The sequence below is a fragment of the Corvus hawaiiensis genome, chromosome 3 (assembly GCF_020740725.1).
Source record: "Corvus hawaiiensis isolate bCorHaw1 chromosome 3, bCorHaw1.pri.cur, whole genome shotgun sequence".
Taxonomy (NCBI): Eukaryota; Metazoa; Chordata; class Aves; order Passeriformes; family Corvidae; genus Corvus; species Corvus hawaiiensis.
This window is the reverse complement of record NC_063215.1, coordinates 83629615-83687641: the sequence shown is the minus strand read 5'-3', so window position 1 is coordinate 83687641 and position 58027 is coordinate 83629615. Positions and strand designations below refer to the sequence as shown.

The following is a 58027-nucleotide window of genomic DNA, read 5'->3' as shown; positions in this document are numbered from 1 at the left end:
GGGTAGCTGTATGGAGGAGTGGCTGAGGGCACCTGGTCTGTTCAGTCTGGAGGAGAGGGGACTGAGGGCAGACCTCATTGCAGTCACAACTTCCTCCTGAGGGGAAGAGGAGGGGCAGGCACTGATCTCTGCTCTCTGGTTACCAGTGACAGGACCAGAGAGAATGGCCTGAAGCTGTGTCAGGGGAGGTTTAGGGTGGATATTAGGAACAGGCTCTTCACCCAGAGGGTGGCTGGGCACTGGAACAGGCTCCCCAGGGAAGTGGTCACAGCACCAGCCTGACAGAGCTCAAGAAATGGACAATGCACTTGGGCACACAGTGTGACTCTTGGGGATGGTGCTGTGCAGGGCCAGGAGCTGGACTTCGATGATCCTGTGAGTCTGTGTGAGAACATGTGCTACATTATAGTGTTCAGATCATACAAGGGTCCCAGTGCCAGCAACTGGTGGGACCACAGGTCACTGTGTGAGTGTCAGCAACCAAAGTCAGGTCCCAGGTGACCTCAGGTCCAGGTCTGCAGTGTCAGCAAGTGGGGCAGTGATGGATGGTCTCAGTGCCAGAAGCTGGGCTGGAGACCACAGTTACGGGTGGTTGCATTCTTCCCTAGCCAGATGTGCATATATAAATTGCTAGCAGACTTCAGGTGGGCTAGCCAGTGAACAGGAGGAAAACCTGTCTCTGGGACAATTCAGTGTCTCAGCCAGAGGTCAGGGAGGCAGCCCAGGGTGGGGGCACAGAAAAACTGCCAGGCTTGAAGCTGTGCTGATCTTCTGGAGCTCTGTAGACATGGTGGGGTGGGAACCTACAGGCGAGGGAGGGGAATTATGGTGAGTTGCCATAGTGCTCGAAGGCAGGTGTTAGAGGCACAGCTCTGTCTCCAGCAGCCTGCAGAGCCACACGTGCTCTTGTCATGCGTGTGCATGGTGCATGTTCAGCCTCACTACCCACTGAACCTGCCATGGGGAAAGCAGCACCCACATCCATGGGTCTGGGACAGAAACACCCCAAGGTATGGACTGCACCAGGACAGGCTCCTGGGGCAGGAAGGAAGATGCCCTGGGTTAGCAGATTTGTAACATCCTGCCACTACTTAGGCAGGCACTGACATCAAATGTTAAGCTTGGCTATAATAAATTCACTAACTTAAAATTATTTTAAGGTTTATCTGTAAATCTAGTTCTAATACATCAACATTTTGTTCAACACTAGTTTATAGGATTCACTATGTCTTGTACTCTTAGAAACTGAGTATATGGAGCAACTGTTTTTGCCAATTTGAAAGCAACCGTGTCCTTTACAGTACAACCTGGAAAGGTCTTGGAAATAAATGACACTTTGTGCAAATCCTATATTACTTGTTCTTTTTCCAGTGTTGTGCAATTTTGAAGAGCTCTTTGCACACAGGAGGTGCCAGGCCTCTGCTTGCACCATAACTGATCATTGTCAAGTAGCTCTTCCCTGGGCTGGTCTGACTCTATGCCAGCAGAGCTGCATTGCAGCCTGGCCAGGTGTCCTCCAGCACTCCTTGCCCAAGACCACACAAGACCCCTCTCTAAAAGAACAACCAAGTGCATCCTCTTCATAGGTGTGCAAACTGCTGTTCAGCAGGAGCGCCCCCACTTAACAGTTCAAATTAGGAAGCAAGATTTGTAAACATGCTCGAAAGCAGCAGAGTTCCAGGATGACAGAAGTGTAGGTGACACTACATAACACTTCAAACCACCACCAGACATGTGCCTTACACTGAAGTGAATGTTAGTAAGTAGAGATAAAAAAACCTGACCGTTCTACAACAGTGTATTAGCAAAAACTGATTTTAGTTGCTTCTTTGAACAAAATCTTACCTGGCCTGTGTAACTGTTGGGTCCTGCTGAGATGAGTACACTGTTCTTGTCCTTTAAGGAAGACACCATGGTCAGAAGCTGCAACAGGTCAGATCAAAAGCAAAGGTTTTCCTGTGCAATGGAAGCCTGTGGTCATAGATGGTGGTGCTGTTGGTTTTCACAGAAATCACACCCCCATCTCCTGCATCCTTCTCTTACTGTTACTACAATCCCAGCTGTAGTATCAAAATACAGGCAAGCAGTCATTCACTACTAATTGATGTTTCAGTTCAGATTTAAACCAAGTTCTGCACAGCACATCAATGACTGCCGTGGGATGAGCCTGCTCTTGAGTCACGACACAGTCAAGGAGAAACTGACCTGAACAAACAGACACATCAGTAACCATAATTTGCAGTTTTCCCTCTACCTCACTTATTGGTCATGCACACAGCCCAGTGCTGGAAAATGCATTTTATTTTGGCAACAGCTTTAATTCAACAGGAACCACAGAACGTTTATCTTCAAGCATATAAAAGAGACTCATCATGACTACTTTGGTGAAAAAAGCATTCCTGGAACAGAAACTCAGAAGCTTGCACAGAAGACAAAAGTATGAACAAAAGAAACAAACACTGTCCTATTGCCTAAAATTCTATTATTTCAGTATTTTCAGACTGGCCTAGACTAATTGGTGGCAAGCATTGTCCAACTATTCATGAGAACCTATAGATTGGTTTCTGCCTGTAGCTTTTTTCCCCACCAGAAATCAACAACTTTGCTATATTATTAGTTACATGGGAAGTAATGAAATTGCAGCAAATAAATCCATTGCACTGACAACCCTGAGAGTAGTCTTCCATGAGAGGAAGTTCTGGTGGGGGATTAAAATAGTTATCTGTGCCCTTACTTGCACACTGGACATGTACAAATATTAAGGCAAATAAAGTCAATGTGAATCAATTGGAGCTTCAAGCACTGAGTGGCTATTGAAAGTAAAATAGGTTTAAATCTCCTTTGTGTTGTAACCTGGAATGAATACTTTCATCAGCCTTAGCTAACAATTGAAGAAAAACAAGTCTTAGGAGTATTTATGTTAACCCTCTGAAGTAACTCAAGAGAACCATTTCCACTGTGACCTTTCTTTTCTTTACAAAATACAAAATACAACAGTCCTTAATGTTATTCATACTCCCATCACTAATATCCTCCTGTGTGTTTCCTGGAAATAAAACCTGCCATTACACCCCATGTTACTCTTTCTGAAAGGTAAGATTCTGGCTGTCCCAAGGCATTCAACCTTCCAGAGGTACAGATGCACAATCCAGCTTCAGCTTTTGGCCATCCAACAGTGGATTAAAGCAGATATGTGACTACACTCCTGAGAAATTCTAACCTTTCTTTAGGGGATAAAAACATACACCCTTCAAGCAATTACTTTCCTATAGAAAAGCTTCAGGATGTTCTATTTAGTGATGAGCTGTAGTTCCTGTGAAATTCCCATCTTGTTTTCAAGAAAATTGCAGCTCTATGCCCTTACAGCCTCCTGCATCCATCCATGATACATCCCACCTCCTCTCACAGGCCCCTCCTGTCCTTCCCTGCCACTACAATTCTCTCCCTCTCAGATACATGTGCAAACAGCTGCAAATCATCTTTTCCTCTCATCCTTCACACATGTGTAGCAAGCCTACACAGAAAGCACCCACATAAAATCTATTTTCTTCACTTCATTATAAACCCATCCTTGACTGAGGATGACAGAGTTCGTGCCTTAACACTGTTCTCCAGCTTCTTGCTTTTCTCAGGCTCTAAACAGAAAGTCACAGTGTCTGGTTTTGCTTCCATCTCCTTCTATGTCCTTTAAATTTCTCAGCTCCCACTCCTGGTTACACATTATGCTCACATTCCTTTTTAAACTGCTCCTCGGGGAAACTGGTCAGACTGGAGAACTATGCACTGAATCCAAGTTACAAAAAAGGGAAAGAAAAGAGTAAAACATTTTAACATGTAATCAAAACTCCTTTTAAGTAAAAAAATTACTAGAAAATTGCAAACCTTTAGGAAGTTATTGAATCTATATGACAATGCCAATTGTCTTTTATTGCTATTGCTTGCTTTCTTCGTAAGCACAGCCAAATGAGGATATTTTAGCTGAGGTGTAAATAAAATAGACACTAAAAATTAATAAAATCAGCTAATGCTGTATTTTCATTTGTTCCAATTAATTTTCATACCAAAAAATATACACATATAAGTATAAATGACAGAAATGTGTTAAAACCCTATTAAGCAATCCTTACTAGCATTTCATCAGTCAGTTCCATTTGACAATAATCAAAGTATTTTACAAATATTCTTGCACACTACAAAAAACAATCAGATGTGCCATCTGTATTCTATTTCAGTTTTGAAAATCTGACCTTTTACCCCATTTTCTGAGCTATGCACTGCACTTCTGTGCAATGTGAATATAAAATAATATTGCTAGAACTTCCCTCCCCTTTCCTCTTTGACCGTATTTATAGTCATTCAAGTACAAAATATACAGAGAAAATGATTACTAACTTGACTCAAAGGTCTCAGTCAAACTGCCACTTCCACATTTTAAACATCTGACTTTTTTTTAGGCTTTCTTTCAGTAATGAATACTTCCCCAAGGAGAAAAATATCCAAGTGCATGCAATTGCTTCTCTAGAATGATCTGTTCTGAGATAGAAAAATCACAGCCCCAGAACAATCTTCTTTCACAAGCTTAGTCTGTTATGAATACATTCATTCACTATGTACAAGCTGTTAGTTAATAAATAAATTATGTCTTAAAATAACTGTAGTAGTTTTTACTAATGGAAAAGTTTAATATCAGGTTCCACCGTTCTGTAGTCTTCAAAGTTGCATCCATATATAAATTAACATACAGAAAAATAATCCGTTGTCTAAAAGACTGCACATCAAAATAGTACTTCCATGTCTGCTTTTAAAAGAATAGGTTTGTGACTTTATTTATACAAATTGAAACTTTATAGGGACATATACTCCTTAACCGAAGACTGTTAATGAAATAATTATTCAAAAATACGGTTTGTAACTAAGATTTCTGTACATTTTTGTACCTTTTTCAGGCTATTACATTAGCTTCACCATCAGGTTTTCAGTGCTGTGATATGCAGGCTTCAAATACTGCAAAGCACGTTTACAGACAATAAGTATTGAAATTATAGTAGCAGTCATATTAAGAAAATAATTTTGGCTCAAATTCCAAAGTATCTGGGTAGTATCCTTTTAAATCTGATATGCTATTGTAAGCATCACACCATCTGTACAGTTAACTTTTTGCTGACAACAAATTTTAAGAAAAAATGACACATCTGAGGTGTGATCTGGTTTTATGAACTGAAGAGCAGCTTTCCCAAAGTTTAAGAAAATACAAAAAAAAATATTGCACAGCTTAAAACACAATTGTTTACATTCTGACTTCAATACAGTACAACTTAACTGTGAATGTAAGGAATTACCAGTTTGTATTTTAAGTCCAATTATTTGTCCCAGAAGGTAAAACATAATTTTAAAATTAAAACTAGTATATTTAAAATGTTTACTTGTTACAGGAATTCTAAACAAACTTTTAAAAAGCATTTGGAATCACTTTTGAGAGTCTGTAACTCCCGCAAAACAACAAAGTTCTGAGCAATACAGGTCATTCAACCCAATATTCCCTCAAAAAGCTATCAGACAGTAAGCACATTGGGAAGTATACATTTTTATTTAACATTCCTAAAATAACCTGTATTTACATATTATATAAATGTATGAAGTCTTAATATAAAATAGAAAACTGCATTGACTGAGGAAATCACACTCCATATGGAGTTACTTACTGAAGACCATTTTTTTATGAAATTTTACAATAATTTATATAAATTATCTCTTCCAAATTAGATGATTTTTCTTCTTTTTACTAATTCACACAATTTTGATGACTTTACAAACAGTGGTGTACATTATAAACTTAAAAAAACAGTTACAGCATCTTCCGGCGCACAACTGGCTTTGGAAAATTAGACAGTCTCTTTTTGTTCTTTCTTAGGGTCTTCCCTGCTGCATCTGTAGTTTCCTTCTGTTTTGTTTTTGTTCCATCCACTGGACTTCCAAAAGGAGAGATGAATTTTATTTCCACTGGTGGAGGTGACCAAGAACTTTCTTTTGTGGTTCTGAAAAGAAGGATAGGCATCAAATCAATTATTCATTACAAACAGTATTTAATCGAGGAAAAAACTGGCATTACAAAATCAGTTCCCAAGAAAAACACATGGGCTTCTTTGTAGATAGAATTAAGGCAGAAAAGGCACATAAATAAGATTTGTTTTGTTTTTATTCCCTTTATTCATCGTCTGGCCACTTCCCGGCCTTGTATGAGAAACTAAACTGGAAGAGTGGGGTTTCACAAGGTGTAGTAAGATAATGTTAAGAGCATTGCAATGTCACCACTGCAGTAAGTATCCACCTGCCCTTTTCTATCCCCTCCCTCTTCTGTTTCCATTAGAAAACCAAACCCTTAAATGGGGAAAAGGTGCCTATTAGACCAGCAAGCTGGACAGGCTGATAGAATGAGAGAAGACCTGCACAGCCAAGTGAGGAAGAAGTAGTTAGGTGCTCAACAGCTGAATCACCATCACATTAAGAAATGCAAATAACTGTTCAAAACTTATTTCATACTTGCTTGCTTTCTTCATTTTTGATTTTGGAGTTCTACCTCTCTTCAATTTTTGCTTTCCCCCAGACTCTATGGATTTGGTATCCTCTTCCTCTTTAGCTGGAACCTCCTACGTTAAGGCAACAAAAATGTTACCCATGAACAAGTTCTTACACTTCTACAGAATAATAATGTTTTTTCATTAAGAAATCATGCCAAAGTTACATCCCAAAGCATGTGCAAAAACAAACCTTCCACATCAAATTATTTTACCATTCCAAAAGTTCAAATTCTGAAATTAACAGATGACATACCAAGTAAGTTTAAAGAAAGCCACTGTGCCTTTTGTTAAAGGCAAAACAGTATTTATCAATTCTTGAATTACATAGATTCAAAACTGACTTTTGTAGCTAGTTTTCATGAAGAAAAACAAATTTTAGCTGATTCATTTGAAGCTCTTTTTAGATATGTTTCCAACGAAAAAGGCAAAGCATGATCTCAAAAAATGGTACAGAATTAAAATCAAGAACATGGGACAACTGGAGTTTTTACTTACTGCTTCTTTCACAATTCGGGAAATGCTAGCTACAGTTTTTCTCCTTGACCTCAAAAGAGGGGGTGAAAAGACAAATTGAGAAGACAAATCCGGGTCTAAATCGTTAAATTGCACAGGATGGTCTGTTTTTCCACCTGTAATGACAATGCAGTGTTAGCATGTACACAGGTTATACATGAGGGACAGTAATACTAAATTACAGCTGACAAATAAGAGCACAATAGCTTCCTGAAATAAAGGTCCAATCAGCTTTATAAACACCTCATGCAAAGGCATTTTCCCCCTAGTAACTGCCTCTTCTTTTCTTTTACCATAAATAGTGAAACAAAACTAAGCCAGTGTAGTGATTTTACCTGCACTTACCTAATCAAAGATACTATACTCCAGAGGCATCAACAGTCCTTAAACATCTCAAAAAAATTTATCATGTATTCTGATTAAAAGACTACTGTGTACACTGATTTCACTGACGAAATATACACCCATGAAAAATAATCACATAATGAAACAGATGTATAGTTTGTTGCAAGATGCAGCTCATCTGAACTTGAAAACTGAACAGAATTTGGAAGCACACATCCTTTATTTCTCCTTTGCGGAGGGAAGGGATGGCATATTCACAAATAATCTCTGGTTTTCAAAATCTGATAGAAATTAGGTTCCTCATAAAAATATAGCTAAGTTTAATTTCACTGCTTAGACTGGCTTCATAATCTGTTTCTACCAGAACTAAGCAGGCAGTCACGCAGAGTTCAGCCAAAAGATGAATTGCCTCTTGGCAAATTTTTTCTTTTGCATGCTTCCATTCTTTACAATACTTGTAGCCATCCTCGCAGTTTGTTTTCTGTGGTTTAAAAAAGAGGAAATATGCCCTATTTTGCATATAAACATAATGCACCTACCTTCAAATTTCTTAGTCAGCTTTGTGAGAGGAGGAGAGAAAAGGAAAGCCTCATTTTCCTCAGCAGACAGTTTCTGATGGATGGCAGTTCTGCGGGATCTGGTTCTTGTAACACGATCTGTCAGAGCTCTTGATGTCTGATCATGTCCTGAGGGGTTTATGTCTTCAAGCAGCAAAGGACTGCCACCAGGTCCCTGGGAGGTCTCCTCGGACACTGATCGCCTCTTCCTGCCCCGACGCCCTGTCCTTACCGTAGTCCTAGGTGTGGTTGGCTCCTCGCTTGGCTCTGCAGGTGCTTGCTCGTGAGTATCCACTTTTTCTGGATTCTCATGTGGCACTCTTCTAGTTCTTCTCTTAGGAGTATCAAGGACTTCTACTTTCTCACCTGAATGTGTGTCTTCCTGAGCAGAGGTAGACTCTGGGTCTGCCAAGAGGTTTTGTGCTGCCTTCCTAGCACTTCTTCTAGGTGTGACAGGAAGTTTAAATTCTGTTTGAGGAAGCGACGATTTAGACAGATCAAGATCAGAATTTTCTGAAACTTCTGATGAACTAATCTTTCTTCTTCTGCCTCTTTTACTTGGCACAGGTGAAAGGAGTTGGTCACTAGGCTGCACCTGTTGATCCTTAACAGTATCTTCAGTAAACTGTAAATTAAAGCTTTTCAATTTTCTTGCACTTCTACTGGGACTGACTGCTGTTTTTACCTTATGATCAGTATCACTCTTGCTAGTTTCTGGATTTCCAGCTGAACTTTTTCCTCCTTTAGTCCTTTTGGAAGCGAAAGAAGTAATAATGCTACCTTCAGCAAGAGGCGTTTCCTCAGTAGTAGCCTCTTCTTGGAGCTCAGGCGCAGCTTCCTTTGCTCTCCTTAGTCCTCTTCTGGGAGTAACAGGCCGCATACTGTCAGACACGTTTTGTCCATCAGAATGGCTGCTTTCTGTTTTTTCTGCATTTGACACTTTAGGTTTCCTACCTCTCCTAGGAGTGACAGGCGCCACAGGTGTTTGCTCCTCTTGAGCATTTTCCTCTGATTGGAGACTGGGAGTCTCAGGTGCTTCTTTTGTTCGCCTGGTACTCCTCCGAGGAGACAGTCCAAGCAGAGCTGGGCTGTCTGTCTTCAGCAGCTGCTGAGTGCCTGCTGACAGAACACCTGGACTTCTACTCAGCTGTCCCCTTGTGCGTGTTCTTGGAGCAATGCCATAATGATGTCTGCTGGTTTCCTCTCCCACTGCTTCCAGCACAGGCGTTAAGGGAGCTTTTGCCTTCTGGAATCTAGTTACCTTTTTACCTATGGTTTCATGAATAGATTGTTCTACAACTTCAGATGTAAATTCTTTACTTCTTGTGTCTTTAATTACATCCAGTAAGTTCTCAGCAATGGCAACCTTAATAGGTTCAGGCACATATGGGAGTGACTCTGCAATATTTTGAGATTCCTGATCACCAGTTACAGTGGACACTGAGTTTGTAACATGTTCCTGGCTTTCATTATTTCCTAAATTGGTCACAGGGTTGACCTGTTCTTCTGTTGTTGTCTCATCTGGTTTAGAAGCATCTACTGATGTAGGGTCTCCCATCTCTGCTTCCCCTTCTTCTCCTTCCAAAACTAAGGTAAAATTACTCTGAGATAGAAAAAGGTCTCCATCTCCCTCAGCTGCATCACATTCACTATCTTTATTATCAGGAAAATCACATGCAAACTGCTGCTCGATATTTTCATAGCTATAATGAAGATCGCTTGATGGATCTAGTTCACTATATGGAGATGTTTCAGGTGCTGGTTCTGAGGTATCTTCTATAACCTAAAGTTAAAAAAAAGTCTGTTAATACTTCACTCATTACCAAACAGACTAATTTCACACCGAGCTAGATGAAACTGAGGACATTTCCCTTAAGATCACCCCAAATGTGAAACAATGTGATTTTGTACGACAGATGAGAGTTTGTGTGTTTAAGGCACAGAGATCAGAGCAGTCCCTGTGTGCAGTTCACAGGCTCTGGTTCTGGTATTTCTGTTCAGAACTGACCATTTCCCACTGCCCATGACCAGGCAGCAGTTTTCCAACACAAGGTGTGTATGTAACCAGCAGTGACCATCACAATGCAGTGCCCTCTGCACTGCTCCACAGCCAGAGTGACCCACTCTGCCTCGGACAGGGTAAAATACAACTGGCTCCCCAATGCTTAAAGCCTCAGTCATGATAGTTGTGACTGCAGCACTTAAGACTGGCCAGGGATCGCATCCAACAGCTCAACACTGCACTTTAAGGAGTCACTTGGATTGCATGAGATAACACATTTTCTAAATACCTCCATCTCTTGAAGAAGTATCTTGACACCAAAATGAGCTCATTACTGGAAATTCTGTTTGTGTTAAGAAGGAACAAACAGTAAAGGACCTAAGCACCTAAATAATTCGGAGTTTGGTTCCCACATCTTTTTGTCATTTGGTAAATGATTTCCAGTACAAAGAAGCTGCACTCCTGTAACTTTCTTATTAACATTAAAACTATTTTTTTAAGTCAAATAAAAAAGTTTGAATTCAAGTAAATCAAATTAATGCCTAGCTATTTAAAAAAATAGTTTAGGCATTTATTTTGGTTTTGTTTGCTGTCAAATGCCTAAGTTTAGACAGATCCCATTCATTTTATAGGAACAGAAAATGCAGGAGAGAAAAACATATCTGCCCTTACAACATCAAGGTTTTAACTTGTGTTAAGCAGCTCAAGAAATGGACACATTTTTTATTGTCTCCTAATTGTCAGTAGAACAGGTCTGTCCTCAATTTGCAAACTGTTTTCTATTTTGTAGGAAATGGGAAAATAGTTTACTTACATTAATTTCCTCAGTTTTAGGAGGATTGTTAGAAACATGGTCTTCTTCAACTTCAGCTGCCTTAGGGTTACATTCTTCAGGTAAATCCACACACTTGCCCTCAAGGCGATTTTCAGACGGAGTACTGACCCTGTCCTCACTGTCAAGGATACTTATCACAGCTAGAAGAGATTTATGTAATTTTACATTAACTGTTACATAAATGGCACAAGTTTAAGCAAAAAGAAGTAAAAGAGGTAACAAGAGCCAACAATATGGTTCTCCATCCTGCCACATATATTGGGCTTTCTCCAAAAGCTAAAACTATTGAGCTGGTTTTGGCTGGGATAGTTAATTTTCTTCATAGGAACTGGTACTGCTGTATTCTGGATTTGTGCTGAAGGCAGTGTTGGTAACAGGGAAGTTTTAGTTACTGCTAAGCAGAGCCTACACAGAGCCAAGGCCTTTTCTGCTTCTCACACCATGCCAGCAGTGAGTGGGCTGGGGCTGCACAGGAAGATGGGAAGGGACACAGCCAAGACAGCTGACCCCAACTGACATCCCATAAAATATGGCATCATGTTCAGGACAAAAGGCAGGGCAAAGAAGGAAGAAGCAGGAGACATTCGGGTTATGGTGTTTGTCTTCCCATGACTCATCTTCCTGCTCTCCTGGAGATGGCTGAACACCTGCCTGACAATGGAAAGTGGTGAATGAATTCCTTGTTTTGCCTGACTTGCATGCAAGACTTTTGCTTTCCCTATTAAGCTGTCTTTATCTCAACCGTGAGTTTTCTCACCTTTAGCTCTCCCATTCCCTCCCCCATTCACCCATGGGAAATGAGTGAGCGGCCGTGTGGGGCTTAGTTGTCGACTGGGTTTAAACTGCAACAACTACAGATCTGCTAAAGAATGCAGCCCCACAGCAAGAAAGGAGGAGGAGAAAATCAGCTGTCAAGTCCATAGACGGAAAATAAAAGAGGAAAATGTGGCTGGAAAGACATGGTAGATAATTTCTTCAGTCTGAATACTGAGGATGTATCACCTTTTAAAATAGTAAATCAAACAGCAGATCCCATGGCACACAAATTGGTAGTGGTGTACAACATTGAAATAAATACTGGTCTTTCCTTGTAATACTTTGAGTTCTACCAGCATCTAAATATTTTGATCAAGAAGATTCACTATGCACTTTTTACAAGGACTTTCTTGAAGGAGTGTATTTTCTCTATAGTTTAATGAAAGTTAGCAGTAACATGCTACTACTATTTCAATCTGAGACACCTATAGTGAGTGGTATGGAAAACTACACACTTCACTTGAGGAGCTCTGCTACTTTAACACACAGAGTATTTCCAACATACGTTCACTGTCTGCCTCTGGGGATTCAGAGAGCTGTGGATTTGTTGCAACCAGTATGGCTTTTTCTTCTGATGAAGAGGTCATTTCAGACTCCTGGTAGGCTGTTTCACTTCATGAACAGAAAGAGAGAAATTCATCATAAAGCTTGAAAACAAACTTTTAAGAGCTTTACAAGTTACTTGCTCACTGTAAAGTCTTCAAGTTTCAAACCAGAAAAAATACAAGAAAAATTAGAAATTCTTCTTTCAACATAATCAATTTGTGACTCAATTTGTAATTCACTTTCTAACTCACTTTATGCAACGAACCATGTACTTGACATTCTTTCCAGCTATCTAACACTAGTTAATAACATAACAGATGTGTGTTACAGAATAATGTATTATTTGTCTTCTGTAGAAAGAGGGCAACTACAATAACAGAGGTTCAGAACCAACCGAACAAAAGTCTGTACAGGTGAAAGTTACCACTTGAAATTAAGGGTTCTCTCATTGCTGACATCCTGTCTTTATGAATAAGCAGTTGCAGCCTTTAAAGTACCTGGTGAGAAATGGCTTCCCTTTCCATAAACAAATAGATGCTAATTGAGCACATACAGAAAACAGAAATTAAGTGTAAAAAATACTGTCAGAAAGCATTCAAACTCCAAAAGAAACCCACGGAAGTTACAGGATCTCAGGATTAATTTTTAACTACACAATTTTCATAAAAAAACAGGGCTTATGTTCACAGTATCTGCTTAGTAACTCTCAAACTGTAACAAGGTCTGTATAGACTCTTGAATGGAGTCTTTATCATCATACTTTGGGATCTGCAATGATTTGAGAAAAAAGGCTCAAATTGACAGCTAGTCAGTGTGCATTACATTCATGCCAGATTACTTTTGCTCAGAGACAGAATGGAATAGACAGGCCCTTATATATAAGAACACAGGAAGGAACTAATCCCAGGTCAAAATCAGTTTTCAAACACAGAAAAGCCAGCAGCTGAATGTTGTGTGAACCCAAAGATGTATCTACTTCATAAGCTCACCCTTCTTTTCCAGCCCTTGAAGTAGCAGCCTCAGCAGCTTTAAACACCGATTTATCACCCTCAGGAAGGGTATGACATGTAGCATTTGATTCTTCCACAAATCCTACAAAAACAAAGAGATGGATGACTTCCCCATTCCACTCAACATCACTTCTTTTAAACTGCTCATATGAGTTCAAAGTGATCCTTTATGCATTTCATCTAGGACAGGCATTTAGCAAAATAATGCTACCGAGACTTCAAATGCACAGAAGGTCCGAGTTCTTCTTTGCAGTAGAACAAGAAGCCTGATGCACAATTTCAGCCAAACAACGTAAAAAAACCTGCAAACTACAGAAGTACCTCTAAAACATAACCAGAAGCCCAAGCTTTAAACATGTATCCCTCTTAACATTCCCACAAATCACTGCTGCCTTTCAACTGCCACTGCACACAAAAAAAATGCCAGCCAAGGAAGTATACATTCATAGGTCTAGGATACTTAAAAAAGGACTTAAAACATAAGAGGTAATTTTAAAAGCATAGGGCACTTGTGAAAACTCATCATTAAACTGCTGCACTCATCAATAATTTAATCTTTTGAAGACATTTGAAAAATTCAGAAACTTAGGTTATCACAGGATGAAACACACCTGCTTCTTTTCTTCGTTCTGAAGGATCTAGTTGTTTCATCTGGAAAGGTTTATCTTCGACCATTTCAGTTTCTTCCTCCTTCTCCCATTCTTGAACATCACCAGTTTGTTCAGTGGAAGAATTAGCTGGTTTAGCAGCTATAAAGATGACATCATCTTCAAAATCACCAGGTGATTTTGCATCATGATACTCCAAAGTAGTCTGGTCTGATCTGACAGAGAAGTTACTATTTTCTTTGCTGACATCCATCTTCTCCAAATCATCTCCAGGTAAGCTTTCCAAAGACTCCTGCAATTCAGCACCATCACCCCCAGGATTGCTCAGAGTAAACAGAGTTGGTTTCTCTCTACTTTCAGACCAAGAATCCTCCATCAAGCCATGATGATGCTCAGATGAAGCTCCAAATAGTGCTTTATCATCTTCTGTCACCTAAAACACAAGTTCAGATCAGCAACAGGAGTCTGCTTTTTGCCAAAGCAAAACAAAAAACCCCAATAAATACTGATATTTCTAAGTTACACATGTCTCCTTAGAGAGGCAATAAAAAATTAATTCTCATTCTAGCACTATCTTAGATTTAAGGCTAAGTGTAAAAATTAATCACACTTTAGATTGCTTATTGAGTTTCCACAACACTGAAGAATTAAGATGAAGTCAGTCTTGCTCATAATGTCATCTCAAGCCTCTTCATTGGGCTTACCAGTGTGTTTTCAGGAAGACAAAGCTTTGCCTAATAAAATCTTAACTCCAGATTTCTCTATTTTATGCTTGCCCTTTCAACACACATGCACTACTAAAATATGCTGGTGTTCAACTATGGCTGTGACATGGAACAAGTAAATTCATCTGGCCATAGTGCCACTATTAGTAAGAATTTCATACAGCAGAGAGCACCTCTTGTTACAATTGAGTAGCTCCTTGTAACATACATGAGCTACTCACACATGGGATAGCAGCACATGCCCCTGTTGTGCCCCTGATTTGGGTACATTATGCTGGCAACTGCCTGATGGGCTGAACCACAGAATCCAGCTACACAACTGCAGGAGCAGAAGGGACCACAGCTGGTCAGATGGACCCACTGCATTTGGAAACTACATGGATGCTACCCGAGGTGCAAGGCAAGAAGCAAACCCGAGAACTTTAGGGCTCAGAGAACAGAAAACACTACAGTTCTCTTCATCAGGAGTCTCTTTTTACAATCATTTAAGTAAACCCAACATTGCAAAAAGACAGGTTGAAAGTCAATGCAGCTTTATGACTTGTTGCTTTCCCAGATATTCAATTTGCAAAATGTAACAAACCCAAACAAGAGGCTCGATCTATATTCCTTACCTTCCTGCAACACTACCATTTGAAAAGGTAGAGCTGAAAGCTGAACCACCAGAGGTCCTAAGACATCTGAATAAAAGCCACCAAGGTCCCTGATGTTTGTTAAGAATATGTTCCTGCAGGAACATGATGCTACAGAAGGTCTAGCATAACACAATCTTTTTTTGACCAAATTCTGCCATTCTGATTCACAATCCAGATTCTCAGTGTAAGGAGTTTTGGCAAACTTTAAAGTCAAAATATCACAGCGTTATCTGCAAAACTCGCTAACTGCAGCCCAGCTTACCCCAACAGTCCACTTTGCATTCGAGCTCTCTTCCCTGAAAGATATTCTAGGTTCCTTTGCTCGTAGAGGAGGAGTAACTGATCGTCCTGGGGATGCAGAGGGAGTTGCTAGGGGTGTAGTGCGAAGGCTGGACCTGAGAATAGACTGAGGAGTAAACCCAGGAAAACCAGAAGATGTGGCCAAAACTTTAGCTCTCTAGGAAAAGAAATAAAAACATTTAATTTAAAACCAGTTAAATCTTCAAAACGGGAAGACTGTGCTTACATTACAAAACTTAAATTAGCTTAAATTATGAACTGGGTTTATAGCAGCAGAAAGTTTTGCCTCTGCACTGTTTTTTCCAAAAATACCAACATTTTAAAGACAAAAAAGCATCCTTTTTATATTTCTCTTGGTTTGTCTTTGTAATGGCCAACCAAATAGAAGTTATTTTTCAAAATTACTTCTTCAAGAAACAATGATATGACATCTTGTTTTCTGCAAGGTTATCTCTTATCCCAGTAATTTTTGCAATTTTTACGCTGCTCTTATAAAAGCCACACGACTTCAACTTTCCTCTGTACTGCAGCGTTTTCAGTTGCTGCATTTAACAGCAATTCTGCAAAGCAACAGTCACAGCTTTTTTTTTACTAACTTATCAGGTGCACACAAGAGGAAGTAACGCTGCTTTAAAAATACCTATGTATCTTCATGTAGAAGCATTCAGGTGTTCTTAACTCAGATTACTTTACAGTACTGAAAGGGTTTCAAAAGAGGATGAAGCTAGTTCATTGGTATGGACGGTATTTCATAAGAAAAAGGTGGAAAATGGAATTGCTCCATACAATAAATTTATTTCACAAAGCTATGGGACAAGCTGTCCACTGTGATCAACTGAGAACTAAAGTTTCCTGCTTAAAAACCGTTCCCAGCTTACTGCTTTGAAAAGGACTGTGTATACAATAACCACATGCATACTGAAAATTTCAATGCAGAAGTGCTTCTGCTAAATACTTTTTTAATTTCACCTAAAACAAACCTAAGAAGTTTTTTGGTTTGGTTGGTTGCTACTGACTTCTTAAAATACAAACCTTGACCACAAGAGGAGTTTCCAGTAAATTCAGCTCTGATGCTCTTGGAAGATTCTTTTGGGAGCTGGAGCGATGTGTATTTGATCTCAGGGGGCTGGATGCCACGGAAGAAGTAGAAGCTCTGCATGGGGACTGCTGGCTCTCATCCTGTGCCACAGAGCGGGAAGGAACAGGACGAACCACCAAATCCAGTAACCTGTTAAAACACGCAATTTAAACTAGGAGCACAAATAAATGAAAAATACCATGCTGGGATCATCTCAGATGATGCAGAACAAAAACACTGGATGAACAAGAAATACAACCTCACCGCTGGGGGTGATCTATCAGTCCCACAAACAAGCAACAGGCACATTGGAGCATTTTTTCATTATATCTTTACATTTCGTATCTAATTTCCTAAATCCCTGCCTCTGACATAAGAATACCCCAATTTTAAGTTGCACAAGTGACCTAATTCTCAGCAGTGGAGAAAACTAATCTACATTTCAATGCAGGGACCATTTCAAATTCTCCACTTAATTTTGACCCTAAGTTGACTTTTGAGATACAAAACTAAAAGCAACAGAATCCTTGGTAAACCAAAGAAATATACACTCATGCACATGTATTTACATGATAACACCTTTCTGAAATATAAAGACTGTAGCTCTACTATACCTTGAACATTTTTGAGAAAGTTTCGTAATAGGTGTCCCAAGAAATGCATCGGGCAACTCTGCAGCAGGGAGAGGATGGGTACTGACTGCTGGCTCTGTAGTTCTAGGACTAGAAGGAAAATGAAAACGTAACTGATTTTCATTCCTTCCAAGTCCAGCTATACCAGAATTCAACTTTATTTGTCCATATCCCATGTAAGACAATCACCTGACAATTACAAGCCTCTTTTCCACTCTTTGTAAAGATTCTGCTTATTTTTAAATAACCAGGCAGGAAGTGGTAAAAGACTACTATGTGATCACACAAAAGTCTGTAAAAGTCAGTACACCAACAGTTTCATGGTAGTGACAAACAGCTCAAGTTTCAGCTGTCTTAAATACTGTAAACATATGTGCCATAATGTAAATACATGGATTTGTATAGAGAAGATTATCATAGCAGAAAAACTCTCCAAACACTACATATGATTCTTAAATGTTATATACTATATGAGCAAAAAAGCAAAACAAAGCTTTATTCACATGCATCTTCCCACCAAAATATTAACACAATTCAAATAGAATTCTCTTTCTCGCCCCCTCCCACTCACTCTCTCTCTCCACCTCTTCCTCCCTCCCCCTCCAAACATGTAGCTCAAGACTAACTTTTTAAAAAAGCTGCTTACCTATCATATTGTGAGATATTTGTTTTCTGCTCATTTCCTAACCATACTTCCCCAATTTTGGACAACACTTTACTGATGAAAGTTGCTCTTGTATGCACATTTCCTGCATTGCCCTGCCTTGTTACTGTTGATAAAGGCTTTGGCCTTGGCACTGTAAAGCAAGAGGGAAAAATATCACCCTTGTGTAATCAAAGTGATGGCCGGCTGTACATCGTATTTCCCTTCTCTAAAATTACCTTCTCTTAAGACTGATGAAGGCAAACGGTACGGCTTGGCTCTCTCTACTGCCAGCTTCCTTTGAACTGTGGGAAGCACCTTGCCATATTGGTCTAATAGAGAATTTCTGGCAACTGCTCTCTCTCTCAGGTGAGGATCACGATCATTCTGACAACGGAAATGTGTAAAGCACGACGTTAACAATTTACAGGAAGTTCATTGCACAGAACTATCTCTGCTCGTTCTAACTGGGGCCTAAATTTGCTCTACAGGTACAGGAGAACACCTCTGCTGCACACAGCAAGTGCCACCCAGGAGCACACAGCAAGTTCACCAATTTCAGTTTTGGCGAAGTGCAAGACTAGTTAAAAAAACCAAAATGTAAGAATCCCGAACAACTCTGAAACTCGCAACTAAAACCCACAAGGCAAATTTTACCTGTGGAGCATCTAGACTGCTCAGGTAAAAGCAAGATACAGGACATGACATACAACATACTCTTCATTACACACAAACAAGTAAATCAACTCCCATAATCTAAACCATACATAACAGAGGGATCTGAGGAACTCAATGGAAAGACAAGATACATATTTATTCCTCAGATGCAAACAAACTCTTTTAACTGGAGTCAACCATGGTCTGTAACATATAATTCGTAATTTCACACAGCAGGATGTCTACCCTTACCGTCAGATTGGCCTTCATGGACTGATTCAGCTGGAGCGCTGGGATGTAGTTGGCACGCTGCAGATGGTGGACTAAAAGGAACTCACGATTCTGAACACCAGCATTGGTCTGTAAAAACTTCTCCAAACACTCCTGTGAGAAAGAACACGTTTCAAACATCTACTACAATTCTGCCTCTTCTCTTGCCAGAGACGATTAAGATTTTTTTGTTTCTTCTCCAAACTCACTTTTTCCGTGTCTGTGAAGGGCAGCTTCAGCAAATCCTCCATGAGCCCCATCTCCTGACAGATTTCATACATGTGCTTGAGCAGCTCTTCTATGGTTAACTTCGTGGTGTGCTGCTGCAACAGACCCCAAGCCTCCACCATGCACCTGGAGGTAAGTTTTTGGACATGGAAAGGAATAGGAACACTAGAGCCACCAAGATGCCCCACAGTGATGCTATTCATTCAAAGATCAAATGGATCAAATGGAAATGGAGGGGAGCCCCATTTGTAGCATCAGTTCTCCACATTTCCCAACATGTGGATGCCAAAACGGCAGGAGAGATTTCCTTACCTGTTGGACAACAACACGGTGAGGAACAGCCGCACTTCACTGCTGCTGGACATCGACGGCTTCATCATCTGGATGTACCTGAGGGCTCGCCTGTGCTCTCCCTGGCACATGAGGGATTGAATTATCCTCATGTGTTGCCATGACACAGTCTTGATTGTAGCTGGATGGAAGAGCAGGGCCAGGGAATTCTGGAGAAGTTGAGAGCAGCTTCATTACCACAGACTCACAAACCCGTGCAACAAACACGGGCAAAACTTTCTGCAGCAAGGCTGGAGGGGGGTTAAGCAAACTTAGATGTCTAACTAACAAAATGCTTGATCCAGGACACATCAATAAAAGTTCTTCAGTATTTGCAGGAAAGAAGGAATCAGCCAGAGAGAACAAAGTGAATGCTTTAAGAGGAACATTCAGATTTTTCTAAGTTAACAAAAGTCTGTGGACAAACATTGCTTTTTATAAATATATGAAATAATAAGTTACTCGACCAACAAATTGATTCTATTGACATGGTGACAAGTAAAGAACAACCTTCAGCATCAGAAGAACAGGTTGAAAAGTCACTTCTGCAGTCTTCTGTCTCAAATCTTGCTGCTACTTGCAGCACAGTTTCCACGGTTAAAAGTACCCAAAACACTCTTTTAGAAACAGTGCCCAACCAGTCTGCTGAAAACCTAACCATAGATGGCTTTGAAAATTCAAATATTAAAATTAATAAAGTTGATTATGCCTTTGTTTTAATCAATTTCCTGTCAAAGTAGTTAAAGCAAAATTTCAAATCATGACTTATTGCCCAAGATGTCAGAGCAGTGTTACAAAAAAGTTTCTAATGCTTCAACAGCTCCTAAGTACCAATCTTTAAAAATACTTTTATTGATTAAAGCTCTGCACTGCAATATCCAACTCAACTGTTTCATACTTACTTCATAATCATTGTGATCTAGAAGCCAAAACCCTTGAATAAGCTTAACGAGACCCCAAGGAATAGCAAAGGCAGTTGGAAAGGAGTCAATCGAAGTTTCTGTTTTATTTGGAAAGGAATGCATGATATCCAGCAGCAAGTAAATTGTCTGAGAGTATCTAATTAAGGTGAATAAATTGCTAAGGCCAAAAATTTATCACATTTAGCAAAACATAGTAATATGAAAATGGTAGGAAGCAGAACACCCTAATGTATTGATCTCGCCATTTTAAGGTATTGCAGCCTGTTGTATCGATAGTCACGTCCTAACCACAAATCAACATTCTGAATAAACAGCCAGAGAAACACTTGTGGATTTCTGTAAGGAAATCAAAAAGGCAGATATTGCATATTTAAATACTGCTGTTATAAACTCAGGCTCCTGTTGGACATTTAAAACACTCGATGTCCAATGCCTAATTATTAAAAAAACCCCAAATTCTACAGCTGTTTTGTTTTCCTCATTCTTAATAAAAGAGAAATTTTAGTGCCCTTACAATACAACTTAGCACCGAGTGATTGAAATTCTGTTTAAAACTATATGTAGATTTCTCACTCAAAGTCTCATTTTCCCTTTCTGACATCCTTTGTTAAGGACGTGTTCTAGTAAAGCAGCCCTGGAATACTACAACCATTTTTAACCCCCTTGCTCTCCAGGCTCCCCTCATGGTTTAGCCAGCAAACAACAAAGGCAAGCCTGCATGTTCCAGCAGCTCAAAAATTAGGTTTCTACCCAATGAATATTCTGTGTGCCTGCACTTCTAACACACACAAAAAAGCAAACATTGTTAGCTGGGCTGCGAGACAAATGATTTTGGCAAAAATCAGCTACTGGAAAACCACTGTTACAAATCCTTTTGCTCTGAAGCAGCACATTTCAGGGCACCATTCTAACTCACAGTCCTTTGCTACATATAGGAGTGCTTTAAAAAATTATAAACTGTGTTGAATTTTGAGAAAAACTAAGGGAGGATTTTATCTTGAATATTTTAGGGAACATATTTTCTTGTATCAGAAAAGACTTTGCGAAAAACACCTGGTGACAAACATGGAAGAACATTCATGTGCACACACTGAAGAGGTAACAACAAAATCTGCAAAGGATACAATTGCATGTTTGTCACTTTCTTCAATGCTTTCTAGCAAATAGAGATCCAGCAGTGCCTGAAATGAAAGATGAAAAGGTTTTCTAATGCTCCTGTCTTTCAGAGTCCCTGGCTTTAGGGGACTGCTGCTGCTGCTGCTGCTGGGGTTTTCAGCGAACAGAACACTCACGTGTAAACTGACAGGTGGGTATTTCCCAGTGCCGCCTTCATCTCTCTGCCACAACTTTTCAACTTGCTCTCCCAGCTGGGAAACCATTCCATCAATCATCAAGCAGTCAGAATCCCACCTTCCTCTGCAACAAAAGAGAGCAAGGGTTTGGACAGAGGAAAACACTCATTCCAGCCTCTCAGTGTCACAGATTTCTGACTCGGAGGAAAGATGCTCCTTAGGTCACAATGAATTAATGAGGCAGTCCAAAGCAGAAATCAAGAGAAGAGCTGCAGTGACTGTTTGGGTTCCAGGTTTGCTTTCCTGCTCTGTTATGTGGAATGCCAAGGAAGTGCAGACAAAGGGTTTTAACTGCCAAAGTAACCATGCTCACCCAGTCTAACTAACAGTGCAGGCTTTCTAGAGATTTCCTGTAAGTCTTACCTTGATAAGCGCTGGAGTTTCTGTCGGTGACCCGTATAGTAGCTCTGAATCAGAGGGTAATTGTAGAAAGGTCTGGACAAATGCATATGGTCATCTACAGGAGATAAAGTAAAAGCAAGTTAAAGAAGTAAGACCACGTTTTTCAACTACAACTTTGGACTAGACAGACAGAAACCACACAACCTCAAGAACCCTCCAACTCTCAAAGAATCCATGTTTCTGCCTTTGCTAAAAGAGAACTAAGATAAAAGGCTCAACTACTTCTTCTTGTCTCAAGATCAGTTTCAAGTTTGCAGCTGATGCAGCGTTCAGAGCACGCAAGGTAAGCTCACGGCCACTCCTAAATAAACAACTCTTTTGTCGGTTTGGAATGGTTTTTGAATGTGTCTGTGAGCATCTGTCAGACAATTGACAATGGAATTTATAAGGTGTCTAATTTCAGAGCATTTCCAAGGTGTATTTTCACCTCCAGCAATACACAAAAGGTTCCAAACATGCAGGTACTGCTTTTACTCTCAAAACAAGTGTTCTGGCAATACAGGTTCTGCTTACCTAAACCCTCAGGCAGGAGACTGGATCGACAGAACCAGATCACCACTTGTGCATACAAAGAAATGAGGCTGGTTACCACCTGCTTATTTGTCAAGTCTGTAAAACCTGAAAAAAAGGCAAAAGATTATTTGGATATTGCAATTCCTCTCCTTTTTACAAAACTCCCTTCAGCAGAACAAATAGAAAGCCTAAAAAAACATGGTGGAACTCTTTTTACTTGTATTTGTCCCCCCAGATCACTTCTGAATTTGAAAAAACAAAACACCATTCACCCACCCCCAAAAGAAACCAAGCACTACAAAGAAACAGACTCACTAAAAATTAAAATTTAAAAAAACCCAAACCTTATCAATTAGATTTACTCAGGAAAAAGCCATTTGTTTCCCGTGTAGCAGAGATTATTACTTTAGCAAAGGGAGCCTCTTCTTTTGCCCACACCATGCCAACAACAATTAATAAAATCAGAAGCCAAAATAACTCAAGGAACTTGCTTTACACATTACTCATTTCAGCTTCCTTTATATTTTCCAGCAATTTGCACACAGCTATCGATCACGAGCTAAGAACTAGGAACACTTCTCAGCACTGCCACACTCAGTTGCTGTAAGTGCCACCCAGGTGCTTACTCAGCTCACTGCTGAAGCAATGTAGCCTCCCCTACCCAGCCTCATGACCTCCACAACAAGCTGCTGCCCTGAACTCAAAGCATCTTAAATCACAGTCCCAGCTTCTCAGACTTAAGCCCCTCCTCCCAGCTCAATCTGACACTCTCCCAGCCATCCAAAACAACAGCAGCTCCTGTCTCCACAGTTACAACCCAAGCATCCTTCCAAACCTTAACAAACGGACCCAAGGCTTAGCAGTGCTTTCACCAACCTTTCTCAGTAAGCTCTCGGGCTTCTGTTAGAAAACAGTTCAGGACTGTGCTGAGGTTGCTCAGAAGCAGCTGGCAGTGCTGAAGGGACTGTAGTGTCTGGGGGTCAATGAAGTTGCAGGAGCCATCAAACAGCGGAACACCTTGTCAAGGATGAATATCAAATCATCAGTCAGCAGAGCAACTGCAGACTTCCAGAGGACACTTCAACAACCACACAACACTTAGAGAACACTTAAAGAAGCAGTACCATATACCGGCAGATTACTGAATAGGATCCACTACAAAGAATGACCTGAGCTTTCAAAAACGACCACACCAGTACTCACATATTTGGTCCAGTTCATCTTTTGTACAGATCACTTTGCTCCACGTCCACTCAAGAACAAACCGTAAATTTACAGCAGAACTTGGCTGCTCTGTAGAAAGAGAAAACAAAAAGGACGTGAAGCCACAATTTCTCACCAAAACAGACAGAACATAAAAACACTGGAAGCAGCATTACCTTCAGAAGTCCAGTGTTTAATGCATCCCGTCAGAAGTTCTAAAGAACCTGTCTGCACAGCAGCTGACAACACCGCTTCTAACTGCTCCTCCTAAGCACAACAGACAAAAGCAAATCACAACCTCACCTACTTTTCATTCCCGAGCCATCGACACAAGTGTTTGTTTCTAACTGGATACTCATTCAGACATCACAAAGTCCACTGGTGCAAACGCAACTAATTCCCGATTCTTGATTCTTTCTGAATTCCAGCCACGGGCTGGACTGATTGCTGGTTTGAGGAACACAGGAAAGTGTTCCTCTGACATTTCAACCTCACACAGGCTAATGTTAATCTCTATTTCTGTGCCTTGGGGTTTCAGTTTCCATTTACTGAGTCCCAGTTAACTATTTGCAGTAACATCCTCTGCTCATACCCATGATGCACTTTGGGCACCCCCCTTTGCCATCAGGAACACGTGAAGGGGACAGAGCAAACACAACTGTGTTTGCATGGAAACAGTGAAGCTGAGGCCAAGCAGCTCCCAAGACCAGCAAGACATGAAGCAGCTTTGACAGCCAAAACATTAAGCTACAATTTGTTAAAGTACCATAAAGAAGTGAAACATTTCAGTTCTAATAGGCAGAAATTTCTGTTCAAATTCTGTATTCTAATGCCATGGCAATCCTCGAGAGGGATAATGCACAGGCATGCACACACACGGCAAATAAGCTTATTTCAGCTGGTGTTCAGACATTTCTTTCAGGTGAAATGATCCTGCATACAATTTTTCATTTTTTCTTCCCTCTATTTTCTTTTAAACAAATCAAAAAGTTTGTGTTCTAGGTAAAAACATTACATTTAAGAGCAATTTCTACATATTAAAAGACATACAGATATTTCCATTGTTTTCTGAAAATGCATTTCAGGCAAGGAAACATGCCAACTACCTCTTAGGGTACCAAACAAAATTCCAAGCTTCTTGACCCTAATTCTGAAATTTTTCTTTCTAGTATTCAAAAGCAATCCCTGCTCAATGCAGTCTCTGAACAATATAATCACAGTTCAGCAAAGGTCATCATAAAATGTCTTGCTTTCCCAAGTAATTTCCAAACCAGAGTTGACATCAGAACATCTAATCAGAATGTAAGAGCCTACATCAGGCTTGCAAAATAAACATTCTATGGGCTGGGTCAGCTTGCCAAGAGGGCTGTTCCCAGTCAAACTTGGAGTTTGCATATTATTACTTCTGCTACCTAATGTCAAAACCTGCCTGTCAGAGCAGCTTCCAAGTCACATAAAACTCAGATGGCAATGTCTTGTAGCCTCTAGAGCCTTCAGATAAGATGGATGTATTCCCCCTGGATTCCCCAGTGTACACTCACCTGACTCAAACTGGATGGCTGGACATCAACCAGTCTTGGAGACAGCAAGCCAGCTACAAGACACCGAGTGTAGCTGTCACAAATGGCTTCACTTATTAAAGGACCAGATTTCTTCAAGAACTTCAAGGTCTGAAACATCAATCAAAACACACAGATTTAAGACAGCATTCAATCACTAGGGTTCTGTCTTAAAAACAACAGCCAAACTAACAGTTTCAGTTTATAGACAATATCCTGTGAAAGAAAATACTAACCTTTGCAATGCTAAAGGAAGTATTTTCCAGCCTGTCTGTTAACACCCGAGCCCTGGTATTTTCCCTGACACAAATTATATTCTGTAGAAGTTAAAACTAACACACAACTTTAAATCACACTTCTGTGCTTGTTTGTGCCAAAGATGATTTACATGGGTATATTTAGTGAGCTGGAACTTAATTTGAAAGGATTTGTCACAAGCTGTGCAGTGGCTCAGAAGTTATAATTTGGCCAAGGTTGGGAGAAAAAACATGCATTTCCTTAATAATTCTGAAACAGTTAAATAACTTCTCCCTTTCTCCATGCTGTCCTCCTTTCTCAAGTTCATCGGGGTCCATACCCTAACTCCACGCTGTGCAGACAGTACCAAGAAGAAAACGCTTTCCCCAACTTCCACCACACCCTTTCTTCCTACTACAGCAATGCTGCATTCCTTTCCAGCCATTCAATCCCTGCTCTGCCTCCCTAGAACAGCACTATTTGCATGAAACTGGCAGGATGTGACTGCAGTTATGCATGTGGATGGGCTGTGTGAGCATAAAGTGGTCTCTTGACACTCAAAGCACTGCAAGAGAGAAGCTTGAAAAGGTTCATCTCTGGACAGTCTCAACAGAGATACAGCAAAAAAGTCACCTCCTTCTGGAAGCCGGTGCAAGTCATGTGAACAACTCCCGAGCTGAGCAAGCACGTAACATCTGCAGAAACAAGAACGTTTGACAGACATTGTTACCTTATCACCAGTTTGTGCTTTTTCAATAGTGCCCTCTGGAAAGACAAACCTCGAGCAGCCCTTGCCTTCAGCAGATCACCTACAAACTTTCTTTAAAAAGTACTTACTGTCTGACCGTAGAAACTTAAGCTCCAGTGCCACCCAGATGCTGTGCTTTGGGCCTCAGCTCCAAGTCATTTCATTTTATGACCATCACCCCTTCCCAGGCTGTGTTACAGAAGCCCCAAAACCCAAAAGTCAGCAGCCTGTCAGATATGTTGCACAAGCTAAATACCTTGTCAGGACAGGTAACCAGGTTGGAGAAGGTTTGTGGGGGTTGTTTGGTTTGGTTTTTGTGTGACAAACAATGAACAAGAAGGAGAACCCCTAAGTGGCATTTGACCTCAACTGAAGCTTGTCACTATTCAAATGAAAAGCACTGAAATACCTACCAAAATTATAGGTGCTTGGATTGAAAAACTGTTCAGGCGGTGGATAAGAAGGAGGAACCCCCCGACTTAGACTACGCTCGTGTACCAGAATATCCAAAATGAGGTTTGGAGAAGTCATGCTTATTACAGGATCCAGTGACCACAGTGCAAAATAGGGGCAATCATGACGGAATTCTTCTGGCCTTAAAGAAAACAAGTGCATAAGCTCAACAGAGACTTTCAAATTAATCCTTTGTAGGGATATTGAAAGCAACTTAACTAAAACCTACCTCAGTGAGTCTGGCATTTGAGCATGATACCAGCGATTGATGTCAAACACACCCAAGTAAGTAGATGGTTTTCCCTGACCATAGGTATTCACTTGCCAACTGAAGATTGATACACTGGTGTCAGGAGAGATTACTGTCAAAGAGAAGACATTTTTTCTTGTTGTAGAAAATATGAGATCTGGTGTTTTTAAAATATTACTTTCTGTTTTGGCTTAATTCTGTTATTTCACCCATGAAACATAATTCTTTCTTAACAATGATAAAAACAATATACAGAATAGCAAACATCCATGTGATAGGTTTTAGTCATACTGCCTCTTTTTCTTGTTCAAATTGTATCCTTTCTAAACCAAACATACAATTATTAGCTAATCAAGGTTTTCCTCCAGATCATCTAAAAAAGATATCAAATAGACCTGGCTGCAGTACTGAGCCCTGGGGAACACCACTAGTGACCAGGTGCTAAATGGATGCAGCCAAGCCATATGTTTGATCAGGGAGAAGAAAAAAAAAAAATCAGGTAACATTCCTAAGCAACAGACAGATTGATCTTACTGTGCAATGAAGACAACTGCCAGAACAAACTGACTGACCAGTATTATACAGATGACCCCATACGCTGCTCTAGCATCCCAGCAAACATAAAATAAAACTTATTTTTTCCCTTAAAGAATGATGTCCAGAGGGATAAAAAAGTCCCACAGAACTTAAGCAAGCGATTCTTTTTAAATAAGCCCAACAAGGTCAGCTAGACGAATATTTAAGACTTTAAGACTGTGAATATAGAACAGCATTCATTGCTTAGATTCCCAAATCATGTAGTTTAGAATAACCAAACAGGGACATCAGAACAAACCTTCATTAATGCTATCCTCTCTGTCAGCATGGTTGCGAAACTTTTCTATGGTCTGACAGCTGAGTAATTTAGTATTGCTGGTCTGCCCTCTCAAGGGAAAGATTCCACCAGTGAGGTCTAAACTGTACCTTTCATCACAATATTCCAAACCCTGGGCAGGAAAAAAAATTAAAAAAGAAGGTAATTTTCATTAGATCTACTATGAAAGAAAGTATATATCTAATATAACATGTATATGGTACTGTTTATTTCCAATGAACTTATTTCTGATAGCAAATAAAAACTACATCTGACATTCAAGAGAATCAAGTTTCAAACTGGAGCAGGTAAGTTTGGCTGAAAAGGCTTTGCACATTTTCAAAAACTATGAATTCCTTAGCAAAACTTTGCTCTGAGGCATGCACAGTCCACACTATCTTATTCAGGAACTTTGGAAGTAACAGATATATGCAGGGTAGGCAAGAAAAATCCAAACCATCTCCTTGAAAAACTAACATGAAGCCTAAGCAAAGAACCTCACCTTCACTGTAGGATAACTAATCACTAAAACCAATTTTAAAAGAGATCATGTCCTGAACAAGAAATTCACCATTCCAAAGGACAGTTCCACAAGATAAAGCATGAAAATTCCATAAATATGTCCAGCATTAATTTTAATGACTAGAAATTTCAGCTGTCATTCATACATGAAGAGGCACACCCACACAAAGTTGGTGCAGAGAAGAAGGAGAAAAATAATACCAAATAGTTCCTGCTGAAGACAATTTCCTAGCCAAAGCCGCATACTTTAAATTTTCCACACTGCGGCAAGCAAATCTAAGTTAAGGAACTCTACTGCACAGAAGATACTAAGTTATGATGTTCCAGACCAGTTAAATGGGACAGTTTTCAAAGGAGTTGAACTGGTCAGACTCTGGTATCAACGTAGAGACTATACACAAGCCTTGTGCAGGACAAAGTTAAGGATATGCTCCATGACCATGAACTGATCCACAAGATACAGCAGCTGCTGAGATGATATAAAAAAGGCCTTTGAAAGCCTAATTTCAGCGTATCTTTCAGTTTTCTTACTTGAGCAGATTTAAGCAAGCCTTGAAGACAATGGAGACCCAAGTTGGACACGTTTATAAAAACACAGTGCCACGCATTTCAGAAGTTCCATTTGTGACTTGTACCGTAATACAAAGTGCAAGCTTTCATGGCCTCAAGTCTGATTCCTGGGACGTAAAGCACTGATGTAAGGGGACAAGTGTTTCAAGATACTGTGACTTCTACTCAGTGAACAAGAAGCAGCAGTAGATTAATTTCTCCTCATTTACTCAAGCTTGGCCTGGTGAATGGGACAACTCTTAAATTTGCTGTCACTGAAGACCAGCAAGAAGCTTGAATCAGTCATGTAGGCAGAGAGCCATCATGTCATACTGACCAATCTATGACCACAAGAAGTAATCCAAGACTTAAATGTCTACTGGAGAGCACAGATCCTGTCCTGATGCATCCTTTGGGGAGGGATTATTGGCAGTAGATGCTATCAGATCTCAGCATGAAACTACACATGCAAGTGGTTTATCTGGAAGCCAGCTGAAGAACCTGTCTTTCCTCCTCAGAGGGTGCAGATGTTCAGCTCTCCTCAACAGCCTTCTAAGATTGGCTCCTTTTGCAATCTTTCAACACACTCATCATGGGGAAGCAGAAACAGCAGGGAAGGAAAAGATCTCAGATCCAGGGAATGGTGCCTGACACCACTGATAAGCCTGTGAATGTACTACTGGTTGTATAGCCTGTAGAGGGTTCCAAGTCTTACTTTAACTACACCACAGGTTTTCCAAGTCACAAACACAATAACACTTTTTAATCGCTTTGTGTGTTTTTTTTAAAGAGTATCAACTGGAATTTCTAGTAGATCCATTTTTAAAGGCTGATGAAATATTTCAACCCTCTGAGGTACAAACTGACATTTGTCACATCTTGTTCAGAAAAGTAAGACAACTAAGATGAATAACCACCAAATAGTTAAAGGTCCCACACTTTAACATCAAATTGTTCAGATGGAAAAAGTAGTAGCCACGAGAGAAATAGAGACAATTGCTTTTTTCCCAATGCAGCACACAGGAAAAGGTATTGTCTTTGTCACTGCTAAGACTGTAGCTAAAAAAAACTTTTAAAAGAGGATAAAACAAAACAGAAATTCAAAAGTGAATCTTGAGAAGATTAAAGAAACTTTCTCCTATCAACCTGCCAAAGTGCTCAGAGCACAAGATGCAGGAGTGAACCGCAATGAAAGCTGTTTTAAAAAAAAAACGCCACACACACACAAAAGACCCCCAAACAGGGTGCTCTGTTCCTCTAGAGCACTGTGTATTTTTGTCATTAAAAAAACCACACACGAAGATATAACATGCATATTCAGACATGTTGAACCACTTGAAGGTATTTCTACTTCATCACCATGACAGAGGACAGGTTTTAAAGAAACACTACCTTCTCCAAACACCTAACCTCTATCTGTTCAAAAGCAACACTTCCAAATGAGGAAGGCGCTTTCCTATAGATAAAAGGAAAAAAAGAACAAAATTTAAACTCATTCCAAAAAATTCAAAACTCAAAGTCCCTGTAAAAAAGTCTTTGAACCACAGTCCAAGGTAATCCATGGATTACCTCAATTTCATTTTGTACTACTGAGAACATACAAGAGCAAGTGCCAAATAGGAGGAAAGACTTACTCTGAATTAAGATTACTTTCCCACTAAAAAGATCTTGGAAGAGTTTCGTGCATACTGCTGAATGGAATTAAAATTCTACAGGTGCCTCCCATCTCTGCCAGATATCTGAGACCTAATAATATCTCTTCTATATTTTATCTATTCTATACCACAGCATCTCTGGAACCAGTTCTAAAAATTTACGGAGACTCTTCTGACCAAATCATACCACCTTACATTGCATTTATATCTTTTGCTGGCTTTAAGAGTAGATTTCAGAGACAACCCAGCCAAAAAGTAAAAAAGAATCATCCTTAAAACTATTGAGTTTCAGAATCAAGACTGAAGAGACATTGTAGGTATTTTTGTAGGTGTATTTGAAGTCAGGCTGACAGAGCTTAAAAGAAAAACAAGATTATAAAACAGAGATCAGAAATCTATAGGATTTATACATGACCATATTTTAAGAAAGGGAGACAGACAGATGCTTCCTCAAATCTACAGTTCGGTAACACAAAGCTATTCAACAAAGCCCTGTCTTCTCTTCCTATATGCCATTCATGTGATGTTTAAATTGAGTAATTCCATTTGTAACAGCCATTTCCTCTTCAGGAATTGAATGTATAGGGGCTCTCTGCAGATGAATCTAGTTGGAACACACGACACTGCAGTATAAAAGTGTATGGCTTCAGTAAAGACAGATTGTGTCTGACCAATCTGGTCATTGTCTGTGATGGAGTGACTGCCAGAGTTGACAAGGGAAGACTGACTGATGTCACCTACCTAGACTTCTAAAAGGTCTTTGACACAATCCCACACGACATCACCATCTCTAAATTGAAGAGACAGATTTGAAGGGTGGACTATGCAGTGGATAAGGAATTGGTTGGATGGAACAAGCCAAAGAGTTGTAGCAAACAGCTCTGTCTCCAGGCATAGGCCGATGTTGAGTGGTGTCCCTCAGAAACCTGTGTGGGGACCGGTGCGCTGCAGTGTCTTCATCAATGACACAGTGAGATCAAGTGCACCATAAGCAAGTCTGCAGATTACACAAGGCTGAAAAGTGCAGCTGACTAAACAGAAAGCCAGGATGTCATCCAGAGGGACCTCAACAAGCCTAAGAGGGGGGCCCATGAGAATCTCGTGACATGAAGGTCTCCAAGTCCAAGTGCAAGGTGCTGCACCTGGAACAGGGCAATCCCAGACATGACTACAGACCAGGAGAAATGACTGAGAGCAGCCCTGCCAAGGACTTGGGGGTGCTAGTGGACAAGAAGCAGTATGCACTCACAGCCCAATAGTCCAACCTCATGCTGGGAGACTTCAGTGCAGCCTTTCAGCACTTAAAAGGGAGCTTGTAAAAAAGAGGGAGACTGACATTTTACAAGGGCAGATAGTGATAGGACAAAGGAGAAGGGGTTTTCAACTAAAATAGGAGAGAGATTTAGATTAGATGTTAGGAAGAAATTTTTTACTGTAAGGGTGGTGAGGATCTGGAGATCTGGCTGCCCAGAGATGCTACAGATGTCCCATCCCTGGAAGTGTTCAAGGCCAGGATGGATGGGGCCCTGAGTGAACCGATCTAGTGGGGGACATCCATACCCATAGCAGGGGATTGGAATTAGATGATATTTAAGGTCTTCCAACCAAAACTACTCTATGATTCTATGACTTGTTTTGAAAAGTATGGACCAAACAATGCCTACAGAGACTCATCAAAAGACATTTTTTCTTTAGTCTCACTCATCTGTCATCGTAAATATTAACCTGGTCAACTTAACTGATATTCACTTAGACAAAATTACTATTTTCATCTTCTCACATATAGGCCTGTCTTACCTCGTACATGACTTGTCCTGATGCCAGACGTTTTCTGTCACCAAATGCTAACTGCAACAGATGTAAACTCACAACATCACCTTCACTGAAAAAGGTATAAATGAGGAGATTTGATTACAAAGCGGCTTTACAATCCTCATTAGCATTTTATTAGATCTAGGCTGAAACTTACTTAAGAGCATGCTCTTGCTGAAAAGAAAAACACTGCTTCCCAAAACATGAAAATTGGTCACATTTAGCCAGTAAAACAGAAAGCAGGAAATTTTGACACTAGCAGCTTCAGGGGCCAATGCTAACTACATCATTGGAAAGCTTTAATATGCAGTATGGAGAAAAAAATTGCCGAATTGCTGGAAATCACTCACAACAGTAAAGCATTCTCCATGAAAACTGCTTTAAAGTCAAACTTAAGAAGACTACCACTCTATGAACAGCTGGGCTGATTAAGTAGCTTGCTGATGATCTTTACTGTTCTGCATCTGCAGCCTTAACCACTTTAAATGGTACTGAATATCATGATGGGAATACCAAACAAATCTTGAAGCAGTCATCAAGAAACAAGGGAAATCATTTAAGACTGAAAGCACAAAAATATAGGCACTGTTCCTTTGCCTTCTTTCACAAGGTAGGAGTGAGTCGACCCCTCTCCACAAGTGAAAAATCCTGAAAAAACTGCACTGTAAGCTTAATACTTTTCATCTCCTGTACAGTTAAATGAACAAAATGAATACACAGATATCAACTGAATGTGAACAAGTATTATAAAAAAAGATCAGTGACTTATGGCAAGATTTTATTCACCTTTGCTGTGTAGACTGAACAGCCCACAAGTAGCAACAATTGCGAGGATCATTCTCAGGCTCTTGAAAAGTAACTGCATAGACAGGAATCCTTCCTCCTTCAAGCTGAGAGTGGTGCCTACAGGTTTAAAACAAAAAAATGATAAAGAAAAAAAGCCTGCTGGCTCTAGCTGTTTGTAGAAGGGTAGAGGCATCTTCTGGGGAAAAAAGCACCTTGCACGTTTATCCTCAAAGTGCAGAAGGTTGTACTTCCATCTTAAACAACTGATGACTGACAAGCCACTACTTCTTAAGTATTTGTCTTCCCAACTTCTGAACTTCAGCTGTACCTTCACAATCTTTTCTTGGCATCTAATTATGGTCCACTGTCTATTTATGCATCCATAATTCATCCATAACACATATGTAGTTTCCGGTGAGGTGCTGTAGATTTCCTTACGTAAACCCCTATCTGAATGTGGTCAGATATTTTAAGTGGCAGATTTAAAATCACCTCTAAATTTTACTATTGCTTATAAAATTACATGTCCCTTATACTGACTCCAAGGCTTCCAAACAATCTTTCATTTGCATGCACCCTTGCCTTGGAATGAGTCCACCACCAATTTCCATTAAGACTGAAATGTAGGAAAGAATATGCTTTCAGACATAGATCAGCTATTGAATTACCATGTCGCACTAGTTTCATCATGGACACTTTAAAAAATATTATCACCAAAATCACATTATTTACATAATGAAGGCTTTCAGTAACTTCAGCCTAAGTGCAGTACCTGGTTCTGAAAAATCCTTTCTAATACCTGGAAATACACACATTGCATAGTTTTACTGAATACTCCTGGACAGAACAAACTGACTTACAAAAACCAGTTTTATCACAGCCCTACTGCAGCACTTCCTGAAACAAAAAATTGAGACCACTACACCTCCAAGTGTGACCTAGTGGAAAGTATTACTTACTCCCTCTTCAAAGTTTTCATATTCCATAGTGACAAGTAGCCATCAGAAAAACCCACAACGAGCTGGTTGCTTCTGCTTATGTAGCACAGGGTTGATACTGCTGTTCCTGAAGGACTTCGTAATTGAAAACAGAGATGCCTCCCTTCTCTGGTCACAGCTTCTCTTCTCTGTGGAACTTCAGCAGGAATTCTAGTGACAACTTCTAGATCTACACACATAAAAGCAGGCAAGAAATGAATGTATTATGCCACTTCAGCTGCATTTGGAACTGATGTGATTATACAGTGTGTATAATCTAATTCTACTGTCCCAGGCAAAACACCCATTTCTGCAACACCTTTTTTGCTATTTCTGTTTCTGCACCTATTTAGAGAAAAGAAGGACTCTCCAATGGGACAGGTATTCTCAATCCTATTTCAAAACTGGGTACAACTGTAACCTTTCTAGACAAATTCATTTTTAAGGCCTCATGATGAAGCTATTTGAAGGGACATGAACTCCTGAAACCACTCTTACAACACCCAAAACAGTGGGCACAATCTGAAGACACAAATTGCAGTATTCATTCACCCAAATTCAGGGCTTTTGATAAACCAGATTTATTTCAAAACACAAGCCTAAAATTTGCCCAAAGTCATTAATGGAAACAGGAGAACGCTCCCAAGAAATATGGTACTTCCGACACAGCTTCCTATCAGGCAGCTGCACGGACTCAGATGGAAAAATTCCTACATCCCACTGGTACGAATCATAGGGACAAAGGGATCTGGGCAGCAAGAGGTGTTCTTAACATCAGGCGGAGTATTGAGCCACTCCCAATTTTTGGTCAGTTCAGGACCACACAATGCCAAACTGCCATCTGCAATCAGCAGTGTCAGAAATGTCAGCAGTCAGTCAGCACGCTGGGATCTTCACTGGGATACATGCTGGCTTTTGAAAAGAAACAAATTTTCTTACTTCTAAATTCAAGTTTAAAAACTGCAGCTTACCCGATGCTTCTACTTCATTCTGACTGCAAGATAAATCATCCAAACAAAGGTCAACCAGAAGGACATGGCCAACGTCTGTAGCCACCGCTGCCACTCCAAAGAGCCATCGCAGGCTCTGGTGCAGGTGCCGGGTGCTCACACTGGCTCCGCCGTCACTGCTGATGGGTTCGATGGCAGTCACCTGCGGGAAACTGCAGTCAACAGCAAAGCTCTTCTGACAAGCTCGAGAGTAATCACTCAGAAGGGAAGCTCAATTCACTCAGAAATGAAGCCAGCATTAGCACATCAGAAATAAGAAAGTAAATACAGGTTCGTAAGACTTAAAAACAAAGCATTGTTCCCAATTATACCAAGCAAAAAGGAAATTCATAGAAAGAAAGCTCTCTCCACTTAAATGGCCCATTCTGTCTTTACAGCTTACCAATTTCCATTTCCTACTTAGAAATAATTACATCTGAGAAGACACATGAAATCAATTACGTGCTAGAAGCTTTACTGTATGTATGGGACTTAAGTAAGAAAGACAAAGCTAAATCTAGTCCTTCCACTGCTCACAGCCCATCGGCACTGTGATACAGTCCAGGTCCTCTTTACCAAACATGTCACAGGATAAATCAGGGCTGCAAGGCAAACAAGGCAGTGGCCATGGGCCACAGCAGACACACCATTTCCATGGGAATGAAACATTCCTAGAAAGGCTTGGAGGGAGATGCTGGCTTAGTAAAATCTATGCTGGTCCTCACTTTGACTCATAATATCCAACAAAAATTTTAAATGCGTGCCAGCACTGTCACAGATGGGAAGGAAAACTGTAGAAGGCAGCCTAAACCAACAGCAACAGACCAAACAGGAACTTGCTCAGCCTGAGGAACAAGCTCTCTCTGCTCCCGGACAGGACAAGCAGTCCCCACAACCTCAGGACAAGGTGAAGACCCTTCAGCACCCACAGCACACCCAGCACAATACTGACTGCTCCAGCAGAGACCCAAGCACACCAAGGCTCCTGCACTAAAGCTGGACAACAGAAGAACAGGGGCTATCGATTGGCCTCTTACAAATGCAGCACCATGAAAACAGGCAGCTTTACAGCAACAACAAACATTTGTCTGAAAACAAAGCAAAGTAGTGAGCATCACAAGGTGGTCCATCTTTTTAGGGAGGTTATTTACCCCCAGAAGTGGGGGAAAATATCCAAACCCTTAAGCCCCCTGAAGTTTTCTCCTCTCCCATATCAAGCATTTGCTTATGACTGTGCTGCCTGGACATCTGCTACACAATCCACCTTTTACCTTGGACACAAGAATTCCAATCTTAGAAGTACCTATAGTTATTTAGGAAACTCGGTTTTCTTTCAGAATTTTTATGATTCAAATTAAATCTCCAATCTTCTCTGCTGCTCAGAGGACTAGCAAAAGTATTTTGATTACTCGGATTCTTGAGCTCCAAGTCTTGGTGACTGTGATGAGGAAATACGGGACACATCTTGCTGCACAATTAGCCAAGGTTCAAGCGTTGCTTTTAACTTCTTTTCAAGGTATTTTTTTCATTGTACAACTGGCTCCAAATGAATCTTTACTAGTTTTGCATAGAGTCTTCCAAAAATGTTCCCCGGTTACTTCTATTTTCCATGTAGACGCTCCTGAAATGACATATTTTTCCACTATGCTATGCACTGCTTTTTCCTATTCTCCTAGTGTACTGCCAGCTCATTCTGGGAAAGAACAAAGAAAACTTTTCTCAGCTCACTGAATCTGAATGCTGCCCTTCTGCCTCATAGAAACCGGGAAAAATTGGGAAAATACCACGCAACAGTTCTTAAACATGCAACTGTTATAAACCAATTCAATGTAATTCATGTTTTTAATTCAGAATCCAGTTCAAATCATACTCGTCAACATTTTCAGTTTTCTGCTGCATTTTATATATCCAGAGGGCACTGAGAGACACTCACAGCCATTATGCTAAAATTCTTTCTAAGCTCCTGAGTTTGGGTTTTTTAACTCACCTCTGTATTCTCTGAATGATTCAACATCCACTGTTACACTAAAAGGCAGTCACACCGTCACAATAAGCACCCTGTATTAGTACACTAACAACCTGACACCTAGGAGCAGAATTGCTCTTAGTGTTAAACTGTACAACTTAGCTGTCCACAGTTATATCCATTGAGAAAACAGTCCTGAAAACATGCTGCTCATTAAAGGTTTAAAAGAGTAATGACAAAACTGTAGAAAGTGACATTAAGATCCACATTTTACCTTTAAAAATAATCAATCTGAAAAGCAGAGAAACATTCAGGCATATCAACCCCCCCAAACTATACATTACATAATATGCAAATATGAGTTTCTGAAAGAATTCAAAACATATGGACAGCAGCCAAGTGGAAGTTTTATCTACTTGTTTTTGCTTACCCTTACTCCCACTCACAGTCTGAGAGTTGACAGTCCAATTAGCAATACCTGTGTCCTGACTATGCTGACTTAACTAATGCAATATCAAAGACATAGGAAGCAAAACGAAAGCAACAGACCAAACACACTTGTAATCAAAAGCTTTCAGGGCATAAGAGCAAAACTTTCAGAGCAGCTTTGGCTTTATTTCAAAATTCATACCCTTCATCACACAACAGCCAACTCTTTCCTGCAGGGCTTCATCATCTTTGCTCCTGAACCAGTTTTTGTGGTATAGAACAACTCTAATACAACTGATTGCTGGAAATAGCCTCTATTTCAAAACACTTCTGTAGATACAGATTCGACACGACATAATCCTTACTTCTTAACCTTTCCTAGCTTACTTAGATAGAAGAAATAAAATCTAACACACCAACATCACTTATCAGAACATAATTTACTTACTGATTATATGTTTATGCTAGCACACAGCCTGCTTCTCCCTCTAAAGCCCGTGCAGATAGCAAAACAACACACTGAAACACTGACCCGACTTGTATCTTTAAAGTTACCACACCACAAATGCTTACTACTAGTAAGCACACTTCCACCTGTATTCTAGCAAGTCAAACCAAATAATGTTCGGGAAAGCTGAGCAGTAAATAAGTACTTATTTGTTGCAGATTAAGGTGATGAAAACACCGTGAATGTTAATGTTCTGATAACTTAATCTGATACTTGTTTCCATTACAATAACGAGACACAGGGATACTACATCATTTGAGTTCAAGGGTTACAGAAGGCAGAAAAAATTAGCAACATTACACCACTGTATCCCATCTACACAAACACTTTATTCAATAAGCAGAGATTCAAGGACTGCAGACAAAGTATATCTGCCAACAATCTGACAGATAACTCACTAAAATCTCTTTCTTCCAATCCTAAATTAACGGAAAAATTTGTTCTGCTTCCTAGTCTGAGATTGAGGGGAATGTGTCAAAGTCATTAACAGCACAATGATGGGAGTCTGAGATAGTTTAAAGACAGTATTTCTGACAGAAATTAGCCATTCAGAAAAATTATATTACAGACACCCTAACTGGGGTTTTCTTTTTTGCTCTGACAAAAAAAGAAGTTTGCAATGCCTTTTTTTGTAAAAGAAGAGAATTAAGTCACTATGGGCTCTACAGCATTTTTTTTACTATCAGTAAACTCAAAAGATAATGCTATTGCTAAGTCCAAGATTCTACATCAAGGCTCTCTTGACTGGATACACCGAATTGACAATATGTTAATGCAATATAAAAAGTGTAAGTCCTACAAAGCGATGCACAAGACCTTTTCCTCAAGCAGGATTATGCAGCACCAAACAACACAAAATCTTTGTTCCCCCAAAAAGATACATACCCTTCCTGGAAGAACAACTGCTTTAACCACTCTTGAGATCCCAAGGTCATAGAGACAGAGAACACTTCCCTCTGCTTCCTCCAACCCAACCAGGAGTCCAGTCCTCTTCTGCCAAGAAAACTCGGTCACCACGCGAACAGCGGGAGGCTGCTCGTTCACTCCGCTGAAGCGATATGCAGAGAGCCGCTCTCCCGTCACAGAGCTCACCACCTCCAGCTGAGGGCCACACGCCAGCCACGCCAGGCCACTTCTGCCTGCAAGGGAAAAGAAACATGACTGAACAAATCCCCAGCAGAGGAACTGCAACAACAGCGAGGCCGCTGTCACTGCGCCTTTCCCTCAAACGCGCCAAAGGGAGGAAGACCAAACTACCTACTTCTGGACAATGCTTTTAAATCACCCATTGCAGCCCTCAACCAGTACATCCTAAAATTAATAACCCCGTTCCTTTGCATTTGTACTTGTCATTCCTGCACTCAAGAACGTTGACTGTTTGGGATAAAGATTACAATAGACTGATCTCTAGCGTGTACATCATACTTGCCTTGCTTTTGCTAGAAAACACCTACATATGTACAGGAACACAAGTCTCAAAGCACACTTCAAATACAGCCCATCTAAACCAATTCATTTCCAGTTTAAGAATTTTGCTTGACACGTGACTACTCTGGGCAGGGATTTGGACAGGAAATTATCTTCAAATGGGCACTGCATTTCAACTTTTACACTTCAACAAGTGTTGTTTCACTGAAGAATTTAACACTTGTTCCTTCACTGGAGAACGTCAAGCTCAAAGGAAGGATCAGCTCCATTACTGCACTTACAGTCAGGTAGGTAAGATTCTATCTGGTCTTAACACAAGCCCAGACATCCAGACAGGCATCCAGCTCTACCTTCAGATCACCTAGAAAGTCAGCTAGCTAATCTGCTTAGCTGCTTTCAGCAACTCTCACTGGGTCCTCATCTGCATCCTATTAAATACCTTGGAAATACATGGGCAGCGCTTGAGCTGGTAGAAAGAAATCCATCCCAAAACAACACAATTTCTTCTTTGAAAACTGCCTTCTATTTCATTCAAAGCTGAGGAAGGCTCATTGACTCAGCATGGTCAGCTAAATTATTTTAATAGCACAAGATTGGAGCAGGCTGTTGCAATTTCTGTGTTCAATTCTATGAATGGTTTAATATTAGCATTTCTAATTGTTAAAAGATCCTGTTTGTGCTATCAGAACCTGATGCATCTTGACAAAACAAACCTGATTCTGTGACCCTGTGCTTCAGGCAATAACAACTTTATACCAGAACCAAATTTAAAGGAAAATGCTCACCTCCAGAAAACTTCCCACACAGCACAGAGTCTAGGGTGATCTCATCTTCCCCAAGTGCCTGAACAGTCACCTCTGGAAACTGCAGCAGACTGCTCGTTACCTGAGCCGTTAGGTCTCGCATTCTTCACTGTAAATAAAGGAAAAAAGGCAAAAAGAAAGACTCATGTCAGCCATAAATATCTTTGAGACTGACCCAAGCTTCATCAGTATGCAGCGACAAATCTCCTATACATCATCTGTAGCTCTTTCTGCTTAAAAAAAATGGAACTCAGGACAGTTTTCCATCTCACAGCAGAGCAAAAGGAGAATCTTGTGCTTTTCTGATGCCTATGAGATCAACAAAAAGTGACATAGAAGGATGGACAAGATAAATAGTAGGAAAGAGAACAACACACCGAGTTCAAGCTTACTCATCCAGGTAAGCAAAAAGTGATCTCAGAAAAATCACATTTTAAAAAGCTTCTCAGTAAGAGGTATAACTCTCTGCCCTTTCCCTTGATGTAATACTTTATTACTTGTTGTCAATTGTCTTCTAATAGATGTCACAGATCAGCCATGTCTTGTCTACTTTTTGCATGCTTAGTTTTGACATTCAGGAATACAAAGTTCTTTACTAAATTCATCCTCAAATTCTTCCAGAAAACATACTGCTGTTAATTTCAAGCAATACTGACTTTCATAGCACATCAATTAGCAGTACTTTTCCATACACTTAAGAGGTAAATGTAACACAGCACTTCAAACTACTTGGTTTTTCTCTACTGAAATAGTCATATTCTTTATTCCAGTCCCTTCCTTCCTACTGCCTTTCCTTATCACATCTCTGCAGTATTAGACAAAAAATTTCTAGGCCTCTCAGACAGTTGCACACCCATACAGGTACTCCACAAGAGTTCACATTTCAGTGTGTCAAGACAGACTTTTTCTTGTGGAAAAATTGAAGAGCTGAACTGATTTACAGGATTAAATAGGTGGCTAAATATGAGATAATCCATATGCATGGAAATACAAATTACTTTAAGTATCTATGTTTTGCAAGTCATCTGGCTTATAGAAAAGGCCTCTGAAAGACAAGACAAATTCAATTGTCTTGTTCAAACAGTACTGCTTTCTTCGTGGTATCTCAAGATATTATACACAGGTCACTAGTGCTGGGTTGCATCCCTGTATCTGCTGCCAGCAGGACAACAACGAGCATGTGAAACACAGGAAGGGTAAGTCAGGGTCCTGCACTAAGCATAGGTCAACATTTTGACAAAAATGTTGATGATGGCAAAGCCAGTACTGCAGGACACTGCTGCAGCCAGCCAGCCTGACCACTGCCAGCATTCACTACTAGCACAGATCAGGTTCCAAGTGGGACAACTTATTTGCAGTAGTTCTGCTGAGTTTCTTTTTTGGTACTTGCCATCAGTTTCAAGTGACAACTTCTGCACTGGATCCAGGGGCTCCAGAGAGTAAAAGGCCTCACAATTTGACCAGCATTCTTGCTTATTTTAATTGCAATTTAGTGGATATATTTTAGGAGTAACCCGTAACACCAGCTACTAATTCAGACACATCTGGTTGGTGAATAGCATCTTTGAAATGTTTCAGTGTGTGCTTGTGTTCCTGTCACTGGGCACCACTGGAATGTTCTTGGTTCCATCTGCTTTACACCCTCCCTTCAGGTATTTACGTGCACTGATGAGAACCCCTGAGCCTTCCCTTCTCTGTTGGGCTGAACAGTCCCAGTCTCCCAGCCTTTCCTCAGAGAAGAGCTGTTCCAATCTCCTCTAACCCTCTTTGCAGCCCTTTGATGCACTCCTTCCAGTACCTTCATCTCTCTTGAGAGACTGGCAAGCCTGGACCTGGACACAGCACTCCAGATGAGGCCTCACCAGTGCTGTACTAGAGGAAGGATCACCTCCCTCCACCTGCTAGCAAAGGTTCCTCCTCATGCAGCCCAGGCAAGATACCACCAGCCTTCTTTGCTGCAGGAGCACAGTGCTGGCTCATGGTCAACTGGGTGTCCACCAGGACTCCCAGAGCCTTTTCTGTCAAGCTGCTTTCCAGCCGGGCAGGCCCCTGCACATACTGGTGCCTGGGGTTGTTCCTCCCCCAGTGCAGGACTGTGCACTTCCCCTTATTAAACTGCTTAAGGTCCCTGTCAGCCCATTTCTCCAACCTGACAAAGCACTGACTGACAACATATATTAAGGAATTTTAGAGAAGTGCACAAAATTCCAGAATTATTGTAGTGAATAAAAAAATCTTTTTTTTTTTGTAAATAGGCATGGAGAACGTCTGTGTGGTAAGTAAATGATTGTTAATAAAATACACCACAATAACAGCAAGATAGCTTTAAGAAAAGAGTTAACAAGTATCTTCCAGTAGGGCAGGTAAGAGCATGCAAGGAAACTTCTCAGCTTGTGTGCTCTCCTTGAGTCACCCTGAGTGACCCTGCCTGGGTCACTGCCTACCTGCTGTGCCAAGAGCACAGAAACTTGTGTGCCCAAATTGTAAATCAAATTAAAACATCCTCTACTGGGGAGATTTGAGTTTAAAAAACAAACTGCTTACCATCCCAAATTCCCCACCATCTCAAAAAGAATTCTTCCCTGATGTAAAGCTCATACATTGACACAGTGTACTCCTGCCCTCAATATTAAAAAAATGTGCTTATCAGTCCACGAACACCAGTAAGAACCATCGAATAAGTAGAACTCCAAGACCTGAACCATTTTTGTAAAAAATGAAAATACTAGAGCACCAGGCATGCTCAGGTTTCCTCCAGTAAGGCAATGATCATTTTAAATACTTTTTTTTTTAATAGGACACGGAACAAGACTGATAAACTTCATAACAAATTATGAACAATATATAGTGACCTGTCTATCAGGATGTTTTCCTTGCATCACTTTGCTAAGTTAAACCAAGAATTACTAGGAAATCTAGATCTAGATTAAAGGCATGAAGCCTTTCCTTTAAGAGATATATCCAATAGCAACTGCATTTCTGCTCTCTTTGAAACAATAACTACAATCACATTCCTATTTCTGCCTGTTAGAAATCAGATTAGGGTAAAATGTCACATGCTTACTCCATTTTCAGGAATAAACCAGAATTCAACCTCCCCGCTGTATCCTACAGCAATGCAGCCTGTGGGCAACCTGCCAAAATGACCATTCTTCTTCACCCTAGGTACTTATAACTTCCAAACATCATGAACTATTTCCAAAGACAGGAATATCGTAGATTTTTGGATTAAAAAGCTTGGGAGGATGAAAAAGAGAAAGAAAGAGAAATTGCATGTTCAAGCAGAATTACATACAGCCAAGTCAGAGTTCTGAGATGTTGGTTTTGACTGATGGTATTACATGAAAATCAGTTTAAAAGCCCAACAATGTTATGGGCTCACTGAAGAAAATGCTAAAAATATGGTCAGTCACAGCTGAAGACAAGATTTCACAGGACACGTTGACTTCACTGACGTCAAAGAGAGACCTTGCTGCCATCTCTCATCTCTGTATTTGCTCCTTTGTTCTACTACTGTATTTTGGAAGACACTTCCAGCATACCGCACTGGTATGCCATCACACCACTTGCCCCTTCCAGCACAAATTCCAGAATGACATTGAAGAGAAAGACCTGCCAGAATCACAAGCGATCACCTCTTCCAAACCCGCTGCTCAAGCCGCCACCTACAGCAGGCTGCCCAAGCCTGTATCCAGATGGGTTTGGAACATGTTATTCTCCAACAGGCTTTTTTACAGCCAGCAAGCTGACAAGATCAACTGCAGAAACACCTGCAACCCATGCAACAGGCCCTGGTGGTCAGTGACTCTCTCCTAACTACTTAAGGATTCTATTCTCCCCACCACACCAGTAAAACAGTGTCACAGCAGGAAAGGCCTGTCACCACTGTTTCCAAAACTATATCCAACACCTTACTAGGTCTAAGACACAAAATTAATAGAAGCTTGATCACACTTGAAAAAGCCAACACTAGGCAAATCGATGCAGGAAGGAGAGCTGAGGCAGCACGCGAATGAGGAGCTGTCCTCCCCAGGATCCAAAGCTGTGTGCCCAAATGCATGGGACAGCTGCCAGCCAAGGCTGACACAATCACCCAGACTGACGGGCCCTCCAAAGGCACCTGCACGGCCACGCTCAGCCCTGTACCCCGAACGGGGTGGAGCCATCCCAACACAATCAAGTCCCTCAATTTCCTTTAACTCCCCTACACACGATCAGGAAGCAACCGTTAGACCTGAAAGACTGACACCAAGCATTCTATCGGCAGAAGCTCCACACCCGGATTCAGTTTATTACGGAAGACACGGAGCACTTTGTTTAAGCCAGCAGCAACTTTGCTTCGCGATGTTTTGCTTCATGCAAAGACCCAAAGACCCCCACAAATCGCACTGGATTATTCTAAAGCTGTGGCCTCCCAACTGCACCCATCCCTCGTCCCGCAATCGCCGCTCAACGCACAGACCGCATTTCCCGCCTCCTCATGGAATACAACCCCGAAGCACGGCGGGGGAGGGGGAGGCGGAATTAGAAGAAAGTAATGAAAAACCCTCCAAAAACACGACCGAAAGGGCGAGAACAGAGGGCGTGCGCGGGTGGCCGGGCAGTAGCGAGAGCTCCCGGCGGCAGCCGCCGCATCTCCCACGCCCCCCAGCCTGGCGGAGCCTCCCGGCTGCGGAGCCTCCCATGTGCGCTGCCCAGGCCGCACCGCCGGGGCCTCCCCCGCCGCCGGGGGCCGGGGCACGTGCGGCGGACACGGCGCCGCAGCCCGGGGGTTACTTACATAAGGGACGGGCGGCCGGGCCCGCCCGAGGCCCCCGCGGGCCCGCGCTGCGCCAGCAGCGGTGCCGGCCTATGCGGCTCGGGAGCGCCCGGTACCCGCTGGTACGGGGGAGAAGGAAGAAAGGGAGGAACGAAGGCAAACGGGCGGGCGGGGGTCGCCGCCGCCACCTCCGCCGCCTCCTCCTGTCCGCGCCGCTGCCCCCAGCCCAGCCCAGCCCAGCCGAGCCCGCGCTCCTGGTACGTGCCGGTGCCGGTGCCATCTCCCTCCCGCAGCGGCGACAACGACACGGCCCGACACGGCCCGGCCCGGCGCGCCCGCGCACCCACCTCGCTCGCTCACCCGCCGCGCGGGGGGCGGGACGGGATGGGGGGGGGGGGGGGGGCAGGCGGAGTTCTCGCGAGACCCGCCGTGAGCCTCCGCGGGAATTTTCAAATGCGCGGGACGCGGCCCTGGGCTGTGGCGGCGGCCGCCTCCAACTACGAATCCCGGCGAGCCGCGCGCTACCCGCTTCCGGTCCCGCCCCGTCGACTGCTGTCTCTCGCGGGGTACGCCGGGAGCTGTAGTTCCCGGGCCGGCAGAACCAGCGCTCTGCAGAGCCCGTTCCTGCCCCCGCCCCGGACCTCGTGGGCACGGCTCTGCTCCCCTGCCCCGCCAAGGGGGAACTCCCTGGCAGGGAGAAAGCTGGCCCTGCCTACCTGTGTCCATCTCACCGCAGGAGCCGCTCACCCCCTTCTCCCCTTTCCTCCCAGTCTATCTGGATTTAATTGAATCCAGAGTGGTTTGGGTTGGAAGGGACCTTAAAGATCATCTAGTTCCATCCCCTCTGCCATGGGCAGGGACAGCTTCCACTGGACCAGGTTGCTCAAAGCCCCTTTCAACCTGGCCTTGAATACTTCCAGGGTGGGGCATCCGCAACCTCTCTGGGCAACCTGTTTCAGGGCCTCATCACCCTCACAGTAAAGGACTTCCTCCTACTATCTAATCTAAACCTACACTCTTTTAGTTTGAATCCATTCCCCCTTCTCCTGTCACTACATGCTCTTGTAAAAAGTCCTTGTCCATCTTTCTTGTAGGTTCCCTTCACGTACTGGAAGGCCAGTCATTAGGTCACCCATTTAAAAGGATTTTAAAGGGGTAGGCTATTTAGCTGCAGTTTTTCTGTTATTTCTAATAAGAAAGTATATGTAAAATCCCAACAAATTAATACAAAATTTATGTTAGTCACTGAAAGGAGAAAAAGTGAGTATTAAGTCAAAAGTGCTAGATGCTACTCCTTTCACTGTATATATTGTAATGTAGTCAAAACATTCTTTGACTTTAAAAAAACATTTTCAGGTATTAATAAACATATAGTCTAGTAGAAGGCATCCCTGCCCATGGTAGGGGGTTTGGAACTAGATGATCTTTAAAGTCCTTTCCAACCAAAGCCATTCTATGATTCTATGAAGTTTGCAATACTTCTAAGGTGGCAGCACCATCAAAGGGGTGACAAAGAAATTTAATTTCTCCCAGCATACATTATTTCTAAGTTAGAGCTATGCCTCTTAATGTTGAATCTGCCATTCTTTATATTATTATGCAAATCTTTATTGTGACTTGGTGGCTGCTGTTGCCATTTTAGATCTATTAATTTGTATCATACAAGAGCACAGGTCATGGACAAGGAACCCACCACACCAGGCAAGAAGATTGCAGGGGCCAGCCTGGCTGCTGAGCTGCAGAGGAGGTTGTGCCCAAGTCATGGGGTCTCAGTGAGACAGCATTTGCCTGCAAAGAAGGAAGCCTGGCGCTGGTCACCAGCTGATGTGTGATGGCAAGGCTGGCTCTGTTACGCATGAGAGGCTGTGTTTTGTAGCAGTGCAAGTGGCTGCAGCCACTCTGACCCCTGAAGATCCATCAGACACCAAGCGCTGGTGATCAGGTACGAAAGCTCAACACCTCACTCCATAGTTAGGGTGAGAGACCATAAGCCCTCGGTTCCGCAGTTTACATATTTTTATGTGATAGGTTCATGTTTTCCCCTTCCTGTTTTATGTATAAGCTTGTTAATATTAATTTCTCCTCCGTTAATATGTATTAATTCTAGAAAGTTCTGTAGTACTCGACATCCCATTGGTTCCTTCCCTAAATCCCTCCTTTGTGTTATTTCCATTGGTTCCCTTGTCCTCAACCCTGGCTCCTGTCAAGTATCCCATTTGCTGTATCCCTTATCCCCGCCTTTCCTATCCCCACGATAAAATCCCTGAACACCTCAGCCCCTCGGTTCTGTCTCCTCCCCCCATTGTTTCACTTCCATAAACTTTCTGTGTGGAACTTACACGGAGAGTCCCCTCTCTCTCTCAACTTACTCGCCTCTTCCTGCGTGCCTTCCCATCAGCTCAGGGACAGCCCCCTTGGGTGGGGAGCGCACCCCCGTCTGCCTGTGCCTTTGCGTGTGTCTGTGCCTGCCCTAGTGCAGTCAGGTTGCGGCTACACCTCCGGGCTCTCTTTGAGCTAGCACGCAAAAACCTGACAGTGCTTGAGAGAGACAGATCTGGGGTGGACTATGGAAGGTCTTGAAAGTGAGAACAAGCAGCTCTCATCTAATGTGACAGAGAGTAGGGAGCTAAGAGAAAAATGCAAAGATAGGCACGGCAGCACCAAAGGACCAGCTAGACACATATCCTTTGCAAAGACATTTAGAGTGATTATGTGCAGGACCGGGCTACATTTATTAAGGGAAGGACAAGTGCTTTGGCAGTAAGAACAATTCAAAGTGGCAATTCAGCATGGATGAGAGGCTTAGCTCCATGCTTGGAGACAGAAGGGCTTCATGTCAGGAATTATTTGTAGAACAATGCTTGAAAGGCTTGGGCATGGTCTGAATAAGGACAGGAGGAGAAGTCTGGATCAAAGGTGTTCCCCCCCCATCATAGGCATATGTGAACATTGGCCTAAACAGCAGCAGAGGGGCAGTGGAATGAAGTGGGCTGGTTTAGCTAAGTTTGAGCTTCGACTGACAGCAAAGCTTAATCTGAGCAGACATCAGGGAGCTGGGTAAGGCCTATGACTCATCCTGCCCAGTTTTAAGTGTCTACAGTGCAGTCATCAGTCCATTCAGCTGGACTCCCTTTCTAGGTAGGGAAAGGAAACCGCTTTTTCCTGAGTGCCATTCATCTGGCTAGCTTTAGATTCCTCCTGTAAGATTAGCTGTAATGAAAACCTAGATGGCATTGCAGGTAGAGACATCCATGCTGTACCCTTTTACTTTTGGTTAGATTGATCTGTCTTTTAGAGATTCATCTGAATAGAGCACTGGATTTTTAAGTTGCTCGGCCAGCAAATTTATGTTTGTGGTAGGGATAACACGGATATAAGGCACAGAAGAGAAAGAGGGCAAGAACAGAATTTTACACCACCCATGCTGCAGTCAGGGGAGTGAGATAAAGAGGAACCTCCAAAAGACATGGTGGTTGAGTGAGGGAAGGGAAAGGGGAGGGTAGAGCTTTGAAAGACAGAGAGAAGTGCAAGCTGATTCGTGGCAAGTGCCTGACAGGTGAATGGAGGCGTAAGGGAGAGCTGGAGCTGCCTAAGAGGAGGTCATTTCGAGGCTCCCACAAAAACAGTGCTGACTGAATGTGGGGGCAGAGGCCAGATGAGGGAGGAGGACTTTCATGAGGAGGAGTCCAGTCTTTCACTGAGCTTACAAAGCAAAGAGAATCGAGGTGCATGTTTGTACTGGGTTTGTGTGGCCAGGTTTTAGTAGTGGAGGAGCCTCAAGGGTGGCTTCTGTGAGAAGCTGCCAGAAGCTTCCCGTGTCTGACAGAGCCAATGCCAGGAAGCTCCAAGCCAGCCTGCTGCCTGCTAAGGCCAGGTTCATTAGCAACGGTGGTAGCTCCTATGGGATAACAGATTTAAGAAGTTAAAAAAAGGTGCAATTCCAGCCAGAGAGAGCAGTGAGAACATGTGAGAGGAACATCCCTGCAGACACCATGGTCAGTGCAGAAGGAGGGGGAGGAGGTGCTTCTGGCACTGGAGCAGAGATTCCCCTGCAGCCGATGGTGAAAACCATGATAAAGCAGCTGTCCCCCTGCAGTCCCCTGAGGTCCATGCCAAAGCAGGTGATTGTCCAAAAGCAGGCTGTGACCCCATGGGAAACCCACACTGGAGTAGGCTCCTGGCAGGACCTGTGGACCCCATGGAGAGAAGAGCCCACACTGGAGCAGGTTTGCTGGCAGGACTTGTGATCCTGCAGGGAACCCATGCTGGAGCACCCTGTTACTGCAGGACTGCACCCCTTGGAAAGGGATCAACGCTGGAGCAATTCATGAAGCACTGCAGCCCATGGGAAGGATTCACACTGGAGAAGCTTTTGGAAGACTGTCTCCTCTGGGAGGGACTCCACAGTGGAACAGGGGAACAGTGAAGTGTCCTTCCCTTGAAGAGGAAGGAGCAGCAGAGACAATATGTGATTAACTGGCTGCAACCCCCATTCCCCATCCCTCTGTGCTGCAGGAAAGGGAGAAAGTAGAGAAAATCAGGAGTGAAGTTGAACCCTGGAAGATGGGAGGGGTGGCGGGGAAGGTGTTTTAATATTTAGCTTTCATTTCTCATTGTCTCACTCTGATGTAATTTTTAAGAAATTAAATTCCTTTTCCCCGAATCAAGTCTGTTTTGCCCATGACAGTCACTGGTGAGTGATCTCTCCCTGTCCTTATCTCGACTCATGAGCTTTCATTGTATTTTCTCTCCCCTGTCCAGCTGAGAAGGGGAATGATGGAGCAGTTGGTGGTTTGTAAACAATAGGAGTATTAATAGATGCATTTATTGAAATGGTAAAGAGCCAGAGAAGAGTGAGCAATTAAAGAGGTAAAATGAGAGTAAAGCAATTAAGGAGATGAGAGAAAGTGGAACGAACAGCAAGAAAAGGAGCAGGATGACAAAACCAAAGGAGAGAGCTCTGTGCCTGTGGCACCCCCGAAGACTGGGAGAAAGAGAAGTGGAAGTGGGTTTGAGATGAAAGGATTACAAAGTCAAAACACAGGAAGAAAGCAGTGAGATCTTGTGCAAATAGAGAAGGATGGAGGAAGGAAGATGCAGTGACGAGGGAAGATGCTGCAGCTGAAATTGTATGCAAAGTGTATGCGAATAGAAAATGCTCAGCTGAGCTGGAAAAATTAGGCTGCTTGGTGTACCAGATGTCGTCAGGTTTCATGCAGTTAAGATTGCTGAAAACCTGATGGACAAGCTGTATTACAAAGCTAATGTTCTTACTCAGCTAAGTTAATGATTGCCAAGTCTAATTGTTAAGGCTGGGTAGGGAACCAGTGAAGTCACAGCTGCAGCAGCACAGCAGCTTGGAAATGGAGCTCCCGAGACTCATGCACCAATTCGGCTGCTGTACAGCTGCAGGTGCCTGGACACCAGGTCCTGATGCACCTATGAGGGTACCTGGCCCTGCAGTATCCCTCCCCAGAGGACTGGGAAGCTTGGAACACAGCGCTGGGTGCAGGGAAGGGCTCTACTGAGTCAGACCCTCTGCTTTGGGAAAGCTGGGAGAAGACCCCAAATGCAGTTTTTGAATTACAGGGAGCTGGAGGTGGTGTTCAGGCTCCCCAGTGTCGTTCTGGGCAGCACAACATTTCTTCCAGGTCGATAAGTCGATATCTAATTACGAGTGAGACTCACGAGCTCTCTGCTGCTTTGTGCTGCGCGGCACTGCTGTGCAGCTGTTGCTCCGGTTGGCATCCAGTTGGCATCCAGTTGGCATCCACTTTTGCCTTTGTGTTGCATTTGAGTATCTGTGATTCTGCCTCAAAAAGTTAAAATGGAAAGTGTTGCCTTGCTTGATAATATCTTTTTCAAATAATTGTGAAGAGCACACAGTAGCATCCTCTACAAGGGCTTCTTGGTCCTCATGGTCTGACCTTTTCACTAGGCTGTACCAAAAGTAAGCAAATCCTCAGATGAAGAAAGCCCTGTGTTAAAATGAAGTTCATTCTGTCAGCATGTATCAGAGATGTAAAGGTGAAACAAAGAAGAAAATGCTGCAGTGGGGTAATAACAATCCTGTCAAGCACAGGATTGTTTATAGAGACAGGATGCTCAACGATGTGGCTATACTTATCCAAATTACAAGAGTACAAGTTTAAAAACAAGGATTAATTACTGCCTTTCAGTAATTACATAGAAGGAACTGATTTGGAAAAAGTATGTGGTGTTTTTAAACCCAAATATTAAAAAGACTCAGACACAACAGACAGGTGTTCGGGCTTTTTGAGAGGTTTTCACTGTGAATTGTTTCAACGTATGGAATTGTTTCAGCTGAGATTTTTGTAAGGTTTAAAAGTATGATCTTAATTTAATTTTCTGGACTCAGAATGTCTGGTGGTGCGATACTAGCAATTAGTTCTATACATTTTTTACTCTTAAGTAATTTTTAAGTATTCTCAGCCTTTAAGTCTACTATATATTTCATTGGGAATAAATATTTACAATTTTTCCTTTAAAATTGTATAAATTCAGTTGTAGGGCTTTAATAATATTACATATTAAAAGCATTAATTAGTGCTTTTCAACATCAAAATCAAAGTAATTAGAAACGTAATGAGCCAAAAATAATACAACGGGATCTCTTCTATTCTCCACTAGAGCAGCAATAATTTAATATGAAGAGAGGCACTCCAGAATTTCCCAGAGAAAGAGAAAATTAAGTGGTGGTTGGGTTGGAGCTGTGGTTGCTTAAGAGTCATGCAGTCACAAAAAAAAGGAGGGACAGAAGTGTCTGCATTTCAGTTTAAACAGAAAAAGAGGGACCTTAGGAGACCTTGAAAACTGCATTCTTGAGCAGCATACTGAGTATTATCACATCTCCGTTTCTCCTGTAGAAAATGTTACAGCTTGATTGTCAGAGCTACTCCCAGCTGCGTTTTATGCATTACAGCATTATATACTACTAAATTTGAGAATTGCTTTTTTTTATGTTTTGTTGTTATTGTTGGATTTCTTTCCATTGTGGTAATCTGAAGCCTAGACATCTTTCTCTTGCAGACTGAAAACATGGCTTTTCTTCCCTTAAATCATGTTAGGACAGGAAGGTGTTTTCTTGGTCTGGTCCTCTGTCACCCTTCCGCTGTGTGTAGCAATTGGGGAAGTACTGTGGTTAGTGGGTTTGGTGTGGGCTGTGACACTGGGAAGACTTGTCCTTGCACCAACACTTAGTTTGCATACTTGTGTTCCTAAACGAGCAGAAGAGAGAAGACAAACACTGCAAGGTCTGGCTTCAGGCAGGTGGGAATGTGTTGGTTTAACACAGCCTGGTTTTCGGTGGGGGCAGGAGAAAAGCTGCTCAAAATTTCTGTGTCTGGCACAGAGTCAGTCACTGAAGGCTCTGACGATGGGCAGGTTACTAGCCCAATTAGACAAGTTGGTAACACCTCTGTGATTGCATATTTAAGAAAGGAAAAACCACGGGAAGTCCTCTCTTTCTTCTGCCGAGGGGTGTGAGGTGGCCGCCAGGGACCACGCGGCTGGAGCCCTCCTGAGGCCGGGGCCGGCCGTGCGGTGCCCGCAGGGACCAGGTGGCCAGCAGCGAGAGACGTGGCGAGCAATGCCCCGATCCGGAGCCCGGACGAGATCAACCTCTTAATTGCAACTTACTGACACCAACTTTCTTCCAAGCCAGAGGAAAGGGAAAAGTGAGGACATGTGAGGAAAACCAACATGGTGGCACCAAGGTCAGTGAAAAAAAGGAGAGAGAGGAGGTGCTCCAAGCGCTGGAGTTGAGATTCTCCTGCAAGCCGTGGTAAGGACTATAATACAACAAACTGTTTCTCTGTGATTCATGAGATACGTGGGGGGTTGCAGAGATCCAAGCACAGCCCGTGAGGAAGAGTACTCACACTGGAGCACATGGATACTGAAAAGCTATAATCCAGTGAGGAACTTGAACAGAGAGAGGTGACCCTTGCTTTTAGAGGTAGAGGAAGAGAGCCGTCACTTCCAAACTAGAACAGCTCATCCTTAAAAGACTAAACCCCATTAACTAAAATGACTCACGCTGGGCAGTTGTGGTAAGACTGCTTGGCCCGTGGGAGGAACTCATGTTGCAGCAGGTTTGGGCGGGACTGCTGCTTGTGGAAGTTAAACCACTCTAGAAAAGTTCGCAGAGAGCTATCTCCCATGGGAAGGATCCCATGGCACGGCAGAAGAAACTCTTTTCCTTAAGCATACTGAAGAAAGATTTTTAAGAAGTGAAATACTGACCAAAACCCCATATTTTGTTTCCTTGTACAGTCAGTGGAAAGAGGGAGGGACTGGGAAAGAAAGGTGTTCTGAAGGTTTGCTTTGGTTCTCATTACCCTTTTTACTTTTAATTCTGTTAATAATAAATCTTCTCAATACTGTTTAAGTTTTGAACCTGTTTTGACTTAAAGTTTTTTTTTCAATAATCCTTAACTCATGAAAATGAAATTTCCAATTCCCCCTCCTCTGCTCAGCTGTAGCAGAGGCAAGTAAGTAGATGGTTTCTTCGTGGGTGCCTGGTGCTTAGCCAGCGTCAAACTGCGTCAGGGAACCTCTGAGTAGTATTAGTAGCTTGACTAATGCCATTCAGGCTTTTAATTTCATAATTCATGGGCATCATGTCATTTATTGAAATCTGCACAAAGCACTCAGAAGTGAAGAAATGAGGGATTTCAAATATTTCACATTGCTCACATAAGCCTTTTCCTCCTAAAGTCGATGCATTTCTTCACAGTGCAATAACCTTCACGTTAACCCAAAATTAATATGGTTCTGTCAATAGCAAGGCTGAGAAGGAATGCAGATGTATCTTCAAGGGAGATGATTTCTTCTGGACACAAACTGGTCATTATGATAGGATTTATCTCATCTGACTTCGGATGTATGAAAAACGAGTATCTACTTTAAGTGTGCCCTTAAGACTGTTTTTACTCAACTGTGCTGACTGATGCCTAAATCAGATTTCCCTTGCTTACAGCCCTGCAGTGCCCTGTACCTTACCCTGTCTCACCTGCAGCACCACTGCCAATAAATTAAGGAAGCCATCCTGGCTCCCTTTTCAGCTGGAGGAAAGAGTATACACTTTAGCAGACCTTGTTTGTCCCTTTGTAGGAGAGACACCTGGATAGGTCAGACCCTCTGGGGTGCCTGGTTCTCCCTCTAACATTAGGGGGAGCCTAGAAAAATGGCAAGGAAAGGTTGCTTCACTTTTAGATAGCTACCTATGGCTGGGAGGAATCACTCTGTTCACCAAGAGTTGGGAAGTGACTGTGGTTACACCTTGTTTAGTGCATAGCCAATTAAATCCCCGTAAAGCAAGCTTCTCCCGTGTGTTATGCTCATCACACTGCTCTAAAACCTTCCAATTATCCATGGTGATCATGGAATGAAAGGCAAATAACTCCCTAGATACAGGACTCTCTATAGCGCAGTTCTTTGTAGGGAAGTCCATGGCCTGCATTTGCTTATCCCTCTTTTTATGTTTATTTTTACGTTTGTGCAGGTAAAGGTAGATGATTGCTTCAATGTGTCTAAAATAACCAACGTATCAAAGCAAACCAAGGGTAAGCAGAGCTGATGTGCACATGCCTTAGACCAGTCAATTCAGAGCAGGAAGTTTCTTTCTTCTCAGTCGTTTTGTTAGCTGACCACACAAGAAATTCCCGAGTTCACCAGCAGTGTTTCACTTGCCCAGCCTTTTTGATAACTGATATTCCTTCTTCTGCAGCATGAAGGTCATACAATGAGGGTACCCACCAGGCAACAAAGAAAGACCTTCGTGTTCTGGAGCACCTGGGCTGCATTGCACATCTTGAGAAACGTGGGGTTTATGCTCAGTGGCGTAAACAAGCAACACTCCTTTACACAGGAAAGGATTAGAATTTTCTGCACAGCACATGTGCAATCTGGCTGAATTAATTGTACTATTTGAGCGCAGTGGTTTTTATGCCTATGGTTTTTTTGATAAATCCCAATGATCAGTAGTCCAATACCAAGATTTTCCCTTGAAATAAAAACTGATAATTTATGCAGACCTGAGGTTGCTTTTCTGGCCTCTCTTCCAGTTCTGACAAATCCCCATCACCCTTAATAAAGGAGTAATGAGCTTGCACATTTGGAAAATAACAAATTAATCCTAAAGAATAAGGTCTTAAAATCTGACTTGGAAATACAGTTTCCCTGTGATTTCTGGTGCAGGGGGATTTTGAACTCAGTAGATGCAGTGCAATAGCAACAGACAGTGCACTGAACTGAAGAAGTGGGTTGCTATGCTGGGGTGCTGCAAACTAGCCTTCAAGATGCTTTCTGAGGTCTAAAATAAAAACACTCCAGTTCCACTTGCACCGAAACCACTCTGCTGACTACAGTTCATTATCACTGTGCAAATACTGCATGTGTAAGGTGGTTTATATCATGTTCAAATTTGGAATGCCCTAATTCAACACGAGCTGAGCTGGGTATCCGTGAGATTATTGGTATTAGACATTTTCTTTGGTGATTAAACTCTACATGTGTGACCTCAGGGCAAAGTACCAATAGGTGTTAACTAGAAAACTTGGAGGCAATCAAATCCAGTTAACTAGAAAACTTGGAGGCAATCAAATCCAAACTTAAGTAGCAAAACCCCAAATGCCAGAAAATGCAACCTGGAAAAAAAGTTTAGACTGGCTTCTTTTCGTAGGGAATGTGTCTGTATATGTTGAAATGACCATCGAGGACAGATTTTTGCAAAGCGCACAGTACCCAGCAGTTCCTTTATAAGCAGAGAATGCGAATTATAGAACTTGTTCATGGCCTTGTGGAGGAGAGCTCAGGATATCTGTGTTTCCTCAAACCATCTGCAACAGACTGGCTCTTGAAAATATTTGAGAGAAAGAGTCATTTCCCAGCGCAGGTAAGGTTTAATGTCGATGTGCCCAGCTGTGTGAGAAGCGCTGCTGAGTGTGAGTGACTAATACATTTGCCAGCACAGCAACTTCGATGTGTAATTTATTGTCGTGTAGGCTGTCTGGATAGCTCAGCCCTGCAGCCTTTTATTTTTCCAGATGCTGATCACCTCCTGAGAAGTGCTAAGACATCTCATTTGTCAGGGTGTGCTTGGTGCCTTGCTGAAAGTGATCAGAGCCTTGTTGGGTTTGTGACCCACCAGTCCTGAAAAGTTAAGGTGATCCATCCTCTGCAAACAGAGACAGCTAACATAAAGCCAGTGCCCTTGAAAGAGCCACTGTGGCCTCTGGTTTGAGCAATTTAGAGGAGACATCACTCAGTCTGCTGAATCTGCTCATTAACTGCTGGAACAAAGAATTACTGTGAATAAATAGTCCTTTTAGATTCCGCTACTCCACCATTTGAAAGCTAAAAAATATTTTTCTGGAAGTGGCATAATGGAAATTAGCTGAGTGGCACCAGCTTGAGGTTCTCCCTGGCAGCCTCAGGCATGGGACAATGCCCAGCCAGGCTTCAAGGGAGCCTGTGGAGGGTAGTCCCCATGATTTTTCCTCCTGCCCAACTGCCCGTGCCTGCAGTGCCTGGGTTGGTTTGTGTTGGGATCATGTCCCTGGCATGGCTGGGACAGCTCCCAGAATTGGTACTACCTGACCTGTACGAGACTTCGCTTCTTTGCCTGGGGCTCCAAGAGGCTTTCTGGGCAGAGGTCTTTTTCCTGCCAGAGAGACCCAGCTTCTGTGTAGCACCAACTCTGTTGAAACACATCACCCTAGGCAGGGATCAGCTGGATTGTTTCCCCATCTCCAGCAGAAACTACACCAGCAGCTTGAATCATGTTAATTACACAACACAGTGGGGCTTTCAGAAAATAAATGGATGGTGATTCCCTACAACAAGCATTTAAGATGAGTTTGTTTGCCAACTTGTGTTGCTTGATGATTGTAGGAAAGGATTTCCTTTTAATGGGGGAGGTATATTTGCTATTTTCCCCCTTCTGCTAGCAAACATTTGTGCTGCAGAGTGTACGGCGTCCAACATCAGCCAGTGGGAAAAACATGGAGTTCCCTGAAAAAATGCTGACAAAGAAGCAATATATTTTCTTGATGCTGAGCCTCAAACAATGGATGGATGTAGGAATGATTTCAATAGCTCAATAAGGACACAGGGCAAGGTGCCACCTCCGTGCCACCAGTGCCATCCGCAGAGCCAGCTTCTCCTCCTGGGTGCCACAGCTGCACGCTGCGTGGCTGGCACACTGGTGCCAGGAAACTACGTGGTGTCTAGGTTCTTCCCATGAAGGATTATTTTCATCTAGAATTTCATAAGATTTGGGAAAGGGTTGAACACTTAAAAGCTGCCAGGGATCTCCAGAGCAAAGAAGCCAGTGTGTGTGTCCTGTCAGACACCTCACCAGCTGATCCAAAACTAGTTGTGAGCAAGCTGAATTCACTTAATATCATTGATACTACAACACCAGTCAGTGAGAGGAGTGCAGTTGAGAAGCAGAGAGCAACTTTTGCCTGGTTTTTCTATGTGACTCTTCCTTTAAGAGGAGAGTTCAGATTTCCTTGCAGTCTCACTCTGGTCCCTGGATCTGCTACTGCTGGCAAACAGGCTCCTGAGTCTTTTGGGGTTTTTTTCAGATGTACCCAACTAAAAAATCTAAATTCAGCAACTTTGGTCTAGGGGCACTGGCTGAGGTCAGAGTCCCATCTCATTAAGCTTCATATAAAGACAAGACTGCATTTATCCCGTCACACAAAGTGCTTGCACCTTCACAAACTGGATGGGAAGCAGCTACAGTGAGAAATGCCTTGCCAAAATTTGTGCAACAGATCAAAAGTTGAGCCAGAAATGTTAACCAGCTACCCCAGTTCCTGGCATCTGAGTAGACCTGCTTCAAACTGGCTAGCAGGTGGATCTGTGTATTTATTCATACCGGTGGCTGCCGCCTCCTAAGAAATATGCTCAGAAACTTACACTGCAAAATTAAATATCGTTTTGAGGAATTGCTGGCCCCTGGCTGACCAGCACTTTAGCCAAGGAACAGCTCCAGCAGCAGCTGCTCGTGC

At 42.1% G+C, this 58027-nt stretch overlaps 1 protein-coding gene across 2 annotated transcripts; it reads right to left on the bottom strand.

The window, feature by feature from the left end:
• Window positions 1-4012: 4012 nt before the first annotated feature.
• Window positions 4013-45436, bottom strand: LOC125322845 (protein ELYS-like). 2 transcript variants are annotated; one of them, XM_048297107.1, is made up of 36 exons: window positions 45332-45436; window positions 40208-40334; window positions 38880-39133; window positions 35074-35254; window positions 34085-34292; window positions 33126-33242; window positions 32325-32409; window positions 27784-27934; window positions 26928-27060; window positions 26659-26840; window positions 26131-26192; window positions 25243-25371; window positions 23878-23968; window positions 23702-23791; window positions 23375-23515; window positions 22499-22603; window positions 21947-22040; window positions 21524-21647; window positions 21356-21412; window positions 20211-20357; window positions 19291-19478; window positions 18960-19104; window positions 18733-18864; window positions 18063-18210; window positions 17827-17977; window positions 17163-17270; window positions 16503-16698; window positions 15433-15627; window positions 13814-14243; window positions 13182-13284; window positions 12152-12258; window positions 10810-10970; window positions 7976-9776; window positions 7074-7207; window positions 6541-6647; window positions 4013-6035 (listed from the first exon to the last, which is right to left on the bottom strand). In XM_048297107.1, exons 2-36 carry the CDS (start codon window positions 40326-40328, stop codon window positions 5846-5848), a joined length of 6768 nt encoding a protein of 2255 aa, XP_048153064.1. In that variant the 5' UTR covers window positions 40329-40334; window positions 45332-45436; the 3' UTR covers window positions 4013-5845. The 2 variants fall into 2 exon arrangements, with proteins under 2 accessions (XP_048153064.1, XP_048153065.1); XM_048297108.1 differs by lacking the exon at window positions 45332-45436 and adding an exon at window positions 45250-45329.
• Between the last annotated feature and the right edge of the window lie 12591 nt (window positions 45437-58027).

Excerpts from the sequence above, each read along its gene's own strand:
- LOC125322845 (XM_048297107.1), bottom strand. The coding sequence starts at position 40,328 with ATGCGAGACCTAACGGCTCAGGTAACGAGCAGTCTGCTGCAGTTTCCA. Across the intron at positions 21,413-21,523 it reads ACCCACCTGTCAGTTTACAC|GCACTGCTGGATCTCTATTT; the intron begins GTGAGTGTTCTG and ends CTTTCATTTCAG. Across the intron at positions 19,479-20,210 it reads TAGATCACAATGATTATGAA|AATTCCCTGGCCCTGCTCTT; the intron begins GTAAGTATGAAA and ends CAACTTCTCCAG.